Source organism: Dryobates pubescens, chromosome 22 (assembly GCF_014839835.1).
Source record: "Dryobates pubescens isolate bDryPub1 chromosome 22, bDryPub1.pri, whole genome shotgun sequence".
Lineage (NCBI taxonomy): Eukaryota > Metazoa > Chordata > Aves > Piciformes > Picidae > Dryobates > Dryobates pubescens.
The window spans coordinates 20,042,978-20,111,988 of NC_071633.1; the positions used below are offsets into that span (position 1 = coordinate 20,042,978).

The following is a 69,011-nucleotide window of genomic DNA, read 5'->3' on the forward strand; positions in this document are numbered from 1 at the left end:
TATCCAGCCCAAGAGAGATGGTCAGGATCTGCCTGAAGGAAAAGGTTCTGTAGCCATAGGAAGGCTTCCTCCTGGAGAAGACACCTTCCAGGAGTGAGCTGCTGTCTCTCCTGGCAGACTTCCAGTTTTATTGTTACTTATTGATAAAATGGAAGCACTCATGGAGGAAAAAGGTGCCGTGGTGTTGCAGCAGGTGTGGCTTTCCCTGCCCATGGCAGTTTGTAGCCAGCATTGCTCCAGCATCCCTCTCTGCAGGGCGAAAGGTGGAGCTGTGAGATGCCTCCAGCAGGGTCTCCTTGCTCCCTTGAGCAGGGATGCAGTGTGTAATTATAAACCTGCTAGGCCCACCTTGGAGGGGAAAAAGGAGAAGCTGTCTTCTTCACAGGCAAAACAATTCCCTTGCCAGAAGAGTCCTGCTGCAGCAACAACAAAGCCACAACACCCTGAGGACCAGCGAGTGCAGGATGCTCTCCTCTCTTCTGTAAGCACCCACTGGAGTGTGGCACTCCTGGGTGAAGATGCAAAGATTCAGAAATGGGAAAATGGGGACAAATGTGTGATTTTCACACCTGATGGGCACAGAACCCCCAGGAGCTTTGCTTATGTCTCTCCTCCAGAGCAAGAGGGAGCCCTGGGGGAGCCTGGCCCAGGCCAACCTTGCTTTGATTAGAATCCCTAACTCCTGATTTTTCCACCTGCAGCATGGTTCATCAAATTTTCAAGCTAATGCTCTGCCAAACTCAGATGGCACCAGAGCAGATGTTGAAGTGCGGCCTAGGATGAATAACTGATGGGGCTGGTGGCTGGAAGGGGAGGCTGAAGGGCTCTGAATGGGAGATAATTGATTTAAAGGACACTGCCCATTGTCACCCCCTGGGACCAGCTCTTTGGGCACAGGCAGAGGAAGAGAGGCAGCAATTAAAGACATTGGTCTAAGGACAGCTACCATTTGCAGTCTCTGCTCAGCCAGGAGTTCTTGGCAGCTCTGGGGGTTTTCTGCCTCGTTATTCCTCCCTCATCAGCAGTAGGGAGAAGAAAATGAGGCTGATTTTTGTTTTTCTTGGTCCAGGTCTGACCTGTTGCTTGGGAGGGATGTCAGGGGAGAGGGAGCTGCAGTGAGGACAAAGAAACGTTTGCTGCTGTAGGCAGTTACAGAAATCAGAGCAGCCTTGGGGCTGCTCCATGCTCTGCTTGTTGCAAACAGCCCCCCCCCGCGGTTCACATCTCCCCAAGGCTCTGGACAGCCCTCACCAAAGCTGTTTCCCAAGCTGGAAGCTGCTGGAGCCTGGTGAGCTGCCCATCAGCCTGGCTACAGGGCAGGATCTGACCTCACAGGATGGATTTCTTGCAGGCTTGCAAGCTCAGCTGCACTTTTCCCAGTCCTCACCGGTCCCACTGGGCAGCTCTTGGTGAAGCCACGTTGGAAAAGCCATCCCTAGGGAAAACCAGCCTCTGGCAGGGTGATGCCAGCACTTTGGTGAAGCAGAGCCCACGGGAGCTGCACAAAGGCTGTTCCTGCAGTGCTGGTGAGAGCTGCCTCATCCTCCCCCTGCAGCCCTTAAGACACAAACTCTGCTGGGTCAGCCAGCCAGCCCACACTAAAACCAGCCCCTGAAGCTCAGCAGCCTGCATGGTGTAAACCCGGTTTGGTTGCCCCAGATGGGCTTTTGGGTTTAACCCCACCCTGCTTCCAATGCTGCAAGCTCTCGCTGTGCCCAAAGGAGAATCATAGAATCATTAGGGTTGGAAGGGACCTGAAGGATCATCCAGTTCCAAACCCCCTGCCATGGGCAGGGACACCCCCCCCCCCCCCCCCCATATCAGGTTGCTCAGAGCCACATCCAGCCTGGCCTTAAAAACCTCCAGGGACAGGACAGCAGAAGAAGCAGCAGAAGGAGAAAATACCCCCATGGGTTTCCTGAGTGGGTGCCACCAGCAGGGACAGGGACAGGCCAGCTCCTTGGCACAGCCACCTCTCCCTGTGCTGGGTGAGAACTTGAGTGCTGAATCCCACCAGGGACCACAGTGTGCAGAAGAAATAACCATTTGCTTTTTCTCCCTAGGCTGGACTCACCAGACAGCTGCTGCTCTTTCCTTTCCTGGGGGTCTTCAGCTCCTTCAGACCAGCTCCTTCAGACCAGCTCCTTCTCAGCCTGGAAGTAGCTCCATGCTCTGTGACAAGGCACAGAGGGGACACAGGCTGTGCTGCCCCTAAAGCTCCAGGCAGGGTATGGTTGGCACACAGGGAGAGCACTGACCCAGCACACTCCCCTTCACCCTGCAGATAACCAGGGCCTGAGAGTTATTTTCATCCCCTCAACAGCTGCAGGAAGACTCCCTCACTCCTCCCTCCGTTAGGGGAGGCAGCTGCAGGCAGCTCTGTGGAGGGTTGGAAAACTCCCTGGCCAGGCTGCCCCAGCTTCAGCACCAGCCAGCCTCATGCAGGAGGGAGCTGAGCTTCTTCAGAGGCCCTCAGCCCCCTGAAACCTGCCCCTGGACTCCACATCCCTGCTCTGCCCCTGCTCTGTGAGAGGTTTGCTGGGACAAAAGTGATGCTCTGGTGGGGGTGTATGTGCTGAGCAGGGTGTCTTGGTGCTCTTCTGCACCCCAGGAACTCAGGCTCTCACCAAGACACCTCAGCACCTCTGGGTGACAACACTGAGCCACACAAGTGTCGCTTCCTGGTCCTCATGCTGCAGGGCAGATCTGTCTGACCATCTTTGTCCCTACCATAGAATCATGAAGGTTGGAAAAAACTTCTAAGGTCAAGACCAAGCTTCTGCCTAACACCTCCATGATCACCAGAAGTAGCTGGCATAGTCTGTGTGACTGGGAACAGCAGAATGCTCCTGCCCAGGAGATGAGATCAGCACTACCTTCCAGGCTTGGTTTGAGGGGTACACATCACAGTCATGCCCCTTGTTGATGCAGCTTTAGGCTGTGGGGAGCAGAATGGCTTGGGAGGAGCTCCTACTCTGTTTTGGGGGGCACACATTGCACCCCAGCTGTTCATCATGGCAGCTTGGGGCTGGAGAGAGCAGGATGGCTTTGGAAGTGCTCCTGCTCTTGAGGGGCTCAGGATCACCCTTTCTCCCACATTCCTTTGCAAAGATGAGTCCCCAGCTGGGCCCAACACCCACCCCCCGCCATGTGCCAAAGGGGAGCCAGCTCCTCTCCCGCCGAGCAGCCCCCACTGGGATTCCTGTCCTGTTCCTTGGCCAGTGCAGCCAGCAGAGGCTTTTTTCCCCCCATTCAAGCTGACAACCGGGGCCTCAGCACCAGCTGCTGGTTGCTCAGCATCAGCCTTTCAGCAAACAGCAGGTGCGGCCTGGGGCTGCCATGCCCCCCCCGGGGCTGCCATCCTCCCCGGGCCCCACTCGCACAATATTGTCCCCGAGCCTCAAGAATGTTTTTGTCTCCCCTCGGCAGTTGTGAATTCTTTTCTAGATTGAAAAGAAATTGCTTTCTAATCTTCCTGCCTAGCCCTGGCTGGGGAAGAGTTGGTGCCTTGCTGCTAGGGAAGCATGGCCTGGCAGGGCTGTGCCAAGGGATCTGCTCCTGCATTGGCAGCTGATGGCGTAGGCAGGACACAGGAGACCCTGCCCTCTCTGCCTGGATCCTGCCCTCCTTCCCTGGATCACTGGCATCAGAACCGTGCAGCTATCCAGGCTCTCCCCCCTGCCCTGGCACCAAAAGCAGCTCAGCCACACATGGGACACACGGAGGTGCCACAGCAGCAGGTCCCAGCTCTGACACTGAGCTGTGCCGGGAGCCCTGCAGAGGGCTGGGAGAGGAGGGAGAGCCAAGAGGAGCATGATGCCTTCTGCATCATGCAGCAGTGGGAGGGAGGCTCACCAGCAGGGATGGAGCAAGGTGCTGCACAATGCACAGGCATCACTGAAGGGCTCAGCCTCAGCACATCTCTTCTGTACAGTAAAAACAAGAGTTGGTGACGCTTTCATTCTGTGTCACCCTGGCCTGAAATTGCACAGCAAAGCCTGGCACGGGAGGGAAGCATCAGGTTATCAAAACCTCCTTTCCCCTTGTGGAGCAACCCGTGGGCAAAAAATTGCAGGCAGACACCAGCAAAGACACTAGCACCCCGACACCAGCACCCAAGCTCCCTGCAGCACCCAAAGCCAGGGTGATGGCTTCTGGGACAGACAGTGGGGTGAACAGGGGCTCTGCAGGGAGCTGCAGAATGCCATCAGGTGGTCCTCCAGCAGCACAGCAGGCTGGAAATCCTACCTGGCAGCCCCAGCAGGCACCTGTTGCAGCCAGGCAGCGTTTCCAAGGGGAAAACACCACACACAGCTCCCTGCTGAGAAATGGGAAAGCCACTGCCCTGCCCAGGATGTTGCTCAAACACGGTCCCTCTGCTGCACCCTGAGCTTAGTGTGGTTTGACCTCACCAGACCAGAGGTTTGCTGTAGCCGCTGCTCAGCCCCATGCCCTGGCTGCTGCTCCCTCTGCAGAGGGACTCTGCCATGAAGCTCAGCTGGGCCTGGCACAGCCAATCCCCCTGCAGACATCTTAAAGCAAAGGTTCTTGGTGTGTTTCTGGAGCAAACAGCACCTGGTGCTGCAGCATCCCCACAAACACGGACCTCCTCCAACGCCAGCTGCGGACACAGTGTGGAGGAACCACGGCCCCATCTGCCCGCGGACATCAGAGAAGTTACAGCCCAGCCCCTCTGCTGCATCTTCCACTTCCCTCTTCACCCGGTTTCTGCATCAAGCACTTTTCAGTTCCAGTTCTGGCACAGCTGTTAGCTCAGCACCAGTCCAGCTCTTTCAAGATGGATTTTCCTGAACCAGCTCCAGAGAGGACTGGTGGAGCAAGGGGACATTGACCAAGGACACACAACAAGGTTCCTTATGTAGATGCTGCAAGACTTTCTTGCAGCTCAGGTGTGCAGCTGAGTACCTCAGAGAGAGCATAACTGCAACATCCATGGCAGGAACACTGGGCAGGAGATCAGACCCTCCTGCCCTTCCAATGCTCAACACAGGAATCTGCTCTCTGCTGTGGGGGCCTTTTCCTCACCCAGCAGCTGAGATAAGCACAGCCTGGGCTCCAAGGGTGGCTGCTTCTCAGAAGAGAGCCTTCCGCTGCCAAACTCACCTGCTAGAGCTCAAACCCAGCCAGAGCTCTGATAGCTTCAGGACATAATGTTCCGACTGTTCTTCCATCAGGTGTTCAACTGCAGGGAACAAGCTGCAGAGCTCTAATCTCACATAGCCAGACAGAAATCACCTGAGCTGAATGCCCCAGGAGTCAGCAGCCTCAGCACACAGTCCAGGCTGGTTTTCCTTTGAGGAAATCAGTGAACTGCTCACCACTGAAACCCACCCACAGCTGCTACAGGAAGGATGCTTCACACATACAGACCAGCTGTGGAGCACCTCAAAGCTCCCTCAGCTGGAAAATACTGCTGGGCACAGGCTCCCCCTCCTGCCTTTCCCCAGACAGTGTTTGTGGATACCAAACAAGTGATGAGATGCAGGACCTGCCTCATCCCAAAGCCTCTCATTTTAGACATACTGATAAAATAAACTCTATGTTTACCTTCATGAGCACTTCCCTCTGCTCTCCACACTGCCCTTTCGCAGCAGCCAGCCACCAACAGAGCTACAAAGATGCTGAGGGGACTGGAACAGCTCTGTGAGGAGGAAAGACTGAGAGAATTGGGGCATTTTAGGCTGGAGTAGCACAGCCTGAAGGGGATCTCATCAATGCTGATCAATACTTCAAGGACAGGTGTCAGGATGGGACCAGGCTTTGTTCAGTGGTACCCAGTGACAGCACAAGGGGCAATGGGCACAGACTTGGTGAGAAGCTCCATGTAAACATGAGGAAGTATTGAAAGGTGCTGGAGCCCTGGAGCAGGCCACCCAGAGAGGTGATGGAGTCTCCATCTCTGAAGATATTCCAAACCTGCCTGTGTTCTTGTGTGACCTTCTGAAGGTGACCCTGCCTTGGCAGGGGGGCTGGACTCAATGATCTCCAGAGGCCCCTTCCAACCCCTACCATTCTGTGACTCTGTGATCTTGAGAGCCAGGAAAGGTGCAGCACATAGAGCCCTGCCCTCAGGCTTCTCAGGCTGAGACGCTTTCCCTGACAAATCCAGAGCAGACACTGCTCAGACCATGTCGAGAGGCAGTCCCCAGCACGTTTTCTGTTACAAGCTTTGCTGCTCTCCAGAGGAGGTCTGAGGCACAGTCCAGATCCATCACTCCAAACACAGAATTTTTACAAACAAGAGTCAGGGGAAAGCTGTGGTTGGTAATGAAAGAGATGCACAAGGGAAGGCATCGCTGTGCCTACTGCTGCTGCCAGCCTGGATTCCCTGCGGTGGGTCCCAGCCAAGGTCTGCACCCATTCTCTGTTGGAAACCCTCCCCAGGAGCAGAGGGCACCCAGCAAAAGGTTATTTAATTAGTGTCACACACAGATTAAACCCTTTATCCTCCACAGAGCCCTCCCCAGCCCTTAGAATAGAATCATTGAATGCTAGGTTGGAAGTGACCTCAGGGATCAGCTGGTCCAACTCTTCTGGGGAAAGGTGCAGCCATCATTTCTCCCCAACCCTCTCTGCTCCCACCTGTTTCCTACTGAAGGGGCTGGGGGAAGCCAATGGAAGGATGAAACTCCAATCCCCCATCCCAGTGCTGCAGGAGGGCTGGGCTGCCTTCAGCTCCTGCTCAGCTGTGCAGCCAAAAAGCATGAGATGGAGACGCTGCTGCATGAGTGGGGAAAAAGCCCAACCACCCAAACCCCTAAAAAACCCCACAAAACCAAACCCAGAAATACAACTCCCAAATCCACAGCCCCTGGCCCAAAGCAGTTGTGGTGAATTGTCTTTTGGAACCCCTTGGGTGCAGCCCAGATCAGGCTGCCTAGAACACATCTCGGGTATCAAACCACTGGGAGGTGGCTGATGGGGTGAGGTCCTGGCTTCATGTATCTTCCCCTATCACACATTCCTGCAATTACTTGTTTTTTGGTAGTCCCAGCTCTCCAGCATGCAAAATAAAGTTAAAAAAGGAAAAGTTGGACTCCATGATCCCTTCCAACCCTGATTCTGTGATTCAGGCTTCCCCTGTTAAGGGACACGACTCAAAGAATGGAAGTTGTGCTTCCTGCATCCTAGTGAGACCTGCTCAGCACAGGGAAAGCCCTTCCCAGGCAGGGCTGCTGTGGGGGCAAGATTGGGCACAACCCTGCTCCAGATTTATGAGGCTCCCTCTCTAGCCTGTCCTATGACATATTAGATATTGACTCATTTCACCTTTAGCTCCAAGATTCCAATCAGCCTGGAAAGCCAAGGCATGATTTATGGTGTGCAGTAAAGATCAGACCTCTCCAGTGCTACAGGACAGGTACCTGTGCAGGGGTGATGCTGCAGTGACAGCCACCCCCAGGACGTGGCTGGTGTCGAGTTCCCAAAATGGAAGTGAAGCAGAAGCAGCAGAAGGTCAGAAGGGGAAATCTCACCTTCCAGTGCTAACCTGCTCAATGTAATTCCATCTGCTTCTGTACCAGGCACTGATGAGGCCACACCTTCAACACGGTGGGCAACTTTGTGCCCGTTAATCCAAGAAGGACACTGAGGGGCTGGAGTGGCCCCAGAGAAGGGCAGTGGAGCTGGTGAAGGATCTGGTGAATGTCTGAGGAGTGGTTGAAAGACCTGGGGTTGTGCAGTCTGGAGAAGAGGAGGCTGAAGGGGGACCTTCTGTCTCTCTACAACTCCCTGCAAGGAGGCTGGAGCCAGGTGGGAGTTGGTCTCTTCTCCCATGGAACAAGTGACAGGACAAAAGGAAATGGCCACAAGCTGCCCCATGGGAGGTTTAGGTTGCACATGAGGAACAATTTCTTCTGCCTTGAGAGGCTGCCCAGCACAGTGGTAGTGTCCCCAGCCCTGGAGGGATTGAAGAGCCATGGAGATGTGGTGCTGAAGGACATGGTTTAACAGTAGACTGGGAAGTGTTTGGACTCAATCTCAAAGGTCTATTCCAGCCTAAATTCTATGATAATGGCACTCAGGCTTGTTGTGAAAGGACAAAAATGGGGTTTTTGGTTGACTTTTGGTGCTCAGCAATGGCTGCCTCCTATTTCAGGCACACTGCTCACCAGCCTGCTTCCACAGCGAGCTGTCCCCTGGATGAACCTCGGCCCTGTAAGGCTGACAGGCAGCATGGCTTGTGAACAGGATGAATCAGGATGACCATGAGGAGAGGGAAAAAAAGAAACCTTTCCTCCCTTGTCACCATCTGATTCATCTCCCCACAGCCCAGCACACAGAGCAGGCAGAAAAGAGTCCACAAGTGGCAAAGCACAGGCAGGCAGAAGAGTTGTGCGCTCCAGCCTCCGTGCTCCAAGGCCTGGCGGTGCTCAGGGGCTGCTTTGCCCCGTGGCTGTCACTTGAAGGAGGCGTTGAAGGCCCTGCCGATGACGAGCCTGCGCACCTCGCTGGTGCCCGCCCCGATCTCGTAGAGCTTGGCGTCGCGCAGGAACCGCCCCATGGGGTACTCGTTGATGTAACCGTTCCCACCTGTGGGCAAGGAGGAGGCAAAGTCATTTCCTCTCTGTTGCAGGGGTTGAGGTGGGGATGGGAGAGCTGACTGCTCCTGCCTCCCTTCCTGGATGTCGTCAAGGCCAGGCTGGACAAGACCTTGAGCAACCTGGTCTAGTGGAAGGCGCCCCGGCCCGTGGTGGGGAGGGTTGAACTGGACATCTTTAAAGGTCCCTTCCAACCCAAACCATTCCAGGATTCGAAGGAACAAACCCTTCCGGTGACTTACCCAGACACTGGATCCCATCCAGAGCCACTTGGGTCGCACACTCTGCCGAGTAGAGGATGACTCCAGCACAGTCCTAAAGCAGGGCCACAAGATGGCCATCAGGAAAGGTGTCACCTGCCTGCCTCCAGCCTCTGTGTTGCACTGTCCTTCCCTTTACTGCACAGACACTTGTTAATGGGCCTGAGCCATCTGCTCACAAAGGCACAAGGTCCATTCCGCTGTGAGCAGGAAGCTGCAGCAGCTTGTCTGTGCCCACAGAGCTCATGTCAAGATTGTGAAGGCCATGTGAAGACAGAAAAAAGGGAAACACTCGAAGGAGTGCAGCAGGGGAGCTGGTGTCACCAGTGACATCAGACCCACAGGACACCAGTGTGATGCAGGTCCCCATGCTCCAACTGTTAAACCTTCAGTGTCCTCCTTTGGGGGAGGTGTGGTGACAGTGCTGGTGTGGAGATGACAACACCTTGGAATCATTGCTACGTCCCTTATGGCAGCCAGGAGATTGGGACTGGGCTTCCAATAAACACCTACTGAGGCTGCTAAATCTGTTCCCTCAGAGTCACAGAATGGTTTTGACTGGAAAAGATCTTTCACCTCATCCAGTCCAACCATTCTCTGACTCTGCCAAGACTGGTGCTAAGCCATGCCCCTCAGCACCACATCACTGCATCATTTAAACCCCTCCAGGGATGAGGATTCAACCACCTCCTTGGAGAGCCTGATCCAGTCTTTGAGAACAGTTTTCACTGAAGAAATTTCTTCTCATTTCCAAGCTAAACCTCACCTGGCACAATTTCAGGCAACTAACCCTTGCCCTGTCACTTGTGCCTTGGGAGAAGACACCCACCTGGATCCGGCCTCCTCTCAGGGAGTTACAGAGAGACAGAAAGTCTCTCCTCAGCCTCCTCTTCTCCAGGCTGAACACCCCAGGTCCTTCAGCTGCTCTTCTCTAGCTCTGTTCTCTAGACCCTTCCCCACCTTTGCTGCCCTTCTCTGGACCTGCTCCAGCCCCTCAGTGTCCTTCTTGAAGTGAAGGCTCCAGAAGAAGCTTTTCTTTTTCTTTGTGGGAGCCCAATGCCTGTCAAGCTGCGGCCGAGTCATTTTCACCTCAGCCCTGCTCATGCCTGGAGCCCGGAAGGAGAGGCAGTGCCCCAGCAGCCCCAGCTGGAGGGAGGGAGGTGGAAGGGAGCTCACCTTGGCATTGAAGTGTCCTTGGTCGCAGGCCCTGGCCACGTTGTAGACGTACTGCCGGCAGGCCATCAGCCGTGTGTACATGTCAGCCATCTTGCCCTGCATTAGCTGCGGGGCACAGGCAACAGACACCAGTGAGGAGCTGACTTCTGCACAAGCACACATCCCCCAGACTGGCTCAGAGACCCAGAGAAATGAGAAGACATGGGTGGGGCATGGAGGGAGCTGCCAACTCTCTGTCTCTCATATGGCAGCTGCAGTCCCTCACCCACCACCAGCAGCCTCAGAGATCCTTTCACCTTCTCACCATATCATGTAGCCCCAGCATGAATCCAGGCCCCTTCCCTGGAGGTGTGCAAGGCCAGGCTGGATGAGGCCTTGAGCAACCTGATCTAGTGCGAGGTGTCCCTGCCTGCAGGGAGGTTGGAACTAGATGATCTTTAAGGTCCCTTCCAACCCAAACCATTCTACAATTCTGCATGCAAAACCCTCCCCACAACAGAGGGCTTTGTCTTCTCATTTTTAAAAAGAAAGGCAAGATGACAACAATTTCGAATTCCTTGTTTTGTCTCACCTGGAAGTGTCCAATTTTCTGCCCAAATGCTTCTCTCACATGCAGATATGGAATTGCATGGTCAAGAACAGCTTGCATGAGCCTAAGGAAAGCACAGATATGCAGGAAAGCAACACAAATAGCAACTAAATCTTGGAAGGACAACCTAAAGCAAAAGGTTCTGATACCCAAAGTGATATGTTGCTGTCCTCCTACAGCTCCACTTAATGCCAGGAATAAAACCCAAAGGTCTCATTTTCCTCTCCAGTGCTCTACATGTTGCTCGTTTGGGACATCGTGTGGTAAGGTCTTGCTGTCTTAACTCAGGGGTCTGGAATGCAGAGCTGCCTTCCAGCTGCAGCTGGGACAGCTGTGCTGCCTTGCATTTCCAGAGACCACCAGCTCGTGGAGAACTGGCCAGTATCATAACACAGAACAAGAAGGGTGAAAAGTTCTCCTCCTGCCTGGTGGAAGGTGGTCTTTCCATGTGAGGATTAGAACAGAGAGAGACCACTTGGGAGGGCAAAAGGACTGCAGGGTAAAAGTAATTACTGAGGAGCTTAAGGACTGAGAAAATAAAGAACCAGCCCTTTACCCAGCCCAGTGGTGCTTCCACAGGCCAGTCTGGACAGTGCTTTGCACTTGAAGGAGCTGGTTACTCCCAGGGATACACTGCAGGGATACACACACAAGCAAGGTCCAGGACAGACTGACCACCTCTGGAAGGTTTAACGTCAGGACTGATACTTTTCACAGCCTGCTCTGGAGGGCATGTGGCCTGTGCTACATGGGAAGGCAGAGATTCCCAAGCTTGCTTTCTGGCACTGACTCTTCTACCCCTTGCTCCCCATAGCTGCTTCCAAACCGAGGAGTGGAGAGGTGAGGAGAGCTCAAGCTGGAGCACATGCAGAGCGAGCTGTGGAGTGCCAAGGGGACCGCTCCAGCAAACATCTCTTTCAGCAGTGAGCACCCCCACCACAGCTGGAGAACCCAGCACCTAAGGGATCTCCCTGCTCCTGCTCCATCAGCAGGTCCCTTCCTTCCCACTATTCTGGACCCAGCCTCTCCTCTTCTTTCAGAAGCTGCCCACGTATCTCAGTTCTCCATCCAAGATGTATCCTACTGAGAGCTGCAAACCCAGCTGAAGACCCAGCAGGTGAGGTGACTGTGAAGGACCCTTCCGGTCTTACAACCTATAAAAGATGACAAACCCTTACCCCAGTGGCCCACCAGACAGCACAAGTCTCTCCAGGTCCAACCCACTCATCAGAACATAGACTCCTTTGCTCTGTGCTCCCAGGATGTTTTCAGCTGCAATGGGCAAAGGAAAGGGATTTACTTGCATGCAAAACAGAGAAGCTGTTGTCACAGGCCAGCTGCTCACTGGGGAGAGGATCCAAACCTTCAGACCCCTTCACCTTGCCTTTTGGCCCAAGATACAAACCCTCAGGTGCTGAGCGTCGATACAAACATTCCCTACCCCTGAAAGGTCTCAATCCAAACACAGCCAAAAGCAAAAGGCAGGAAAGGGTTAAAGTGGATCCACTCTCACTGCTGTTCTCTTGCCTACTTTCTGAAGAGCAAAGTGCTCTCCAGAGATCTTCCAGCTCAGCATCTGCACCCACAAGAACAGGAGACTTAATAGCTTGGGAGGGCAAATTGGGAGCCACCTTCACCATCCCATTAGATTGCACCTACCCCAAACTGACAGCATTGCCACCTGCTGTCTGCTGAGTGTCTGCAAACCATTTGCTCTGCTTGGGTTGCCTCTCTGAGCATTCCCAGCTCAGGAACAAAAGGTGACACGGGCACAGAATGGTAGGGGTTAGAAGAAACCTCTGGAGACTGAGTCCAAACCCCTGTCAAAACAGCATCACCTAGAGAGGGTCGCACAGGAACACATCCAGGCAGGTCTGGAATATGGATTCCACCACCCCTCTGGGCAGCCTACTCCAGGGCTCCCTTATCCTTGAAGAAGTTCCTCCTCCTGTTCAGATGGACTTCTGATGTTCCAGTCTGTGCCCATTGCCCCCTGTACTGTCCCTGGGCATCACTGAACAAAGCCTGGTCCCATCCTGGCACGCACCCTTGAAGTATTGATCAGCATTGATGAGATCCCCCTCAGGCTGCCCTTTTCCAGCCTAAACAGCCTCAACTCTCTCAGTCTTTCCTCCTCACAGAGCTGTTCCAGTCCCCTCAGCACCTTTGTAGCCCTTTTTCTGTAGCCACTCCAGCAAGTCCCTGTCCTTCTTTAACTGGGGAGCCCAGAACTGACACAGTACTGGAGCTGAAGCTCAGCACTTCTCAGAGTGCTGGGTATTAGTCTTCTGAGGCTGGAGAATACAGACATTTGTCATCCCTCCTGCCATGAGAGGGGATGAGCAGAGCACTGCAGCTCTTATCAATGAATGTTTGACACAGACTAGCATTATTTCTGTGCAAAGGGACCAGGAAAACAGCCACCTTAGACAATGGGCTGGGAAAAACCCTCCCCAAATCCTTTCACTTTGGGACAATCTGAAGCAGGAGCTGATGTTATCAGATATAAAATAAGAGAAGCAGGAACACAAAGCTCATCTCAGCAAGGCTCTGCTCTTACAATTGGGAGAGAACTTCAAGCCTAACAACTGTGCTTTGTAGACAGGCAGAGATTATCCCCTGATCACACCATGCAGGAGAGCTGACATACGCTGCAGGCTTTGATCACCAGAGATCTGAGAGGTGTGATATGCAAAGTGAAAATGAGACAGGACGTGGACACCTGCAGATGGTCTCCTGAAATAAATCAACATTTTTTTCACTGCATTGCCTCCTGCTTATTGAAAAGGTTATTGATGGAATGTATGGAGAAGGGCAGCCTCTGCAGGGACACCATCATGGTATTGGAAGTAGTAGGAGGAAGAATCACAGAGTGGTGGGGGTGGGAAAGGACCTCTGGAGATCACCGAGTCCAAACCCCACACCAAGGCAGGGTCACCTAGAGAAAAATCACACAGGAACACATCCAGGTGGGTTTGGACTGTCTCCAGAGATGGAGACTCCACTGCCTCTCTGGGCAGCCTGCTCCAGGACTCTGCCACCTTTAAATTAAAGAAGCTCCTCCTCATGTTTAAATGGAACTTCTTATGTTTTGATGGAATTCATGTTCAGCCTGTGCCTGTTACCCCTTGGCTTGTCACTGGGCACGATTCTGGAGATAGAACAACCTTCAAGGCAGATAAGCTATCCAGCATCCAAGATGGAAAACAAACATGTTTCTTTGGCAGCCTCACTTCAGCTTTGCAGAAGCAGCGGTTAAGAGTTAGGTCCATGAGGGTGAAACAGGCATGACCTAGCCAGGGCTGTGCTCCTGCACTGCAACCCAGCAGATGGCACTTTCCCAGCTCCACCAGCTCTCTCTGGCTGCCAGAGAGCAGATAACCATCTGCAAAGCCCTCTAGGTCTGAACATGCATGTAATTAGTGATCCAACTTATCTGATCAAGAAGATAGGGAAGCACTATGTGCATGCTGCCACCCTTTGAACCCAACTCACCTGGGATCTTGCAGTCTTCAAAGATCAGTTCACAGGTGTTAGAACCCCTCATTCCCAGCTTGTCCAGCTTCTGGGCTGTGCTGAACCCTGGCATTCCCTGCCAGGTCAAGACAGAATTATAGGATTGTGTAGGTGGAAATGACCTTTAAGATCATCAAGCCCAACAATTAACCCAGCTCTGCCAAGTCCACCACTAAACCATATCCCTTTAGCACCACATCTGTGTGTCCAGCATAGCCTCAAATAAATAAAAGGGAAGAACCCCCCCAACAAATTCCTGTTTTCCAAGGAGCAGAGACAGGCTGCTCAACGGGGAGCCCCTTTAGCCTGCTCTGGTTTGCACACCTGGGTCATTTCAGGATTCCAAAAAGCAATGCAAGAAAATCAGAGGAAGAAATTAATATCCTGATGTCTTGGCTTAAGAAAACCCCAAGCACACATAGCTAGGCAATGGGGTAGCAGGACATATTTACAAGACCTCCAGTACCTCTGACAACTTCACAGTATCATAGAATCAGTCAGGGTTGGAAGGGACCACAAGGATCATCTAGTTCCAATCCCCCTGCCTTGGGCAGGGACACCCCACACTAGATCAGGCCGGCCAGAGCCTCATCCAGCCTGGGCTTAAACACCTGCAGGGACGAGGCCCCAGCCACCTCCCTGGACAACCCATTCCAGGGCTTCACCACTCTCATGGGGAAGAACTTCCTCCTCACATTCAGCCTGAATCTCCTCACCTCCAGCTTCATTCCATCCCCCCTTCATTCCATTCCCCCTTCCTCCCCAGCCTTCTTGTAGCCCCCTTCAGATACTAGAAGGCCTCAATTAGGTCACCTCTGAGCCTTCTCTTTTCCAGACTGAACAGCCCCAACTCCTTCAGTCTGTCCTCACAGGAGAGGTGCTCCAGCCCTCTGCTCATTCTCGTGGCCCTTCTCTGGACACCTTCCAGCACCTCCAGATCCCTCTTGTAATAGGGGCTCCAGAACTGGAGGCAGTACTCCAGTGTCTCACCAGAGCTGAGTAGAGAGGCAGAATCACCTCCCTTGCCCTGCTGGCCATGCTTCTCTTGATGCAGCCCACGATCTGGTTGGCTTTCTGGGCTGCAAGTGCACATTGAGAGCTCAGGTGGAGCTTCTCCTTCACCAGCACCCCCAAGTCCCTCACCTCAGGGCTGCTTTCCAGCCAGTCACTGCCCAGCCTGGATTTGTGCCTGGGATTGCCTCGACCCAGATGCAGGACCCTGCACTTAGTCTCGTTGAACCTCCTGAGGTTGGCTTGTGCCCACCTCTCCAGCCTGTCGAGGTCCCTCTGGATGGATCCCTCCCCTCCAGCTGTCTGCTGCACCACACAGCTCAGTGTCATCGGCAAACTTGCTGAGGGTGCACTCGATGCCTCTGTCCATGGCACCCACAAAGATGTTGAAGAAGCCTGGTCCCAGGGCTGATCCCTGAGGGACTGCGCTTGTCCCTGGCCTCCCCTGGGACACGGACCCATTGACAGCCACTCTTTGGGTGCTGTGTGTTCCCTTTGACCTCCCTGGCTAGATTCAATTCTAACTCTGCTTTGGCTTTCCTGCCCAGGTCTCTGGCTGCTCGGGCAGCTTCCTTACACCCCCCCGTTCTAGCTGTCCTTCTCCTCCACTTCCTGTAGAGTTTCCTTTTAAGTGCTAGTGTGTCCAGCAGCTCCTTGCTCATCCAGGCAGGCTTCCTAGCATTCTTTCCTGCTTTCCCCTATGTTGGTATCCATTGCTCCTGGACACAGAGGAGGTGGTCCTTGAATACTGACCAGCTGTCCTGGGTCCCTCTTCCCTCCAGGGCTTTGTCCCACAACACTTTGGCTATCAGATCCCTGAAGCGATCAAAGTCTGCATGGCTAAAGTCTGAGGTCATGAGCTGAGAATACTTCCTCCTGATTGCCCTGAGGAGATTCAGTTCAACTGCTTCATGGTCACTGCAGCCCAGGCTGTCTCTGAGCCTCACATTGGTTACCAGCCCTTCCCTGTTGGTGAGAATAAGGTCCAGCATAGCACCTTTTCTTGTTGGTTCCTCTACCATTTGGAGGAGGAAGTTGTCTTCTATGCAGTCCAGGAACATCCTGGATTGCTGGTGCCTTGCTGTGTTGTCCCTCCAGCAGATGCCAGGGTGGTTGAAATCACCCATGAGGACCAGGGCCGGTGACCTGGAAGCCACTTCTATTTGCCTGTGGAGGGCCTCATCTGCTTGGTTCTGCTGGTCAGGTGGCCTGTAGGAGACCCCCACAGTAATATCTCCTTCCCCTGTCTTGCCTTTCATTTTAACCCATACACTCTCAACCAGCTCATCAACCCTTCCCAGGTGGAGCTCCACTGATTGCAGCTGGTTATTGACATAGAGGGCAACACCTCCTCCTCTCCTTCCCTGCCTATCCTTCCTAAAGAGCTTACACCCCTCTGTCCCTACATGCCAGTCATGGGAATCATCCCACCAAGCTGTGCATTTTCTCTCTGTTCCTAGCCCTGAAGACTTACTGCTTGCTCAGACACCAAAATCCAGCAGTGCCCAGCCAGCAGCACAGTGTGCCAAGTGCAGAGGACTAATCTCACAGCATGGTAGGGGTTGGAAGGGACATCTGAGAGTGGGTCCAAACCCCATGCCAAGGCAGGGTCACCTAGAGAAGGTCACACAGGAGCATGTCCAGGCGGGTTCGGAATGTCTCCAAGATGGAGACTCTACCACCTCAAGGTTCCTCCTCATGTTGGGATGAGACTCCTAACGTTATAGTTTGTGCCTGTTTCCCCTTGTCCTGTCCCTGGGCACCACAGAGAAAATCTCATAGGCTTATAAACCACAGGCAGAAAGCAGTTTGGCTTTCAGCAGGGGGGTGGCAGTTAAAGAAAACCAGCTGGCTTCCACAGGAGGGTGAGGAAGCTGGCTTTGAAAACCACAGTGCAATAAGCTGGTGAGGAGGAGTCACCTACCCTCTCCACGATGAACGCCGTTATGCCGTGGGAGGCTGGCACAGCACTGACATCAGTTTTGGCGTAGACTATCAGGACATCTGCATCTGGCCCATTGGTGATCCAAAACTTGTTGCCATTCAGAACAAAGTAGTCTCCTAGAAGCCATAAGATGCAAACTGTTAGCTCACAGCAGAGCAACACCTACAGCCTCACTCTATTTAGTTCAAAACAGGTTTCTGAGGTGCTCTTTAAGACTCCCCAGACAGCATGGACAAATCCTGTCCAGGCTCAAGAGAACTGATTTCCTTCATTTCTGGAGTACAGACACAGTTTAGCAAAGGCCTGGTAGGTACCAGACACCTGCCACTGGTTTCAAGCCTGCTCACATGGCTTGGGATACTCAGGACGAGGCACCCTATCTCTGAGGTGCTGGGGAGGTATCCAGACTCCCAGGAGCTGTCATTTACACCAGTTATTTCTCCAGGCAGCACGTGATGGGCTTTACCTTTCTTATCTGCTCTCAGCTTCATGGACACAACATCAGAACCAGAATTGGGTTCACTCATCGCTAAGGCTCCAATGTGCTCCCCACTGATGAGCTGGAAGAAAAGACCAAATTATGGGAGGGGAAACAGCAGCAGCCTTGCTTCTGTGCCCTCTTAGCCTTCCCTTTGTTGTCCTGCTCTGCATCTCCACAGCAACTGATCCACACAAGAACTGCAAACCAAAGCTGCTGGTCCTGCAGAGTCCTAGCAAGGAGCTCCTTGTGCTGCTGTGCCGAGGGACAGAACCAAGCCCCAGTGGGATGAGAAGTATGACCTGGCTCCTGCCTGAGCTACACCAGCACAGCCCTGCTTATAGCACGCCACCTCCAGGAAGGTGCCAGAGGAACCATGCAGGCAGCCACAGGCCTTTCAGGAGCTCCTTGTTCTGCACTTTTTAATTCCTGCCTTTTCCCACAAACTGAAGCTGTTAAATACAAGAGGCCAATGAGGAGGGTGAAAAGAGATTGCAAAGTTCATAGCTTCACAGACTGGTCTGGGTTGCAAGGGACCTTCAAGCTCATCCAGTTCAAACCCTGCTGCCATGGGCAGGGACACCTCCCACCAGCCCAGGCGGCTCAAGGCCTCATCCAGCTCCCCTGGGGAGGGGGACATGCACAGCCTGCCTAGGCAGCCTGTGCCAGTGTCTCACCACCCTCACTGGCAACATTTTCTTCCTCACCTCCAGACTAAATCTCCTCTCTTCCAGTTTAAAGCCATCACCCCTCATCCTGTCATTACAAGGTCTCAGCAATGTTCTCATAGCCCAGTGCCCCCCCACTCAACAGCAGATGGACAGCCTCCATCTGTGCCTGCTCATACCAGGCTCTGGCATAGCTGCTGCATCCTCTTCACTGCTCCTTTCATCCTGCCCTTTCCGTCATGCCTTTTTTTTCCTTCTCCCCTGTGTACTTTTATCGCCTTTCCCCCCCTTTTGATCTTGTTTTATGAAAACCAGACTCAATATCTAAGATATATGAAAACCAATTTGATCCATCACTGCGTTTCATAGAGTCACAGAACTGTGGAGACTGCAAGAAACCTTTGAGCTCATCCAGTCCAAGCTCTCCCCTGGAGCTCACAATGCCACCACTGCTGCTGAGCCACTGCCACTAAACCACATCCCTCAGCACCACATCCACACAACGTTTAACATCCTCCTGGGATGGTGACTCCACCACCTCTCCAGGCAGCCTGTTCCAGTGTTTCACCACCCTTAAAGAAATTTCTTCTCCTGTTCAGATGAATTTCTGACATTCCAGTTTGTGCCCATTGCCCCTGTGCTGTCACTGGGCACCACTGAACAAAGCCTGCTCCCATCCTCCTGACTCCCACCCTTGAAGTATTGATCAGCATTGATGAGGTCCCCCTCAGGTTGCTCTTTTCCAGTCTAAACAGCCTCAACTCTCTCAGTCTTTCCTCCTCACAGAGCTGTTCCAGTCCCCTCAGCACCTTTGTAGTCCTTTGCTGTACCCTCTCCAGCAAGTCCCTGTCCTTCTTGAACTGGGAAGCCCAGAACTGAACACAGTACTGCAGATGAGGCCTCCCCACGGCAGAGTAGGGGAGGAGGAGAACCTCTCTTAACCTGCTGGCCACACTCTTCTTCATTCACCCCAGGATGCCATTGGCCTTCTTGGCCATAAGGGCACATTGCTGGCTCATGATCATCCTGCTGTCCACTGGGACTCCCACATCTTTTTCCCCAGAGCTGCCTTCCAACAGCTCATCCCCCCTGCACTGATCCATGGGGTCCAGGCTATGCTGGATGGTGTCACAGATGCCTGGCACGTCAGCCACTCCTCCCAGTTTGCTATCATCAGCACACTGGCTGAGGGTCCACTGGCTGAGGGCTGGACCCCTACCAGTCCCTGGGGGCCAAGCCAGACAAGGGTAAGGATGGCAAGTCCAACATTTCCTAAGCTGGGTGACTACAACCAGCTGGGTGCTTGAGCTGCTGCGCACCAGGCAGCCCCTCCCCCACCCCCAGGCACACACCTTGGGCAGGTACTTGTGCTTCTGGGCCTCGCTGCCGTGCCGCACCAGCTGGTTGATGCAGAGGTTGGAGTGGGCACCGTAACTCAGCCCCACGGCTGCTGACGCTCGAGAAATCTCCTCCATCACCAGCACGTGGTCCAGGTAGCCCAAAGCAGATCCACCATACTCTGCTGCAAAGAGAGGAGAAGCCCCCACGAACGCCATGGAGTGTAGAACGAGATCCCAGGGCTGGGCTTAGCCTTGAATGAGATCCGAGACACTTCAAACCAGGTTCTGCTTTGGACTGACACTGCCCCTGCGGTGGGCACCTCTGGCTTTCCCCATCCTCCCTGAACTTCAGTTTTCTTATCTTAAAGGTAGAGTGATAATACTTCTTGAGTAGAACCAGTAGTTTATTTTTACAGCATAGTTTTATCCCTGCAACATGCACAAGGATCCATCTAAGCCATGCTAGTGACACTTGCACAGCGGTACAACCATCTTGTCAACCATCTGCAAGTGCAACCTTAATCTTATCATGAAGGTTAAATCCCAAAGTGACAACTTGCATTAGGTGAGAGGACAAAGGGACACAGGACTGTAAAGTCAGAATGGTAGGGTTGGAAGGGACCTCTAGAGATCATCTAATCCAACCCCCCTTCCATGTTTGTCATGACAAGGACCCCTAAACAAGTGAGGAATCCTCAAACTGCTCAGAATGTGGGGCACTGGGGGCTTCTCTAAGCCCACAAATGTGCAGGACACACATTCAGATGAGAATGACCCAGCACTGTAACTGCTGCAATTCACCAGTGACAAGAATGTGGATTTTAAGAGAGGATGAAGTGAGACAGAGCAGGCTCATCATTGTAGCTGAGAGTCTAGCCAGGCACATGGAGCTGAGTCTAAAATCAGTGGTAAAGATGAAAGGGAGAGAGAGAAGGCAGGAAAAAAGGCTGATAAATGCATAACAGCCTCAAGCAGCTGACAGCCTACATAAATACACACATCTAGCTACCTACACACACCTCTGTAGACACACAAACACAGGCCCACCCCCCTGTGAAAGCTTTGTTCTGCAGGCAAGCAGCAAGTGATTGTACTGCTAGGAGAACAACTACAAGAGGAGGACATCAACACTGTGAAGCAGTCAGGGAGGTAATCCAGGAGCACTTACTTGTCATCAGCACGGATGCTGGAAGCAAGCAGCAACATGGTTAGAGGTGTGCTGGTATGCTCAGAGTGAGCAAAGAGCTGAGCACATAGCCTGGGCTCAAGGAGGGCCAACTCTCCCTACCTCATCAAATTCACTCTGTGGCCACTGGCATTAGATGGGGATTTGCCTCTCATGTCACTCATTCTGACTCCTGTCTTTATCTGCAGGGCTCTTCATCCTCTTAAATCACCTCAGAATGGGAAGCGACCCGCATCTTCTCCAGCCCCCCTGCAGACATCCCCAGCTAGAGCAGGTTGCTCAGGGCCCCAGCAAGCTTGACCTTGAATGTCTCCAGGGGTGGGGCTTCCACCACATCTGGGAAACCTGTTCCAGTGTTCTACCACTCGCATAGCAAAGAGCTTTCTTCTAATGTCCAACCTAACTCTACCCTGCTCTCGTTTCAGACCATTGCCCCTTGTCCTGTCACCATAGGCCCTTCTGAACTGATCCGCCCCAGCTTTCCTGTGGGTCCCCTTCAGATATTGAAATGCAGCTCTAAGGTCTCCCTGGAGCCTTCTCTTCTCCAGGCTGAACAATCCCTATTCCCTCAGCCTGTCTTTGTAGGAGAAGTGCTCCAGTCCACCGATCATCTTCACGGCCTTCTCTGGACCTGCTCCATCAGGTCTACGTCCTTCTTGTGTTGGGGGCCCCATAGCTGGACACAGTACTCTAGGTGAGGTCTCACCAGAGCAGAGGAGCAGAATCACCTCTCTCCACCTGTTGGCCACACTACTTTTGAGGCAGCCCAGGCTGCCATTTGCCTTCTGGGCTGCAAGTGCCCACTGCTGGCTCCTGTCCAGCTTCTCACCCACCAGCACCCTTAAGTCCTTTCCTGCAGGGCTCCTCTCAATTTCATCATCCCCCAGCCTGGGGATGCCACAGATGCAGGACCTTACACTTTGCCGTATTAAACCTCATGAGATACTCGTCAGCCTGTCCAGGTGCCTCTAGAACACATCCCATCCTTCAGTCTCAACCACCACATCACTCAGCTTGGTATCCACCAGCAAGCTTGCTGAGGGTGCGCTCCATCTTGCTGTGTCTGATTCTGCCACATCAGAGCTTGGGGGTTTGCCATCAATATTCTAAAAGAGAGTTTTCTGTTACTCCTCTCGGACAGCTTTGGTGCTAGGAAGAGCCTGGATGGGGTGCTTGGTGCCATGGTTTAGTTGATCAGATGCTGTTGGGTGATGGGTTGGACTGGATGATCTTGAAGGTCTTTTCCAGCCTGGTTAATTCTATTCTATTCTATTGCCTCAAGGAAGGAAAGGCAACTCGCTCTGTGAGCCCATGACTGCAAGAGGTACAAGAAAATAAGCCAGCCAGAATTCTCCTCATGTAATCCAAACCAGGGTGTGATTTAGGGTGGTGCTGCCCCTTCACAATCACTCTTGAGATGTGACAGGCCTTCATTGTCCTTCCAGGGCAGCTATAGATTTGCATTTCTTAACTCAGCTCTGTATAAAATAAATAGAAAATTGCAAACCAACAGAGTTTTCTTAGTTTTAAGAAGAAAACTAAAAGCAGTACTACTTAAAATGCTCCCTTGACAGGCTTGGTCAACACACATCCACTTAATTCAGCACACACCCTCAGGAGATTTCACATCATCACCACATCCTAAATCTTGGTTTCCAGCTCCTAGAACAAAGCCAGTGCCAGCAGAGAAAGTTCACTCAACTGTACCACCAAAAACAAGGGGGAAAAATAAATCTGGGCATGGGAGGGTTTTAGAAGCAAATCCTTAAGGAAACCAGAAAGGACAGGACTCGTGAGGGGAGGGCTTATTTATAGTGTGGGAAACTGCTGCAAGCCTCAGGCACAAGATCAAAGAAGAAAGAAGGTAAGAGTGAGAAGAAACAGGAGCAGCAGTAAATTGGGAAGAGTGAAGAGAGAAAGCCAGCAGAAACCCAGCCTCTTTCAGGCTGCTTCAGAGCCACTGAAAGAAATGCAGAGGCATTATTTCAAGGCATTGCTATTCAGCTTGCTCCTGCAGCAGCCTTTGCACCCCCCTCAAGAAACACAGACTTTATGATGGGGAAATAAAGGCCCCATTGGCTGCTTGTTCTCCACTAAGGGCTTCTCCTCATTACACTGTGTTAGTGCATTCAGCCTGCCCACAGCAGCCTCAGCCATCTACCACAGTAATCAAAACACTTTTCAGCTAACCTGGAGAAGGCTGAATAAGATTTACCCTGATTTTTGTGTTGGTTTTTTTTTTCCAACTGGTTGGAGGTGGTCAGCTCTCCATTAGTTATGGCAGCTTTCCCCAGCATGGCTTGACAGCCTCTAACTTCTCCTATTAGAGATGGATGTTTGTTCTAGGATACTTTTATCTATAGCTCTGGCTCTTCCAACAAGTGCAGCAAATGCCTCATGCTGGAGAAGCACAAACAAGTGCAAGTTATATCTGGAGAAACCACTTGTGAACAGAGCTTGGAAACTGGGAAAGGCATTTTGTAATCACCCAAAACTCTAACCAGGACATAGTGCAGTAGCAAAGAAAGATTTGGAGCCAGCCAAGAGTTAACAAAAGTTCACAGAATCACAGAACTGTTTGGCTTGGAAAAGACTTCTAAGATCACCCAGTCCAATCACCAACCCAACACCATCACATCCCCAAGTGCCATGGCCACAGGTTTCTTGAATACCTCCAGGGATGGAGACTCCACCACCTCCCTGCACAGCCTGTGCCAGTCCCTGACCACTCTTGCAGCAAAGAAATAGTTTTTGATCTCCAACTTAACCCTCCCTGGGCACAGCTGCAGGCCATGGCCTCTCGTTCTATCACCTGGTGCTGGGGAGAAGAGATCAACCCCCACCTGACTCCAGCCTCCTTTCAGAAGCTGTAGGGAACTAGAGAGTTTAAAAACCATAAAGATTGGAGCTTCTGGACAAGAGCAATGTCGTGTCACTGACAAGGCTGTTATACAGTCATAGAATCCCAGACTGGTTTGGGTGGGAAGGGACCTTTAAAGCTCACCCAGTCCGACCTCCTGCAGGCAGCAGGGACACCTGCAATTAGAGCAGGTTGCTCAGAGTCCCAAACAACCTGACCTGGAATAGCTCCAGGGATGGGACAGCTCACAACAATCTGGGCAGCTTGGGCCAGGATCTCACCACCCTTCCTCCTCTCTAGTTTGAATCTCCCTCTTTTCAACCCATCACCCCTTGTCCTGTCACAACAGGCCAGGGGTGAGCTGGAAAGGGTAAGCCATTTGAAGAATCACCTGCCAGAAGGCCAAAGGTGGGAACAGACTTACCAGGAGCTGTGATCCCCAGAACTCCCAGTTCCCCGAGCTTCCTCCAAAACTCCTACAAACACAGAACAAGCCATCAGTCCAGCACCCCAGCCAGGGCACCAGCATGAGAAGTGTTCCCAGGTTCCCCACCAGGGACACCGATTTACCTTCTCCTGGTGCTCCCTCAGACTTCCTCAGGTGCTTCCTCCCTTGGACTCAGAACCCAGACTTAAGGATGTTAGCTATGCACACATGGCAGCAGTCTGCTGAATTCGGTGAAAACTCACAACCTAAATTTAATTCTGGAAGAATGGGTCCTAAGATTTAACTCACTGCCCAGTTTAAGGAAAGTTTTGATGAATTAAAACCTATTAATAAAAAACCTGCATTTTTGGGCTTTCACACACTACTGATTGATAAAGATTACTTAGGATGTAATGACTTAAACTTATGTTTTTCTTTTACATCACCTATCCTTGTCATTGGGCTCTGACAGCTCTGTGTGGACCAGCTCTGTATAGCTGCTGCAAACAGCAGTTAATGTAAGTTACCCACAACAGAAACCCTGGAAATAGGTAAAAGAGCTGCTATTCTGCTGGCACTTAAACTCTCTTCAGTAAAACAGAAACCAGTAAGTAAAGCTAAGAGGGCCTCCCTGGGAGAGATACAAAAGAGGAAATGTTACAGCTGGGGCAGACAGAGGTGCCACCTGCCTTGCAGGTTGTGAACACAACAGAGAATCTGTCAACACTTTGGCCTTGTGAAGCTGAAGGAGCGGAATCCACAGGTACGTAACTTGGAGGCTTTCGAGGCTGCCAGGACACACATGAGGACCGGAGAGTGTCACTGAGCCTTGCATAGCTGGACACAACTGCTACAGAGTTCATCTCCTTGAGGATGAGCTGTCCTCCTTGACCACCAACTCCTTCATTCCCCTGTTACCCAGGTTTACCACTTGAGGAACACTACCACACAATTCCAGGAACAGAGCTACCAGATGGCTTGAGACATCCTCATCAGCTGTGTCTACCACGTGGCAGCAGAGCGAGAGGGAGGCCATGAGATGATGCAGTAGCAAAGGATGTCTCCAGTGAGAACCACATGTACACTGGAGGGGCCACCTCCTGGCTGCTGCTTCAGACTGCAGCTTCTCCTCCATTACGTGACAGACATGCAGGTGAGGGCTTGGCACAGAAGATAACTATCAGTGAAGAGTCTCCAGAGACTTCAAAGAGTATGATCATAGAACAGAATCACAGAACGGCTTGGGTTGAAAGGGACCTTAAAGATCATCCAGTTCCAATCCCCCTGCCATGGGCAAGGACCCCTCCACCAGCTCAGGCTGCTCAGGGCCCCATCCAGCCTGGCCTTGAACACCTCCAGGCAGGGGCAGCCACAACCTCCCTGGGCAACCTGTGCCAGTGTCTCACCACCCTCACTGTGAAGAATTTCTTCCTAAACTCCACTCTAAACCTCCCCTCTTCCTGCTCAAAGCCATTTCCCTTTGTCCTATCACTGCAAGCCCTTGTAGAAAGTCCCTCCCCAGCCTTCCTGTAGGTCCCCTTCAGCCTTCTCTTCTTCAGACTGAACAGCCCCAACTCTCCCAGCCTGTCCCCATAGGGGAGGTTCTTCAGCCTCTGATCATCTTTTGTGGCCTCTTCTGGACCCTCTCCAACAGCTCCATGTCCTTCCTGTGCTGAAGGCCCCAAAAGTGGATGCAGTATTGCAGGTGGGGGTCTCACTAGAGCAGAGCATAGCAGGCGAATCACTTCCCTGGTCCTGCTGGTTGGGTAGCTCTGGATGACATCTGGTGCACCAGACTAAATTTATATACTCCACTTCAAAGCCGTGCCTATAGCCCTGAAAACATCAACAGCAGAGCTCCAGGAAAGCCTAGCAGATGTTCTGAGGTTTTAAAGTCTTGTGGGGCTTATGAAAACTGATAGTTAGATCTCTCACATTCATCAGTCAATTCTGCTGCTCAGAATCTGGGGTGGGTATTAGGAAGGCTCAGCTCAACAACTCCACACGGCAGCTTTTGCACACAGAATTTTGTATTTACAGCATGAATTTGATGTCAAAGGTCCCAGGTAGGAGAATACAAAACACATATTAGAGAAGATGTCTGAGCAGAGACGAGCAGAAATCCCTTGACACGAACCCATACAAGACCATTATCAATCTTTTTTTAGGCTGCCTGGCTTGCACTCCAGGTTGCTGAAAGCTGTTAACAAAAGATGAGACAGGAAACCAAAAACCTGTGATCCCTTTGGCTTTCAAGTCTGCAAAGCTAATGCATATGTGGCTGTGGGTTGGGGTTCTCCCTCTGGACTTAGGCACAGATCAAAGCCCAGACAGGCTGTCACCCCTCTCTACTTTAAAGACACACAAAATACTTGCCCGCATCTCCTTGAATTCATTGTCCTGGTCAATCTGCTGGGCCTTTGGAGCCAAATGTTCTTGACAGAACTTTGTCATGGTCTGCCTAAGCTGGCAAAAGAGATCAGGAGAAACAGACAGGTTACATCTCATTAATATATTGTTGCTGTCTTCCCTAAGATACCACCAACACTCCCCTGGCAGGTGACTCCAGGATCACAGAATCGGAACGGTCTGGGTTGGAAGGGACCTGAAAGATCATCTAGTTCCAATCTCCCATGCCATGGGCAGGGACACCTCCCACTAGACCAGGCTGATCAAAGCCTCATCTAACCTGGCCTTGAACACCTCTAGGGAGGAATCCCAAACCCAGAAGCATAAAGCCATAATGAAATGGATGTTTTGGGTCGCTGGCTGAAACACATGAAAGCCTCATGAGTTCTTTAAAGAGCAGATACTGAGGTACCAAAGGTCTTCTCAGCACTTAATCTTCAGTCTTCCCCCAACGTGAAGGGCTGCTACTGAACCACTTCCTGCACCAGGGCTTCAGGGGGTAGCTGGTCAGGAAATTTTGGACACTGGTGCGCAAAACTTGTCACATGTTACCCCAACCCAGCAGCTGCCTATGCCTTCATTTAGTTATATGCAGATGCCTGTAATAAGCATGTATGCTAATTAAATTGTGCTCGTGTGTCCAACTGGAACAACGTTAGCTGTCCTATTTTCTTTGCAGAGAAGATTTGATGAAGCCAGGTATGTTTGGTCAGGTGTTAGAAGTCTCTAAATCTTCCTCCAAAGTGTAAAATCTAAACACTTAGAAACATGGAAGTGGGTATGAGTGGCTGGAAACTGCCCAGTAGAGAAAGACCTGGGGATGTTGGTCAACAGCTGGCTGAAGATGAGCCAGCAGTGTGCCCAGGTGACCAAGAAGGCCACCAGCATCCTGCCTTGGATCAGCAAGAGTGGGGCCAGCAGGACCAGGCAGGCATTGTCTCCCTGTGCTTAGCACTGGTGAGGCCACACCTTGACCTTGGCCCCCACACTCCAAGAGGTGTATTGAGGAGCTGGAGTGGGTCCAAAGAAGAGCAACGAAGCTGGTGGAGGGTCTGGAGGACAGGGCTGGTGAGGAGCTGAGGGCTCTGGGGTTGTCTAACCTGGAGGAGGCTGAGGGGAGACCTTCTGGCTCTCTCCAGCTCCCTACAAGGAGGCTGGAGCCAGGTGGGGGGTCGCTCTCTTCTCCCCAGGCGCGTGTGACAGGACAAGAGGAAACAGCCTCCTGTTGCCCCGAGGCAGGCTTGGGTCGGACTCGAGTCAGGTCCTTCCCAGGCCGCCGGGGAGGCGCTCAGCCCCCTCCCCACATGCCAGGGCCGCGCCACGCCCCCTCCGCGAGTCCTGCGATTGGCCCGCACGCTTTGTCTCAGCCAATCACTGCCCTTCACTGCCGCCACACTCCCCGCGAGGCGGCAGGCCGCCGCCGGCCGCTACCTGCCGCTGCTCGGCGCTCAGCCCGTTCACCGTGTCGTCCACCGCCAGCCCCGCGCAGCCCCGCCGCAGCAGCCACAGCGTCTGGCAGCGCCGCGCTCCAGGCAGCCCCGCACCGAGCGCCGCCCGCCCCGCCACCGCCATCACCGTCACCGCCGCCATGGCTGCCCCCGCTGCCCCACCCTCTGCGCAGGCGCGGCCCGGCTCCGGGGGCAGAGCTTCGCCCCGCCGCCCCGCCTCTCCAGTAGCAGGAAGGAGCGGGCAGAGTTGGTCCCAGTAGTAAAGAGACGTGTGGGCGTGCTTTAAGTAAGTTTAATGGGTTAAGAGCAGAAATAGTTAAGATGAGGGAACAAAGTGTCAGGCGGCCGTGCACCGCTGAATGGGGCACTGAAGAGGGCCCAGGCGAGGCCGTGGCACGTGTGGGGAAGAGCACCAAGGGCTGTGAGCAACTCACCCACCATAGCCACCCATGCTGCTCTAACTCCAGCAACACACCCTCCCACTGGTTAAGGCCACCAAGTAAGATGTAGGTTTGAGAAGTAGAGAGACCCCTCAACATGGAACAAACCATCAAAACGCAGAGAGTACAGTCCAGCCTCCAGCTCACATGTCCAGGAGCTGCTCAATCTCCTCGAGGATTGCCGTGCACTCCCTCATTTGTGCCTGATGCAAGGCACGCCTCTCCACGGCCTGCTGCTGCATCTCTGCTCTGGCTGCCTGACACTTGGCCATCCATGCCTGTGTGGAGACGTCAGGGAACACAATATTCAGAGAGGCTGGGGGACACCAGGAGTCAAAGCACACAAGGTTTAGAGAGGTTGGGGAATGCATTTTCCTAACACCAAAGTACTGAAGAGCAAAGTCAATTTCTGAAGCACCTGCACTCTTCAAGCAGGGTCTTCCCTGCTAAGCTGAGATCAGTCTGCCCTGACTAGGATCTCTCTCACCCCATTTCCTTGAGGAAAACCTCAGTTTAGGACTGAGGAGTTAGAACAGCACTGGGAAGCAAAGTCTAAAGTTTAGGAAGTCTTACAGTGATTGGCTGTTACCAATGGTCACACAATTATAGTTTAGTGACTCTCCTGGTCAGCAGGTAGATGTTATTGAAGCTGCTTGTCTGCCCCTCAGTTCCCAGAGGGACAGCCTGAGGTCACAGTCTCCAAGTTAAACTGGAATTCAGAAGATTTGATTCAAGAGCCAGAGTCTTCTGCTAGTGGTGCTTGCAATCACCTGCACCAGCCTCAAAAACTCTCTCTGGAGATGAGCTGGTCTAAGCAGTGACAGCTCTGGTCCACTGCTGACACCACCTTTACTCTGGAACTGATCCAACCTGAATTAAAAGCTACCAGTCATTAGTATCACCTGCACTGTCTGCCTTTTTTCAAGGTCAGTTGTATGATTGAACTGGAAATGATTCAAGATGCTCCTGATGACTGTATTATGACTTTTAAAGGTCCCTTCAACCCAAACCAGTCTGTGACTCTGTGGCCATCAGCTGTGTTTTGTGTGTAATGTGAGGAGAAACACTGCAGGCTTTCTGGGTCATTCAGAGAACAGAGCAGTACTGGGAGCAGCAAAATGCCCTTCAGGATGTCACACAGCATCAGGAGGTCACACTCTTCACAAAGTCAGTGCCTTACCTGAAGTGCCTCCCTTTCTTCTGCAGCTGCTTGATTAAACTGCTTCAGTTCTTCCACAAGCTTCTGAAGAGCCAACAGAAAAGCAGTTTCACATGTGACAAAATGCAAGTCTCAGCAGCTACCTCCACAGCCTCAGTAGCTCACAGGACCTCTCAAAGCCCATTTACCTCTGACTGCTCTTTCAAAACATTCTTACCTGTACATGCTTCTGGTTTTCTTGGGCCTTCTCGTCTTCTTCCAAAATCTTGCTGCCTGTAACTAATTGATGGGATGTGTTGGTGAGCTGCTGATGCACAGATAGTTTTACTTTCAAGAGCTTTTCAAAGTAACTTTCTCCAGCAACAAAGATTAAATTTTCCAAGTAGGACAAAGCCTACCACAGGAAGCAGCTTTTTCTCTTCAGCTTCAAGAAAAGCCCACCCTGGAGTTGCAACAGCACTGGGAAGCAGAGTGTAAATATTCCATGAAGAGGACAGCAAGTGTGAAGTGCAGTCCTTACCAGGGTCGATGTTTCTTCTTGCTAGGATCGTCATGCAGATCTCCTGAGACTTCTTGAGTTTCTCAATTTCTACCATCATCAATCCCTTCTCCTCCTTCAAATCCTTTATAGTACCCTGTCATGGACACAGATTGTAATTAAACCAAGTTTCCAAGGAGATTTTCTTCTCGTTGGCATCACTTGGTATCACCAATGGCTCAACAGGTGCTCTGCTAGCACCAAGGATCAGATCTTGCCTGCCTGTCTCTGCCGCCACAGCAGATGTGTCTGTTGCTGACCCTTACTCCTACTTCTTGAAAAGATTCAGGGCTACAAAGATGCTGAGGGGCCTGGAACATGTCTCTGATGAGGAAAGACCGAGAGAATTGGGGTGGTTTAGGCTGGAGAAGAGCAGCCTGAGGGGGATCTCACCAGTGCTGATCAATACTTCAAGGGTGGGTGTCAGGAGAATGGGACCAGTCTGTCTTCAGTGGTGGCCACTGATGGGGCAAGGGGTGAAGGGCACAAACTTCAGCATCAGAAGTTCGTTTAAACACGAGGAGGAGCTTCTTCAATTTAAGGGTGCTGGAGCCCTGGAGCAGACTGTCCAGAGCGGTGGTGGAGTCTCCATGTCTGGAGAGAGTCCAAGTCCATCTGGATGTGTTCCTGTGTGACCTCTAGGTGACCCTGTGTTGGCAGGGGGGTTAGACTCAATCTACAGAGGTCCCTTCCAACCCCTACCATTCTGTGATTCGTGCATTGATCACATCTGCACCTTGTAGCCATTACTAGAAAAAAACAGACCCAAGACATAAATTCCTTTTATGCAACCCCAGTGTCTCTCATTCTGCTCCCTCTTGGATATACAGATAATCCAGGAGTTTGCTGCACTGAGGAGCACATGAAGCCTGGGAAGAAAAGGGTGTCCTGGAATCTTTACCCACAACACTATTCTCTGCACACTTCAGATATTACAGGCGATGGGGTAAGCTGATCAGCCTCACAAGTTGAAGGCAGCTCTCCAAGAGAATCAGTAAGCCTGTGGATTAGGGTGATCCAGCTGACAGGGTCAGAAGCTATTTGAACATCTCACAGGAGGTCTCAAAAGCTCTCAAGGAAATCAAGCTGTGGGATAAACATCACTGAATCCCAGCATGTTGGGGCTGGAAGGGACCTCTGGCGATCATCTAGTCTAACTCCCCTGATTCTGTCCTAGCCCTGCTGGTAATAAATAGGCCAGGCTGCTGGTGGCCTTCTTGGCCACCTGGGCACACTCTGGCTCATCTTCAGCTACTGCTGACCAACACCCCCAGGTCCTTTTTCCACCATCCTTTCTTTCTTACTAAAATGAGATGATTCCCATTCCTGAACACACAGCTTCAACACTGCATGTGCTTTCACACCACACTGATGGGTTCAGGGACTATGGAAGGAAAAGAACTGATAGACCTCAAACCATCAGTAGCAAGTGATTATTTACAGTTTCTGCAGATGTAACTAGGAAGCATCTGGCAATATTGAGGCTGTTTTAATACATTTTCATTCAAGTGTAGAGTTGTGAGCTCTGATGACTATTTAACAGCAATCTGGGTGCATGATCCATCCAAATACCTCTGCATCTCTGCGGATTTCCAGGTTCTAGAAGATACCACAGTTGACAGGGAAGAAAACCCAGCCCACCCAAACTCTACTGTCTTCTAAAGGAGGCAGGAAAAGGAACAGCAAAGCCTTTGATGTGATGCTGTAGGGATCAGAATGTAAGAATTAGTCAATGATTTATTTATCTCCCCCCCTTCTTCTTACCCCTGCTTCTGTCAGTTTGGAGCGTAGCTGCTGATTTTCTGTTTCCAGCACCTTCATCTGCAGCCCTCCTTGTAGATTGTATCTTCTGGGAAGTCTGTAGAGTCAAACGTCAAAGACTGAGGGGAAAACCCACAAGTATCACACACTTGCTCTTTTACTTCCACAAGCATGCCCTTTTTGAAGCATTTGCTATTCTTTCTCACCAAGAGCTTGCATCAGCAATCTTGGCAAGAAAGCTGCACAAGAGGGAACACTGCTGCATGAGGGCAGCTAACAGAGGTTTGAGGACACATACCCTCTTGCAGCTGTCATCTTTGAAGGTGGCTCCACTTTCTTGCCAGATTTAGGCAACCTTAAAAGATGGTTAAAATACAATTACTAGAAGACCACCACATTCTGGCAGATGCAAAATGCAAAGCCATCTTTAAGGCATTTGCCAAGTAAACCTATCAGCATTTTACTTCCATTTACCCTTGCTTTGTAGCTTTTGAGGCACCTTCCACTGAAACACCTGAGCTGAAATTGGGATCTTTGCTGAACTCCATCTCTGCTGCTTTGCTGCCACATGGTTTCTTTGAAGAAAAATCTGTTTGCATTTCTGCAAGAAAAAAAGACAACAGGGAAAACACCACAGTCAGCAAGTGAGCAGCATAACACACTCAACTACTGGATGAAAGCTCCAGGCTGTGAGCAGAGTGGCTGGAAACTGCCCAGCAGGATAGGACCTTGAGGATGGTGGTTGAGAGCAGCAGGACCTAGCTCTGGCGATGGAGCTGTCACCTTGGAGATGGTGACAGAGGCTCAAGATGAGCCAGCATGTACACAGAAGGCCAACAGCATCCTGGTCTGTGTCAGAAAGAGTATGGCCAGCAGGACCAGGGCAGGGATTGTCACAGGATCACAGGATGTAAGGGGCTGGAAGGGACCTCCAGAGATCATTGAGTCCAAACTCCCTGCCAGAGCAGGACCAAGGAATCCAGCACAGGTCACACAGGAACACATCCAGACAGGGCTGGAAAGTCTCCAGAGAAGGAGACTCCACAACCCCTCTGGGGAACCTGTTCCCATGCTCTGTGACCCTCTGTGTTCCCCTGGACTTGGCACTGGGGAGGCCACGCTTCCAATCTGGGGTTCAGTTTTGGGCCCTTCACACTGTGGGGCTGAACCACAAGTCCTGTGAGGAGCAGCTGAGGGATCTGGGGTTGTTCAGCCTGGAGAAGAGGCTGAGGTGAGACCTCATTGCTCTATACAACTCCCTGAAAGAAGGTTGCAGCGAGGTTGAGGTTGGTCTCTTCTCCCTAGTATCAGGTGATAGGATGAGAGGAAATGGCCTGAAATTGTGCCAGGGGAGGTTTAGGTTGGATTTAGAAACAGTATCTCTCCTGCAAGAGTGGTCAGGCATTGGAACAGGCTGCCCAGGGAGGTGGTGGAGTCATCACCCCTGAAGGTGTTCAAGAAAGCTGGGAGCGTGGTTTAGTGGCCATGGTAGTGTTGGGTTGATACACCTCCAAAAAACCCACTGTGGGGAATTATAGCCTCCGAGCAAAGCTGATCTGGCTTTAAGGAACAGCTGGCTCCCACAGTGTGTTTAGGAAGCAGGTTTTCCCCTTGAGTTAAAAGTTTTCCCAACATCACAACCATATTGAAATCAGAGTAATGTGGGAGTTTCCTCTGATACAGACTAGATCTCTGTTTGGAACATGAAGCCTGGGTGCCTTACATCTCTGCAGTGCTGTAAGCAGCATCAAATGGTTGTAGGAGTCACAGCATCTAAAGGAAACTATCTGTAAGCCTCAGTACACCATGGTCTTCAGTGAGCAGGAGACAGAGGGTCTGTACACCCAGCACTGGAACAGGGCACAAAGGTGCACATTCGTGAAAAAAAGGTTAATCAAAGTCTCAAACAGAGACCAAGCAGGTGAATAAAGCCTGTAATTGGATTTCACACATCCCAGCATGGTGGGGGCTAGAAGGGACCTCTGGAGAGCATCCAGTCCAACCCCCCTGCTCCAGCAGGGCACCCACAGCAGCTTGCCCAGCAGCACAATGGCCAGGGGGGGTTGGAAGCTCTCCAGAGAAGGACACTCCACAACCTCTCTGGGCAGCCTGCTCCAGGCCTCCAGCACCCTCACACCAAAGTTTCTCCTCCTGTTCAGATGGAACCTCCTGGGGTCCAGTTTGTGCCCCGTGCCCCTTGTCCTGTCCCTGGGCACCACTGACAAGAGTCTGGCCCCAGCCCTTTGTCCCTTACAGCTCCTTTATCCCTTGCTGAGCATTGCTCAGATCCCCTCTGGGGCTGCTCTTCTCACAGACTTAACTAGGTTGGAAAAGACCTTTGAGATCATTGAGTTCAACCTATCACCCAACACCATCTAATCAACTAAACCATGCAACTAAGTGCCACATCAAATCCTTTTTTTAAACACCTCCAGTGATGGTGACTCCACCACTTCCCTGGGCAGCACATTCCAATGGCCAGTCACTATTTCTGTGAAGATCTTCTTCCTAACATCCAGCCTAAATTTCCCCTGGCACAGCTTGAGACTGTGTCCTCTTGTTCTGGTGCTGGGTGCCTGGCAGAAGAGACCAACCCCCACCTGGCTACAACCTCCCTTCAGGTAGTTGTAGAGAGCAAGATTCTATGATTCTGAAGAATGATGTTGCAGGAAAGAAAGACATAAGGAGTGCTAAGCATGGACCTTAACTTCCTATGGACCTGAACTTCCCATGGACCTGATTCATCCATGGAGGAGAATGCTTAGCCAGACCTTCAGAGGGAATTGCAGCCTTGCACTGCTCTTACAGCCTAATGGATCAGAATGAGAGCTGCTACCTGTCCCCTCCAGCAGAGTCTGTATTCATGTTGTAACTATGCAACAAGGGGAGCATCCCTGCTTCTCCAGGCTCCCCAAGGGATAAATTCACTCTTGGAGAACTCCTTTAAGTATTAACACTTGTTATTTTGATCTGAAAAGCACAGATTGTCCTGCCAAGCAAAGTGATAGCCATGGAAAGATTTCATTGTAAGAGCCACCACTGTGCTTCGTTTCATGAAGTATGGATGGGTTTGTTCTTGTTGCATGGAGGCAAAGCCAATCATGAACTGCAGTTGTGCATTAGGAAAGATTTATGGAAAAGGAAGTTATTTTAAAATCCCCTCCTTTCACCACCACCTCTGCCCCTTTCCCCCTGCAAATCCCAGAGCACCTGGGTTCTGTTGGAGTCTCCTCCCACCCCAGGTGTGGCCACTTTACACCCCACCCCCCCCACACTATTTAATCCCCTCCAGGAAACACAGAAGCCCCAAGCTGAGCCCATCTGGGCTGGAGGATCCTCCTCTCATCACTGGTGAGTGCCCATGGTGCACACTGGGTGATGGTGGTGGTGACAACAAAGGCCGGGGGGCCTGGTGGCCCCCCGGCTAGGTAGGAAGAATGTTGATGTCTACTTCAATATCACCTGTGGGTGCTGGCTGGGCCTCCTTACTGGGGGGAGCAGGAGCTGTGTTGGGGAGATGAAAGCAGGAGGCAGGGGGGTTAAACTAGATGACCTTTAGAGGCCACTTCCGACTCTGGTGATTCTGTGATCTAGTTCTAACCCCCCTGCCAGGGGCAGCAGGGACACCTTCCCCTAGACCAAGTCAGCATCTCTAAGGGCATGTTCTTCTTACTTTACATAGAAGTCACAACATGTGGTAGCTCTGATGGACTGTAGACCTTATTTTGAAAATAAGGTCTTCTGTGTAGTGACAAAAGAACCATTTTAAGTCCCCCTACCTTTGTGGAGGGGGTCTGGATATTTCAGTCCTGTTGCTCAGCAAAATGTAGGCTTTTTCTGAATTGTAGGTAGTGGAAACACTGAAGTAAATTCATAGACTCAGAATCACAGAATTGTCAGGGTTGGAAGGCACCTCAAAGATCATCCAGTCCCAGCCCCCTGCCATGGGCAGGGACACCTCACACTACAGCAGGTTGCTCACAGCCACATCCAGCCTGGCTGCAAACACCTCCAGGGGTGAGGCTTCCACCACCTCCCTGGGCAGCCTGTGCCAGGCCCTCACCACCCTCACGGGCAACAACTTCTTCCTAACATCCAATCTGAATGTACCTACTGACGGGAACCGAGACAGGGAGGACAACACTCGATATGAGTGATAGAAATCATCCAACTTTATTGTTCCACGCTTCATTATTTATAGTCTTATCTTATACACAGTTAATTCAATTCTAATTTAACACATACTATTGGTTTATCTCTAAACAGTTACATCATCATTTCACTACCGTGTTTTTTTTCTACTCAGGCTAATTGCTCTTCTCCCCAGATCTCACCACCTCCTCATCTTGTTTGTCTCTTCTCAGGGGCAGCTTGACCTTAGCATACCAGGCAATCAGCACTTTTCCACAACTCCTACTCCATTCCTATATTTTCAACAGAAAGTCCTTCAAGGCCTAAATTGCACAGATGTTGCTGGGACCCATGTCCTTTCCCCCTAAGCCAATCCTCAACAACTTACTCCTATTTTTTTTCTCCATCCCCCCTGCCCTATCACTCCCTGACACCCTCAAAAGTCTCTCCCCAGCTTTCTTGGAGCCCCTTTCAGATACTGGAAGGCCACAAGAAGGACTCCTCAGAGCCTTCTCTTCTCCAGACTGCACAACCCCAACTCTCTCAGTCTGTCCTCATAGCAGAGCAGCTCCAGCCCTCTGCTCCTCCTCGTGGCCCTTCTCCGGACACCTTCCAGCACCTCCCGATCCTTCCTGGCACAGGGGCTCCCAAACTGGACCCAGAGCTCCAGGCGTAGAGCTCAGCAGAGTGGAGCAGAGGGGCAGAATCCCCTCCCTGGCCCTGCTGGCCACACTTCTCTGGCTGCAGCCCAGGCTCTGCTTGGCTCTCTGGGCTGCAAGTGCTCCCTGCTGGCTCCTGCTGAGCTTCTCCTCCCCCAGCACCCCCAAGGCATTTTCTTCAGGGCTGCTCTCCAGCCAGTCCCTGCCCAGCCTATAGCAGTGCCTGGCATTGTCCTGAGCCAGCTGCAGGACCTTGCCTTTGGTCTTGTTGAACCTCATGAGGCTGTCCTGGGCCCAGCTCTGCAGCTGGGCCGGGTCCCTTCCCTCCAGCCGTCAGCAGCACTACACAGCTTGGTGTCCAGGCTCCCAGCCCCAGGGCTCTCAGCCTTTGCTCCTCACAGAGATTCCCCAGGCCGCTCAGCATCCTCAGAGCCTCCACTGGACTCTCCCCAGGAGTTCCCTGTCCCTCAAGCTGGACCCAGGCCCGGTCGTGGCCTCGGCAGAGCAGCGGGGGAGGAGGACCTGCTGGCCACACTCTTCTCCGTGCCCCCCGGAGCCTGTTGCCCTTCTCGGCCACAGGAGCACCCTGGCCGCTCATGGTGAACTTGCTGTCCACCAGCGCTCCTGCAAAGGCCACCAAGGGCCCAGGGGCTCCCAGGACATACCGCCGCCCGGCCCGGTTCCCAGTCCCAGGGCTCCACCGTCCCGTGGCGGAGCAGCCCCGGCCCCTGCAGCCCGCGGCGCTCACGCACCTGAGCGGATCCCGGCGCGGTGTCCCACGCTGGGAACAGGGATGCGGGAAAGCGGAGCCTTGCCCTCCAGGGCTGCCACACTCCCGCGCCCACACCGTTTGAATCCGGCTGCCGCCAAACGGCTGCGCAGGGCCCGGCCCCGCCTCGGCCAGCGGCGCAGGCGCAGGGCGGTGGGGAGCCGGGGCGGCCGCTGGAGGTCGTCCGGTCCAAGCCTGCTGCTGAAGCGGGGCGCCCGCAGCAGCTCGCCCGGGAGCACAGCGTCCGGGGCGGGGTGTTTGGAGACTCCACAGCCTCTCCGGGCAGCCTGCTCCAGCACCCAAACAAGTTTCTCCTTACTGTCAGGTGGAGCCTCCTGGGGTCCAGTTTGTGCCGTCTGCCCCTTGCCCCGTCCCTGGGCACCACTGACAAGAGTGTGACCACGTCCCCTTGTCCCACACCTTTAGCCCAGAACTGGACACAGGACTCCAGGTGTGGCCTCACCAGGACAGAGCAGAGAGGGAGGACAACCTCCCTGGGCCTGCTGGCCACACTCTTCTTCGTGCCCCCAGGGGACCATTTGCCGCCTTGGCCACAAGGGCACGTTGCTGGCTCGTGGGCAACTTACTGCACACCCGGACTCCAAGGTTCTTCTCCACACAACTGATTTCCAGCAGTGGAGTCTGTGTGTGGCACCCCTGTCCTCAGCAGAGGCTGGTGGTAGGGTCACCAGTGTGTTTGGTGGCATTTCTGCCCGAGGCAGCTCTCAGATCCTGAAGCCAGATAGGTCAGCTCTGCTCTTACAGGGGTACAGGTCTTGTGAGGAGCATCTGAGGGACCTGGGGATGTTCAGCCTGGAGAAAGGAGACTGAGCGGAGGCTTTTTGGCTCTCTACGACTCCTTGAAAGGAGGTTGGAGCCAGCTGGGGGTCAATGTCTTCTCACAGTTTCACAGATTGCCGAAGGAATACGTGACAGGACAAGAGGAAACAGCCTCAAGTTGTGCCAGGGGAGGTTCAGGTTGGATATTAGGAACTATTTCATCACAGCAAAGGTTCTCAGGCACTGGAGCAGGCTGCCCAGGGAGGTGGTGGAGTCACCATCCCTGGAGGGGTTTGAAGGCTGTGTGGATGTGGTACTGAAAGGTGTCATTTAGTGGCAGTAGCTTAACAGCAGTGCTTGGGTTGTGAGCTCTAGGCAAACGGTCGGACCCAGTGCTCTCAAAGGTCTCTTCTAACCTTTACAGTTCTATGGTTATATAATTCTGTGACAATGAACCACAATGTTTCCAGTGAAAATGACGCATCACTGCTTTAGGAAAATTTCTCAGAAGCATTTATTTTATGTCAACTTTTCTCAAGAATGTTTTCTCTTTTTTTCAACAGCTAAAGGCAAGGGAGTGTTTGTTTTCCTGTTTTTTTTTTTGGTAGAGGAAAAAAGAACAAACCACCACCAACAAAAGAAAGGTGAAATTCAAGATTCACCAGATAATTTTTAGAAGTTACATGATTTTGGGGAATGCCTCAAGTGGGAGCAAGCTCTGGAGGTGAGCCACTGAGGGGACGAGGACAGCCTTCTCAAAGGGAACATTCACACTGGGTATCTTTGGCAGCACTAGATTTTTTTGTTGCTGATCAAGCAAACTCAAATTGCTACTGCAAATAGGTTTGGGCTGGTTTCTGCTGCCTCCTGCATGGTCAGCAAGAGACTCTTAGCAACTCAGAAGGCTCAAGGAGGTTTTCTAAATAATATTTTAATGACTTTGATGACATCTATGAACCTGGGCTTTGCATTGCCCAGAGCGGTGGTGGGATCACCATCCCTGGAGGCATCCAAGAAACATGAACATGGCACTTTGGGACATGGTTTAATGGCCATGGTGGTGTTGGGTTGATGGTTGGACTCAATGAACTTAGAGGTCTCTTCCAACCCAAACAGTTCTGTGACTCTATAAGGGAGTTTCTGATTCAGCAGACAATGAAGGACTTTGTTTTTTTGATTAACAATACACTCCTCCCTTGATAGCTATATTTCCAGTAGCTGCAGGTTTGGGGGCTGGATTATGTATTTTTTCACATGAGCTCTTTCTCTCTTAGAAACCTGGTGAGGTTATTTCCCTCCTGTGTGAACTTGGCACAAAACCAAAATCCCATCACCTTGTAGGAAATGACAAAACAGGCTTTCTCCATACGTTCTGCGAGTATGGCACCAGACACTCGGAAGGTCTGAGGGCTCAGACTCCAGCCAGACTGGCCTCGCATCCTCTCCCTAGTCTGAGATCTCGGGTTCTGTGGAAAGATAGGTATTGCACAGCTGAAACCTAAGAACCAATCTCTGCTCTAGGAGAGGTGGGCAGACAAACACTCATATGTACAGAGATTTCAGCTTCCCCTTCCCCCAGCAGCACAGCTGTGTTGCCTGCAAGGCTTCAGCTGTTGTAGCCAGAACTTGGTGCGCTGGATCGTTTGATCCAAACATCAGGCATGCCTGGCTGGCTGTTGGGTAGCACAACTGGACCTTCGCTCCCCAGGCCAAAGCGGTTCTTCCATGAAGAGCTGTTCTGCTGTGATGCTGCTGGAGAGACATCAAAGACAGTCTCCCTCAGGTCCAGCCGCAGGGTATCTCTCTTCCCATTCAGGTAGCCTCTCTCTGTCTGGCTGTAGGAATCGGACAGCTCCAAGACGTCAGGACAAGAGCTGGCTGACTCAGCAAGCTTTAGGCCTTGCTCAAAATCACTGATGGATGTCTCGCTGGAGATGTTGAGCATGTCAAAAGAGCTGCCAAGAGAACAAAGGCATCTGTGAGTCTTGTAGGTGTCAGCAGCAGGGAGATGGCTGTTGTCTGAGGTATAATCTGACTGCTGCTGGGCAGTGTCACTAGAGCACTGGGATTTATTGAGCTGCCCTTCTTCTTTCACATCATCTGCCTGGATGTGGTCCAGCCCAGACACATCCCAAGCCTTTGGGCAGTACTTCCAACAGTGACAGTCTCCGCAGAGTCTCTCCCTGTGCATTTCTGCTTCTGAACTGCTGTGCTTGTATGGAGAGGAAGTTTGCAGGGCAGGACACTGGCAGAGGCCAGTCTGCTGCTCTCCAAGGGTCTCCTGCAGGTTTTGCCTTTCTCTTTTGAGGGAGGGCTGCATTCCTATTCTGGGGCTTCTGATGTCTTCAGCTTGTGTGTCTTCTGAGAGCCGGTTGGACAGCTTGCTTGTGGAAGTGCTGTTGTCAAAACTGTCACTGAGTTTTCTGGACAAGGGCTGGAGCTCATACTGCTCGTTGGCAGTGTTGGACTCCTGGACCTTCCGCAGCCGGTTTTGCTTTTCACTCCCTCCACAGGCAAAGTTTCCATTCAGCCCTGACTCATCAGAATAGTCTTTCATGGTGTGGGCACAAGGCCAAAGGATCTGCCCACAGTTCTTCTCTGGGCCAAAGAAGCAGCAGAGTGACTGGAAGAAGAAGCTGGCAAACCCACAGCTGATGCACTTGATCATCATGATGAATATCCCCAGCTTCCGATACACCAGGACCGTTGCAGGCAGCATGATGACCCCTGCAGAGAAGAGAGCAGAAGCTGCCATGGCTGTGGCACAGCTCATCTGCTTCAGGGAAAAGGCCACTCGGCTCAGGCGGTCAGAGTGGGGGCACAGGTGGTAGGAGATGCAGTAGTTGACAGTAAAGTCAACAGAAAGACCAACTGCAGCTGAAATAAAGAGAGACTCTACTGCATTCAGCTGCCACTCCAAGAGGACCAAAAGGCCAACAGTTACCAGGACAGTGCCTGCAATGGCAGTAACAGAGAAGACACTCAGGAGAACATTCCAGGTAATGAGCAGCAGTACCACAAAGGAAACGGCTATGGAGAGCCCCATGACCACCATAGTTTCTGTGCTGAGGCTGTGCTGGAGGTTGTATAGCTCTAGTTTACTGGTAAACCATCCATTCTGAAGCCCCACAGGGGCAGTTTTGATTTCCTCCCTTAGCCAGAGGTCGATTTCCTCATAGAATTGTTTGGCTTTGCTGTAGTTGAAGGTGTAGTGATAAACAGTTTGGAACTGCAGCACCAAGGCAGCCAGATTTCCCTCCCTGTCAAACCTGAGGCCCAGGTCATACATACCTGTCCCCTCCCTGTCCTGTTCCAGGAGCATCATTTTGATGCAGTGTAGGAAGACTTCACTTCCATAAGGGAAAGAGAACTGGTTACAGCAAAGGTTGAAGCTGTGGTCTTGCTGGGAGCATTGGCGACTGCCCATCCACCTGAGGAACTCTTCCATGAAGCACACAGTGGATTTCTGCTCTGTGTCAGGGTAGTAGAAAGTTTTGTTTTTCACTTTTTGGCAGAATTCAAAGAGCCACTTCTGGGCATCAGGAGTTTGGATTGTGAAGGTGACATCTGTCACTAGGGTGCCATTGCTTTTTGGATTGAAGTGGTCCCCATTATCCACAGGCAGGATGCCCCAGACGATGGTGACGGGCATGCGCTGCCCTTCTCCACGCTCCAGCCTCTGGAACATGAACTGGTGGCAGTACTCGGAGTCGTACCTCTCAAAGGGGTGGCTCAGCCTAAACACCTGAACAGATGATGTTTCCAGAGTTGGGAGCTTGAGCTTGGGGTTGGAGCAGGAAATGTAGGCACCTCCTATGGCTAAGGCAGCAAACCAGCAGATCCAGATGTACCGGAACTTGATGACCCCACAGGGCAGAAGCTTTTCAAACAGCAGCTTGGAGGTTTCAGACAGCATGTTCTGGAGACCCCTGAGAATGTAATGGAGAGAGAGAGCAGCTCTCTTGTGGCCTGTCTTGTTCCAGTAGTCTTCTGGCTTGTAGAGGCAGGCGGCAGCTATGTAGCGCTCGTACAGCACGGCCGAAGAGGGCAGCCAGGTCACCATGAGCAGCAGGCTGGCCAGCACCGAGGTGCCCATGTAGGCAGCAAAGCAGCGGATGGCTGTGATGTTGCTGATGTAGCTGGCGTAGAAGGCTGCGCCCGTGGTGAAGCAAGATGCCAGCGTCAGATACCCGAAGTGGTGCATGGTGTGGCTCACCCACTGGGAGAGCCCAGCGGAAGGGTTCTGGCTCTTGCTGAGGTTCCAGAGGTCAAAGAAGACAAAGGTGTGGTTGGCACAAATGCTGCTGAGAATGACCACTGCTGTCAGATTTATGAAAGGGAAATAGGTGAATCTGAAGGCCACCTTGTACAAGAAGTAGGAGATGGTTAAGGAGCTGACAAAGGCAAGCAGGACCATCAGGGTAATAAAGACTGAGCGTAAATAAAAAGAAATGCCTAGAAAAATAGCCAGTATTGCCAGGACTGGGTACTTGGTGTCCAGCAGAAGGTAGTGCTGGAAGAGTTTCTGTTTAAGGCCCAGGTCCATTCCGGTGATCGATGTGTAGTTATCAAACAGATCCCAGGCTTGAAGATTGTCTAGGTAGATGCCCATCATAGATGCACCTTTCCTGGTAGGCAAAAACAACATGCTGTACTTGAGAGATGGCACTTGGTACTCCATTGTCTGGGGACTGAGAAAGTCCCTGTCGACCAAGAAGTGAAGAAGCTGGTAGATGGCATTGAAGTGGGTACACTTCTCTGGGATCTGGGCACACTGAGTGTGTTTCTGCCTCCCAGGCTCAGGACCTATGCAGGAAGGGGTGAGGATTCCTTTGTGGTAGTCTGGAGCACAGGCACGAAGGAGAGCCAGGGTGTGGGAGATGTCTCCTTGGGTTATCTCCAGGCATGAAGACCTGTTGTACAGGACAGCAATGTAGTTCCCCAGAGACCAGCTTGGGCAGCACTCATTGGCTTCAGTGCGCTGGCAGAGGTCTCTGAAATGGACATGGGAGCGTATCTGGAAAAGAGACCAGGGAGCACCATGGGATCACAGACCCATAGAATTGTTTTGATTGGAAAAGACCTTTCAGATCACCGAGTCCAACCATACTCTGACTCTACCAAGACTGGTGTTAAACCATGCACCTCAGCACCACATCTCTGCATCATTTGAACCCCTCCAGGGATGAGGATTAAAACAACCCCCTGGGCAGCCTGTTTCAGTGTCTTTGAGAACACTTTCAAAGAAGGAATCTCTTCTCATGCCCACCCTAAAGCTCCCCTCATGCAACTTGATCCTGTTTCCTCTTGTTCTACCACTTGTTCCTTGGAAGAAATGGCTGACCCCCACCTGGCTCTGATCTTCTTTCAGGGGGTTGCAGAGAGACAGGAGGTCTCAGCCTCCTTTTTTCCAGGCTGAACAGCCCCAGGTCCCTCAGCTGCTCTTTCCCAGCCCTGTCCTCCAGACCCTTCCTCAGCTTTCTTGCCATTCTCTGGACCTGCTCCAGCTCCTCAATGTCCTCCTTGGAGTGAGGACCCAAAATGGAACCTGGGATTCAAGGTGTAGCCTTACCAGTGCCCAGTCCAGGGGGACAATCCCTGCCCTGGTCCTGCTGGCCACACTCTTGCTGATATAGACCAGGATGCTGTTGGCCTTCGGTGCACATGCTGGCTCATCTTGAGCCTCTGTCACCATCTCCAAGGTGACAGCTCCATTGTCAGAGCTAGGCCCTGCTGCCCAGAATTCTCACCACCTTCTGGTAGATGCCTTTAGCTCTCTTGCAGTGTCCATTTATTCATGCTAATGGCATCTGGTGCTTTGCAGCTGGACTTTGGTGGCAGGTGGAACCACCTGTGTATGGCTAAGTACGTGAAATACTTTGGAATCCTCTAGGCTGTTCTGTTGTGTGTGTTATTTTTGTCTGACTTCCTTTCAGCCAAACATTAAAGACTACAGAGGAGTGCCACAAATCTAGAGGAGGCCATGAAGATGATAAGGGCGCTGGAGCACCTCCCCTACAAGGACAGGCTGAGGGAATTGAGTCTGTTCAGCTTGGAGAAGAGAAGGCTCCAGAGAGACCTTAGAGTAGCCCTTCCAGTACCTGAAGGGGGCTGCAGGAGAGCTGGGGAGGGACTTTTTATAAGGGCTTATAGGGATAGGATGAAGGAGAATAGCTTGAAACTAGAACAGGGTAGATTTAGTTTGGACATTAGGAAGAAGCTCTTTACTATGAGGGTGGTGAGACACTGGAACAGGTTGGCCAGGAAAGTTCTGGACACTTCATCCCTGGAAGTGCTCAGGGCCAGGCTGGATGAGTTTAGCAACATCTGCTAGTGGGAGGTGTCCCTCCACATGGCAGGGCGTTGGAAGTGCATGATCTTTGAGGCCCCTTCCAACTCAAGCCATTGGGTAGTCAGGGGAGAGACAGCATGGATGTATGTTCCTCCTGACATTACTAACCTTGTCTTGTTCCATTTGACACATGGACTGAATGGCTTGCAAGTTCCATAAGCTCCCAGCAGTTGTGGACATAAACACCAGCTGGGAATAGCTCTTTTCTGAAACAGAGAAGAGAAAGAAATGAAAAAACCTACAACAAAAACTCAAAGAGGATTAGGTGCTGAAGACCAACCAGGCTGTTTGCAGCAGGCTCTGTGCAGACAGCAGCGCTCATCTGAGTGCTCTGGAGGACTCCCTGAAGGAAGACTGTAGTGCCAGGTAGCATCTGCCTGTGTGCCTTGATCCCTGCTTCTCAGTGACCGTTTGAGGCTGTGCCTTTAAGGAAGGGGCACACTGGCTAAATGTTTATAAAATATTTTGTATTCTAAACGAATTTCATTGGCTAATTAAGGGGGGAGGTGATGGTCTTGGACCCAGGGGAGCTGGGACTTTCTCTCAGTCTTCCTTTATCCGCTCTCCCTTTCGGATGGATGACTTCTGGGCTTCTGGCCAACTAATAGATAAGAGATACTAACTCCTGTACCAGGCCTCTCTTTTTTTTCCTGCCCTGCTAACCACCCTTGTCTCTTTTTCTACCTCTTTGGGGGGAGAAGGGAGGTAGGGGGATGAAGGGGGCACCCCCCCTCTGTTGGGGGTCTGGTTTCTGGTTGGGTTCATTTGCTGTATATTCCTGTATATATTGTAAAATCCCTGTACTTGTGGTGTTACATGTAATCTGCTTCCTACATATACTTGTAAATATATAGTCTGCTTTTCCTCCAACTGAGTTTTAGCTGCGGTTTCTTACTCAGTGGGGGAGGGAAAGCGGAGCCTTTCCTTTCAACCCACCACACTCACCATGTGTCAGCAGCCTTGGGAGGTTTTCAAAACCCTGTCCCTGTGGTGCCAGTGTGTGCCCAGTGAGCGCTGGCATCTGTTTCTGCACCCCTAGGGCAAGTGAGGGGCTTGAATCCAGCCAGGAACTCCCAAGGAGCTCTCAGCAGCATTTGTGCCAACAACAACAGGGAGGGAGAGGGAACAGAGGGAACTGGAGCAGTGAGGGAGTGGGAATAGCAAGGGAATGGGATCAGGTAGGGATTAAGAGCAGCGGGGGAGTGAGGTGTACACCAGTTTTAGCGTATTCCCTGTTGATGTGGGTCAATGGTGAACACTTTAGTCCTGGTACCACTGCTTTTAAGTCACATTTCTTAAGGGGAAAAAAAATGTAGAATCATAGAATGTGTCCAGAGAAGGGCAACAAAGCTGGGGAGGGGTCTGGAGCACAGCCCTGTGAGGAGAGGCTGAGGGAGCTGGGGTTGCTTAGCCTGGAGAAGAGAAGGCTCAGGGGAGACCTTCTTGCTCTCTCCAACTCCCTGAAGGGAGGTTGTAGCCAGGTGGGGGTTGGTCTCTTCTGCCAGGCACCCAGCACCAGAACAAGAGGACACAGTCTCAAGCTGTGCCAGGGGAGGTTTAGCTTGGATGTTAGGAAGAAGCTCTTCCCAGCAAGAGAGATTGGCCATTGGGATGTGCTGCCCAGGGAGGTGGTGGAGTCACTGTCCCTGGGAGTGCTTAAGAGCCTGGATGAAGCACTTGGTGCCATGGTTTAGTTGATTAGATGGTGTTGGGTGATAGGTTGGACTTGATGATCTCTAAGGTCTGACTGATACTATGATAGATCAGGTATTATGGAAAGAAATATGGCAAGAAGTTGAGAAACAGCCTGCTCCAGAATTTCAGGACAAAACTTTAGAATTCTAATCACTCAGGTCCAAAGTGCTGGAAGCTCCCAGGGCTGTGGTGGACACAGTGCTTCCTTAGAGCCCTTTCAGAACATTTCCCAGTGCCCTGAGCACTGGCAGTTCCTTGTGCTGTGGAATTCTGGGTGTGTGACACTCTCCACCCCATCCAGGTTTCACTCACCTGGGGGACCACAAAAGAAACCATCTGCTCCATAGGTCTGTTCCACCATTCTTCGTGTCCTCACTTCTTGCTCTCCTTGAGCAGCCTTCTGTTCTCTGCTGATGCCAGTGTCATCATAGCTAGCAAGAGATCAGATGAATTGTGTAACCTGAAGTCATGTGGCTATGAATTACAGTTACTGATGCCACACATAACACAATGGGAGCATGAAGGTTCTTGAGGGAGCTTTGCCCGGGTGTGAGCTTTGTAACATTGGGTTGATTGTGCCCCTTTACAGGGATCTTCATAAGGATAAGAAGCTGCATCCCCTTGTGCAGATGGGCTGAGTAGCTTCTGCAGTTACAGAAGCCCCAGACTCCAGCAGCTTGCCCAGCAGCACAATGGCCAGGGGGGTTGGAAGCTCTCCAGAGGAGACCACAACCTCTCTGGGCAGCCTGCTCCAGGCCTCCAACAGCCTCACACCAAACAAGTTTCTGCTCATCTTCAGGTGGAACTTGTTGCATCCTAGTTTGTGCCCAGAACACAGGAACTTCTTAAAGTCTCTTAAAGCTAAACAGTGACATAAAGACATGAGGAGTTTAGAGCCTAACTCCTGGTTTCCAGAGCAGGGAGCCCAAGTCCATGCCAGGCAAACAGACTTGGAATGGTCTCAAGGCCACTAAAGCCAACCCCTGATATGCCCATGTGTGTGGAGCACAGGGAAGGAGAGCTGGCCATGGTAAGGCCCTGAGTGGGGCAAACACCATCTCTCAAACCCTGGTAATAACTCCATCACAGCCAAACAGACTTTAAACTCTCCAGTGCCTTGGTTCCATATGTGTTGTAATTCACACAGAGACTTTGAAACATCAAATCTGTAACTTTACAGATAACATCTTCCTCGATCTGCTCAAATCAAACTAAAATACCTTTTCTTCTCAGCATAGGGAGAAAGGGAGAGCGTCTTCTTGTAGCCAGTGTGGCTCTCCATGTTCCTCCAGACAACCAGCTTCCTGCCAATGTCAGTGTCCCGGGGCTCAAAACCCTGCAGCCAGGCAAAAGAGCTTTGTCAGCAGCTTGCAGTTTAATTCAGCTTAGCTTCCCTTCACCCTCATTCTAGACACAGAAGCTGAATTTATTACAGCGTCTTGGAGAGATGCACAAATTGTATTTTCCCTGGAGATGCTCCCTCCCAAGGCTGACATAATTCAAACATTTCTCCTTTTCTTTCCTTTTTGGGGCAAGGATGACTCTGGTTCTCTCTCCCTGAGATCATAAGACTCTTCTCCTCCTCGTTAAGTGAAATAGACATTTACAAAAGGAGAGCAATTTTCCTGTTCCTGGATAAACTTTGGTCTATATCTGTGTTCTTCCATTGATGAGAGACAGAGATGCCTTTAGCAAATGTGGGATCCTGCATGGCAAACCTGGTGCAGCAGTGCTCAGCACAGGGCAGCCTCTCCATTTCAAAGGCACAGAGACTCTAGGAGCCAAAGCCAGCTCCTCCACCCAGCCTAGTGACTCCTTTTGGGCAGCCTCCAGCAGGGGTAGGAAAAGGAGCAATCCCACTTTGTGCTAGACGTGTCTCCACAGCAGGGTTAGTGTGTGAGTCCTCAGCACTGCTGAGAGCTGGGCTATGCTCTTCCTGTGGTGTCACAGAAACAGCAAATGCTGTGGGTTACTCTGACATGTTATGTCTGTCCTGAAGGAACCTTGGCTTTGGTTGCAGACTGGGAAGATGTCAGTTAAGGACAGCAGTTTACTGATAAACAGGGACATTTTTTCTGCTGCCTTTAAGGTGCTTGATTTACTGCCCTACCTCGCTGCCTCTATCTTCAAAGAAGGGAGGAAGTAAATGGCCATTTTATATGGCAGAAAAAAAATGTATCCTTGGTTGGATGCAGATTTTCTTCATGTTCTCGTTGATGTGTCAAGCACAGGGACTTACCATTAAGGGTTCTGAGAAGTCAGGCAGATTCCCAACAAGCAGACCAGCCATGGTGCAAACCACAGCTGTCACTGAGCACAACACCAGCACAGCCACAGGCCACTCTGCGACCAATTGAGAGTAACTGGAACCAACAGGAGAAGAGAAAATGCAGCTGTTAAGGCTCTTCTGCTGCTGAAGCAAAGGAAGGACAGAATTAGGGCTTTCTGGTTTGAGCAGTTACTGGAGAGCTGGGAGGCTGTGGTACAGCTGTTAATGAACATGCTACACCTCCCAGTGGATGCTCGCAGGCCATGCTGATTAACTCGGGTAATTACATTTGGCGTCCCTACATTTTCCTGCCTTTTCAGTCACAAGTAATAAAGCCCAGACTCTTGCATCCTCGGGCAGAAGGAAGCTTTAAATATTAAACTTAAAAGATTACATTTTAAAATAGCTTCTTCCTTCCCCCCCTCTGTGTGATCTAAGCCAGTAGCTGCCTGTGTCTGTCACTTAATAAAGCAAACCTGTTCATAATTTCAACCTTCTGAACCTGGGGCAGGGCACTGGAAAGAGGCAAAGGTGGCTTTTTGCCAGGCAGTTCCAGGCAGAACCCCAGGGCTCTAAGGCAGGCAGGTGTTGGGATCTTACTCCTAGGAGACATATGGTAGGAGAGCAGTGACAGGCCAGAGGGACAGGAGATTTTGATACTGAATATACCTTTTTGGCATCCTGAAGGCTTTGTCATGTCTGCAGACAAGAAAAAGAACAACAACAACAAAAAAGGATGTGTTTAATTATAGTTTTCCAACCAGGCCCATAAGCAAGTCCATAGAATCACAGAATGGGTTGGGTTGGAAGGGACCTTCAATATCATCCATTTCCAACCCCCCTGCCATGGGGGGTTCTGCATGAATTCATGTAATGGAGAGCAGAGCCTTTTCCTCTCCTGCTGGCATTTAACCAGAGCAGGACAGGTACCCACTCCTCATTTTCCCTCCTCTAAGGAAATCCCAGTTCTGAGCTTGCTGGTTCAAGAAGGGCAGAGACTTGCTGGAGAGGGCACAGCAAAGGGCTGCAAAGATGCTGAGTGGACACTGGAACGTCTGAGGAAGAAAGACTGAGAGAATTAGTATTTCTAGGCAGGAAAAGAGCAGCCTGAGGGGGATCTCATCAATGCTGATCAATACTTCAAGGGTGGGAATCAGGAGGATGGGACCAGGCTTTGTTCAGTGGTGCCCAGGGACAGCACAGGGGGCAGTGGGCACAGACTGGAACACCAGAAGTTCATCTGAACAGGAGGAGGAACTTCTTTAATTGAAGGGTGCTGGAGCCCTGGAGCAGGCTGCCCAGAGGGGTGGTGGAGTCTCCATCCCTGGAGAGATTCCAGACCTGCCTGGATGTGTTCCTGTGTGACCCTCTCTAGGTGACCCTGCCAGGAAGGTTGGAAAAATCCTCAGGGATTATGAAAAGAGGGGTCTTTCTGGCAGCACACTGCCCATCCTCTGCTAATTCTCTCCCAATAGGTTCTCAAGCAGGTTTGTTGGGATTAAAAGCCCCATTCCAGATGATGATGTTATCACTTCCTTGTCTGCTAGCACTGCACCTTCTGCAAACATCAACTCATAGAACTGAGGGGTTGGAAAAAACCTCTTAAGGTCATTGAGTCCAGCTGCCAACCCAACACCACCGTGGCCACTAAGTCCCAAAGTGCTATCCACAGCTTTCTTGAACATCTCCAGGCATGGGGACTCCACCACCTCCCTGGGCAGCCTGTGCCAATCCCTGACCACTCTTGCAGGGAAGACATTGCTTCTCATCTCCAACCTAAGCCTCCGCTGGCACAGTTTCAGGCTATTTCCTCTCTGTCACCTGATACTAGGGAGAAGAGACCAACCCCCACCTCATTCCAGGAGGTTCTGGCATGATCTGAATCCAGCTGCATTTCCTGCTGAAAGAGCCTGTAGGGAGATTGTAGCTGGCAATTTCGTTGGTAGGGTGGGAACTAAACAAGACCCAGGCTCCACTCTTCTGGCTGAAATTGCTCTGAACTGCAAACACAAGCAAATTAAATCCTCTGTCAGTGGCCAGAAAATGGGACCAGAAAGGACTTTTGTGCATAACCCTGCACCACTGGGGAAAGGTGCCATCATTTGTCTGGCTTTGGTAGCTGCTGCTCTGGTAGCACAGGTGTGGCTGTTTGAGTACCGAGAGTAGACTCCAAAAGGAGGGATGGTTCTGGCTGGGAGGGGCAGAGGTTGTAGCTCTGGCTGTTGGGACACCCACCCTGTACACAGGGCTGCAGCATCTCCTCTATGGGGACAGGCTGACAGAGTTGGGGATGTTCAGCCTAGAGAGAAGGCGGCTCCAGGGAGACCTTAGACCTGAAGGGGCTCCAGGAGAGCTGGGGAGGGTCTTTGGACAAGGGCTGGGAGTGCCAGGATGAGGGACAATGACTTTGAGCTGGGAGAGGGGAGATTGAGACTTGAGATGAGGAAGAAATTCTTTACAGTGAGGGTGGTGAGACACTGGAACAGGTTGCCCAGGGAGGCTGTGGCTGCCCCCTGCCTGGAGGTGGATAAAGCCTTGAGCAACCTGGGCTGGTGGGAGGTGTCCCTGCCCATGGCAGGGGGTTGGAACTGGATGAGTTTTAAGATCCCTTCCAACCCATACCTTTCTATGTTTCTATGTAACCCATGTTTCATGCCTCCCCACTCAGGCCCTTCTGATCCCCACCACAAAGCTCTGGAGATGCTGTTGGAGAGCCCCTGAGCCTCTCTTCACATGCCTCTCACCTGACAGTCACAATGTGGTGCTGCACCGGCCGCCGCTGCCCTGGGGACCACTGTTTCCAGGGGGCCTCTGAGGCCTCTTGGTAGGACACTGGTGTGGGATCACTGCTGGAGAGGTGGGAACAGAGGATGGGCCTCTCGCCATGGCCTGGGAGCAGGGGCAGGCCAAAGCTGCCCTGGGGCTCCTGCTGGTTGCAGGGGTAATAGGGGTGGTGCTGCTGTGAGTCCTGGGAGCTGGATGGCACCTGGCCGTTGGACTGGGTGGAGACTGGCCCAAGTGTGTGGCTGGAGGAGGGCAGGTGGTCTCCCCCCAGCCTGGGGGATGCAGGAATGGGGCAGTGATGCACTGGGCAGATCCTTTCCCAGGAAGTGCCACTGTAGCTGGGCTCAGCGTTCCCGATCTCTGGCATGGCGAGGCAGGTCTGGCAGGGTCCTGCATTGCGTTTGTCTCTGCGAGAGAGGAGAAAGGTCTGGTGTGGTGACCCAGCAGGGCAGGAGAAAAGCTACACAGGGGGATGGTGTGCTGCCAATTGGAGACTCTCACAGACCCTCCCAGGTAACACCAGATCATAGAATCATGAAGGCTGGAAAAGATCTCCAAGATCATTGAGTCCAACCCTTAACCCAGCACTGCCAGGGCACCACCAAACCGTGGCCCTCAGCACCACATCTCCACAGCTTTGAAAACTCCAGGAACAGGCACTCCACCACTGCCCTGGGCAGCCTGTCGCAGGCCTCAGAGGGAAGAAATTGTTCCTCATGCCCAACCTAAACCTCCCCTGGTGTGACTTGAGGCTGTTTCCTCTTGTCCTGTCACATGTTCCTTGGGCACCCTGTGTCTGTGAGAAGAGACTGACCCCCACCTGTGTCTGTGCACAGGCATTGCTTTGTTTGATATTGCACAGGGAAGCCCAGGCTGCTGCTTTACTGGTTTTGCTGAAGCACCAGCTCTCAGCCTTTCCTCAGCTTCCTCCTCAGCTTTCCTCTCATTGTCTTACCTAACCAGGCATTTTTGCCATCACATCTATCCAAGGTTTTGAACACCTCTGCACAGCCGCTGGTGGAAGCCTCCTGTGCCACAGGGAGGCCACTGCCACCCAAAGTTGGGGTTGCTGAAGACCTTTCAACATATTTGACACCTTTGGGACTGACTGGACATCAATGGTGTCTGAGCCACGGAAAAGGCTATGGAGGCAGCCTGACAGCCTCCATTCTCTTCCTTAAGAAGAGCTGGATGCAACCAAAAACCTGCTGGGAAAAGAGAACAAGGAGGTGCAGGACCAGGGACAGGCTGCTTCTGGTACCCATGGCAGAGATGTGTTCCTCATGCTCTTTGACTCCTAATCTCTTCGTTTGAGCTATCTAGACAGTGGGAAAACCCAATTTATGGATCTACCTGGAGTGACAGTGGGAGGTTTCTGAAAGGAGTACCAAGGCATGGGCAGCCTACCTCGTGTGGGGGAACGCAGGAAAACAGGCAGGATAAGGTCAGGACCTCTAAGGAGACAGCTTTCTGCTGTTCCACCTCAGCTGCGACAGAGAGCAGGGGGAGGCCCTGCAGAGATAGGAGCCGAGGGTGTTGTGATTCCAGCCTCCTGATGTGGGCTGTCTCCCTCTCACAGAATCACAGAATGTGTGGTTTGGAAGGGACTCTCAAAGGTCATCTTGTCCAACCTGCTCACAGGCAGCTGGGACATCAGCCTGCTGAGGGCCCCAGCACGTTTGACATTGAATGTCTCCAGGGATTGGGGTCTCAACCCATTCCAGGCGTCCCTCAGAGACCAGCATTCCTCTGTGACACTCAGACACTGCTCACCAAAGGTGTCATGGGCCATGGCTTTAGCTGCTGCCCACCTTCCCATCAGCCTGAGCTTCAAAGCCCCAGGAGGAGGATTTGCTGGGCACAGGCTGCTTTGTCTCCTTGTCCTCGGGATGGCTTCACTGCCAGCACAGGGAGGTGAGCTGGGGCAGACGTTTTGTGGGGCAGGGAAGCGAGAGCATCCTGTCACCTTCCCTTTCCTCAGCCACCCCATTCCCTTGGCTTGTTTCTGGTCTTGCTCCCCTCTGAGCCGTGAAGCAGGAGAGCATGCCTAAGAGAGGAGAAATGGGCCAAAACCATTCAGTGTTTTGAAGGAAAGCCTCTTTATAGGTCTGCTACTCCCAGCCTCAGCCCCAAGACCATTTCTGAAAGCATTTTTCTTTTCCTTTTTTTTAAATGGAAATGTCGTCTCACCTTCCCCACGCTAAGGAGAGGATCAGGAAAGCAGCACTTTGCATATGAAAGATGGGAAACACCTACAAGGGCAATGGAGCTGTCTGGTGCCTGACTCAAACCACAACTTCTGTGGGCAGAAAATCTCCAGGGGGAGTGAAAATAAATGACAGAAGGGGGAAGAATCTGCATCCTAACTACAAACTGTGCCCTTGTGCCTGGAGCTTCTTCCCACCTGAGTGCTGGCTGAGGGTGAGCCAGCAGTGTGCTCAGGTGGCCAAGAAGGACAATGGCGCCCTGCCTTAGATCAGAAATGGTGTGGCCAGCGAGTCTGGGGAAGCGATTCCTTCCCTGTACTGAGCACCAGTGAGGTCACACCTTGAATGCTGGGGTCAGTTTTGGGCCCCTCACACCAAGAAGGACAATGAGGGGCTGGAGCAGGTCCAAAGAAAGGCAACAAAGCTGGGGAAGTGTCTGGAGAACAGGGCTGATAGGGAATGACTGAGAGACCTGGAGTTGTTTAGCCTGCTGGTGAAATGAGGTTTGGTAAGGCTTGATCTGAAAGGAAAAAGGAAAGGGAAAGGGAACCTTGCTGTCCCACCCTGCAGAGAGGCGGTGTTTCTAAATGTCCATTTCTCTGCTGCTGAACTGAGCAGTGGTGATGAGCAGCACTGGCTGGGGGCAGAGGGTGGGCACCGTGGAGCTAATGTTACCATCAGTGGCTTTATGAGGAGCCTCAAGTGAAGAATTGCTCCCGTAGGAGTGAGCTGTCTGCTGGTGCTTTATTGCCATGAATGGTAGCTCTTGAGTGAGCACTGTGAGGGAAATTCAAACCCAACCCACTCATCTGGCTGGAGGGCCAAGCCCAGAGAGTGGTGGTGAATGGTGCCACATCCAGCTGGCAGCCAGGCACCAGTGGTGTGCCCCAAGGATCAGTGCTGGGCCCTATCCTGTTCAATACCTTTACTGATGATCTGGATGAGGGCATTGAGTCCATCATCAGTAAATTTGCTGATGACACCAAGCTGGGGGCAGGAGTTGATCTGCTGGAGGGTAGAGAGAGGCTCTGCAGAGGGACCTCGACAGGCTGGGCAGATGGGCAGAGTCCAACGGCCTGAGATTGCACACATCCAAGTGCCGGGTTCTGCACATTGGCCACAGCAACCCCATGCAGTGCCACAGGCTGGGGACAGAGTGGCTGGAGAGCGGCCAGGCAGAGAGGGACCTGGGGATGCTGGTCGATGGTAGGCTGAACATGAGCCTGCAGTGTGCCCAGGCAGCCAAGAGGGCCAACAGCATCCTGGCCTGCATCAGGAACAGTGCGGCCAGCAGGAGCAGGGAGGTCATTCTGCCCCTGTACACTGCACTGCTTAGGCCGCACCTTGAGTCCTGTGTCCAGTTCTGGGCCCCTGGGTTTGGGAAGGAGGTTGACTTGCTGGAAGGTGTCCAGAGAAGGGCAACAAAGCTGTCAGGGGTCTGGAGCACAGCCCTATGAGGAGAGGCTGAGGGAGCTGGGGTTGCTTAGCCTGGTGAAGAGGAGGCTCAGGGGAGACCTTCTTGCTCTCTACAACTCCATGAAGGGAGGTTGTGGACAGGTGGAGGTTGGTCTCTTCTCCCAGGCACCCAGCACCAGAACAAGAGGACACAGTCTCAATTTGTGCCAGGGGAGATTCAGGCTGTATGTTAGGAAGAAATTCTACACAGAGAGACTGCCTATTGGAATGTGCTGCCTGGGGAGGTGGTGGAGTCCCCATCATTGGAGGTGTTTAGGAGGAGACTTGATAGGGTGCTTGGTTGCATGGTTTAGTTGATTAGGTGGTGTTGGATGATAGGTTGGACACGATGATCTTGAAGGTCTCTTCCAACCTGGTCTGGTCTGGTCTGGTCTATTCTATTCTATTCTATTCTATTCTACATGGCTGAATTAATCTCTCTAACTGAACTGTCCCAGTCTTCAGCATTCCTTTCAGAAGACCTGTTGGAATGAGCAAAGCTCTCTCAGGCAAGCAAAGCTGCTGGGGCTTCAGTGACAGCTCTGACACATTCAGGTGTCCAAGACTGAAAGCAGGGCTGGATTGTGTGAGTCACTCAGTGAGCACCCAGAGCCCAAAGCACACCAGCCTCTGGCTGAGATCTTCAGAGCTGACTAAGGAGAAGCAACTGCCCTGTTGGTTCCCCTGGGCAGGTGGGGATGTTTCAGCATGAATGTCCTGTACCAGGCAGAAGTGGAACTCTGTTGCTTCTAGAAAGAAATTCGTGTGCTGTTGACCTCAGAATGGGCTCTGGACAAACAGAATCAGAAGAGCTCAGAAGATCTGTTGCCTCCAGTCCAACAAAAGACAATGTGCTTGGGGATGGCTCCTTGCCCATCACCACAGGCTTGGTGATCTTTCCAGAAAATGACAATGACTGTGGCTGCCAACCTGGTTTGAGACATCAGGTAAAGGAACATATGGTGCAGGGGGAAAACGACGAGGCTGCAGGGGTTGGAGAAGAGCTTTGCAGTGAAAAACAGCTTGCCTAGAGCCCATAGACTAGCGCAAAGAGAATGGTCTGAACCATGCTAAGCTCCGCCAGAATCAGCTTACCCCTTGCTGCAGAGGGGAGAGCTCACCATGCTGCACGACACAAACCTGCCAGGGCGGCCAAGCCGGGGCAGCTAAGCCCCTCCAGGGGTGGTGGGCTTGGCATGTTGCGCCTGGCCCCGGGCGGCAGCACCGGGACACCAACCGGGCACTACAGACCTCCCGACCGCCAGGGGCGGCCAGCGAGGGGCTCTGCCCGCTCTCTCGGTGGGCAGTGGGCACTCAAGGGGGCCCAACACCGGGAAATCTCCGCTGGCACCGGGCACCACCACCCCCACCCAGCCAAGAGCGGCGGCAGCGTGGCACCTCCCCACCCTCCGCGGCTCCAGCTCCGCAGAGCCGGTACCGACCGCAGCGCTGGCCCCGCCGAGGCACAAGAGTGGGAGAGAAGCCCCCTTCCTCCCACCCCCGGCCCTGGTGTCCCTTGTTCCCCTTGTCCCTTGCCCTGGGCCAAGTCCCTCGCTGGCGGCTCCTACCTGGGTGAGGCGGCGGCACGGCCGCGGCGGGGCCCCGGGGCCCGGGGCAGCTCCGGGGGCGGGCAGCCCGGAGCGGCCTCCATGGCGCTGTCCGCGGTGCTGAACCCGCCGGCACGGCTCTGTCCGTGGTGCCCAGGGCACCCGGCGCGGTGGCAGCGCCCGGTTCGGTTCCGCCCAGCGCCTGCGCGGCCGCGGAGGCGGGTCCGGTGCGGGCGGCCAATAGCCGCGGGGCCCGAGGAGAGCAGAGGAGGGGATGGGAGGGTAGGAGAGCACCGAGCTCGGGCTGACCGGCCCCTTCCGCCGCCCCCGCTGTCAGCACGGCGCCGGGGGTGGCGGGCAGGGTGCGGGGCAGGACCTGGTGGAGCGAGGGGGTGGTGGCTTCTCCAGGGCGGGGGATGGAATCGCAGGACCATTTCAGTTGCAAAAGACTTTTAAGCTCATCCAGTCCAACTATTCTCTAACTACCAAGGCTGGTGCTAAACCGTGTCCCTCAGCACCACACCTGGACCAAAGCATCTTTCTTGGCCACGACCCCCTTCTCCCTGTGCTCACCCCCAGCAGCAAGCAGCTTCTGAGGGAAGGTAGCTTGAAGGGGAGCAGCAAGGTGGGGCTGCAGGCACCAACAGGGCACAGATATGGTAAATGTGGTGCTGAGGGACAGCAGTGGACTTAGGACTGTTGAGTTAATGGTTGCACTGGATGATCTTAAAGGGCTTTTCCATGATTCTATGAGCCCCTTTTGGTGGCAGGTCCCTCAGTAGAGTGGTGTTCCTTCTCAGACCCAAGTGAGGAATGCTCCCAGAAGTTCTTCCAGTCCCACAGGACAGCATTTTGAAGAGTCTGGGTTCACCTTCTGCATTTAGCAGTATTAAAGAAGTAGCAATTTGTTGGAGCAGTCGGTAGTTTTGAAACAAGTTGAAAGTGTGAAGAACACAAGGTCAGACACGGTTCCCCCCTGTAGAATCCTGCTAACATTGTCTATTGATACCATGAAATCACACCAAGTTCCATCTCCTTGTGCCCTGGGGAGAGCTCCCCACTAAGCCCATGGAAGACTCAAAGTGGCTGTTCCTTCTACAACCTCTCCCATGCCAAGAACTGTGACATTCCTTGTGCTAGGAAGGGCCTGGGCCTTTCTTCTGACTGTGTGTATGGCTGTCAAGTGGTGGTGAAGTTCTCCCTTGCCATCATCCTGTGTGTAGCCATGGCAATAGCCACCACCTCCTTCCTTCTCATGGCCATGTCCCTGGCACTTACTGTGGCAGTGCCCTTCTTTCTCTAGAGGGCTGCATCCTTTCTTCTTCACGTGCTACAGAAAAGCCAAAGCAAAAAGGGAGAGTATTAGAGCACAGAGTATCCTCTAACTCCCACTAATCCCCTGGCTGCTTAGAGTAAGCCCTTCCTGTCTTAATGAATTAATGCCCGAGGCAGTTTAAAGAACGAAAAGCTTTTCCTAATGCCAGGGTGGGTGACTCTTTCCAACCAAAGGCTGATGCCATGTCCCAGATGATGATCCCTGCTGGGTTGGGTCACAGGATGCTGCTCAGACCCAGAGGATCCCATTGTATCTTCACTAAGAGGATTATCAAGCATTGAAATGTCCTGCCCAGGGCAGTGGTGGAGTCACCATCCCTGGAAGTGTTTAAACAGTGTGTGGAGCTGGTGCTTAGGGACATGGTTTAGTGGTGACTTTGGAGTGCTGGGTCAACGGTTGGATTAGATGATCCTGAACATCTCTTCCAACCAAAGATTTTCTGTGATGACCCCTTCTGACCAGGTGCCCAGCCTGCTTTTCTCAGCCTCAGCCACAGGAAAGTCCCTTCTCTGGTAGGATCAGGTACGTGAGAGGAGCAGCTACAGAGCAGCATGTTTGTGTGGCCCAGCGGGAAAGAGTGAAACCTGGTATCTGCTGAGAAGATTGGCTGACATTAACATGGTACCAAGGACGTGGGGGCCTTTTCCTTTGCATTCCTCCTGAGGCTAAATAACAACCCTTACCTCAGTGATGACAACAGAAAGCCCTGCGAGCTGCCAGGGTGGTGGGAAGAGGCTGAGCTGCAAACATCCTCCTGCTGCTGACAGACAGCCACATCTTGCAGCTTCTAGTCTGTCTCAGATCCTTGTCTGTGAAGCGGGGGTGAGCCCACTCCTCCACTCATCCAGCCTGGCAGCTTTCCTCTCTGCCCTGCAAACTATTCAACATGGATTAATGTCTTTGATTGCCATTATGGAGGGACAACAGCAGGGCTCCTGCTCCCTCTGAACTGTGACGTGCTGCGGGAGGCAGTACCTGGGCTGCTCACATCACTCTCGGGGCTGTTGCTACCCGGCCAGGGCTGCAGCAGTTGCTCCTATGTCACCTTGGCTTTTTTTTCACTCTTCATCAGCACAGGAGCTGGGTCTTTGCCATGGCAACCCCCATCTGAGACCTGCCAGTATCAGATGGGTCCAGCTGGTCCTTGGTGTCGTTGCAACACAAAGGTGGAGGAGGGTGAACAAGAAGGAAAGAGAGAGAAAGGTGAGGAAAAAAAGTAGAAGCAAAGAGAGGGGGAAAAAAAAAGAGGTGTAGGGTCAGGAATGTTGAAAAGGCAGGAATGGATATATGTGGAAGAGAGGGTGGGAAACATGAGCACAAGGAAGGGGGAGAGGGAGAAAGTAGAGAGAGAATGCATCATAGAATCATAGAATGGTCTTTAAAGATCACTTAGTTCCAGCCCCCTGCCATGGGCAGGGACGCCTCCCACCAGCCCAGATTGCTCAAGGCCTCATCCAGCCTGGCCTTGAACACCTCTGGGGAGAGGGCAGCCACAGCCTTCCTGGGCAACCTGTGCCAGTGTCTCCCCCTCCACTGTAAGATGCTGAACAGGTAAATGGGACAGAGATGCACTGGGGGTAATGTAAGATGTGGCTGAGGGCTGAGGCAGGTTCAGGAAGCTGCTATGCTAAAAAAAAAACCACCACCCTCTGAGACAGCAATTTTCTGCTGCTGATCCTGAGAAGCTTCAGGGATCCATCATCTATTCCTTATTTCAAGAACAGGCTCCAAGAGCCTGCTGGCTCAGGGCTTGAGCTCCCCAAGCAGGGTTTGAAACCTCTGCTAGTAAAACGCTGTGCTGTTCACACATAGAAAATGTTAGAAAGCACAGCTCTGGGAGAGGCAAGGCAAACATCTCCTGTCACATTCTACCCATTGTCTCCACAGAATCCCCAAATCCCAGCATGGTGAGGTTGGAAGTAACCTCTGCAGATCATCCAGTCCAACCCCCCTGCTAAACTAGGATCACCCACAGCAAGCTGCCCAGGATCACAATGTCCAGGTGGGCTTGGAATCTCTCCAGAGGACACTCCACAAACTCTCTGGGCAGCCTGCTCCAGGCCTCCAGCACCCTCACATCAAACAAGTTTCTCCTTATGGTCAGGTGGAACCTCCTGGGGTTCAGTTTGTGCTCATTGCCTCTTGTCCTGTTGCTGGGCACCACTGACAAGAGTCTGACCACATCCTGTTGACCTTTAGGAAGGTGAGCACTGTAGCTCTTGCTGAGCCTTGCTCAGATCCCCTCTGGGGCTGCTCTTTTCCAGGCTCAACAGCCCCAGGTCTCTCAGCCTTTCCTTCTCACAGAGGTGCTCCAGACCCCTCATCATCTTTGTACCCTCCACTGGACTCTCTCTGTCAGTTCTCAGTCTCTTGTGAAGTGTGGAGCCCAGAACTGGACCCAGTGCTCCATCTGCGGCTGCTTCTCCACTCTGCTCTGTGTGTGTGGCTTTGCAAGCTGCCAGTGCCAGCTGAGGAGAGGAGCAGCAAGTCCTGCAGTCCTCCTGACAACCTATATCCACAGATCATTGCTTGCTGCCTTCAAGCTGCATCATCCACATCCAAGGAGGAGGCTGGCACAGAGCAGGATCTCCTCCTAGACCCATGCTTGGGCCTGCTGCCTGGGCTTGCAGCCACCTGCAGTGGGTGGGAGGCAGCAGCTCTGGTGGCCAAATTCCTGAAGCCAGGAGTCACTTTCTCCAAAATTTTCTTGGCTCTTCCCCTGCACTGCAGCAGTAGAGGATTTGCCTGTGCCCATCAGTGTGCATCATCAAGAAGCTGATGCTGTCCCCAGTGCCTGTTGCCATCTAGGACATTGCCGCTCTGTGGCTTTTGTGTGCTTGGCCAGCCTGAGGCTGGTGGAGCAGATCTCAGTGCCATTCTAGAGGAGGCTGATCCCAAAATTTCATCCCTTTACAGAAAAAAGCCTGAGCGTGATCAAAGGGCTCCCAAACTGTTTTAGGAACAGAAGTGATGTTTCCTTCTCCAGTGCTTGGCAAACCATGATGATGGTTTCAGGCTGGAGACAGAGTGGCCTGGGTCCATCTCTTTGGATGTGGACAGAATCACACAGAATCATAGAATGGTAGGGGTTGGAAGAGACTCCTGGTGGGGATCATCGACTTCAACCCTCCTGCCAAGGCAGGGTCACCTAGAGAAGGTCACACAGGAACATGTCCAGGTGGGGTTTGGGTGTCTCCAGAGAAGGAGACTCCACCACCTCTCTGTGCAGACTGCTCCAGGGCCCCATCACCCTTAAAGAAATCCTTCTTCATGTTAGATAGAACTTCTTATGTTCAAGTTTGTGCCCCTGCCTCTCTTGCTGCAGGAAATGCTACCCTGAGCCTCAGGAACACCACAAGCCAAGCTGACTGCTTGCACTGGTGACCATCACAATGTTATGGAGAGTGCAAACCCACCCTTGTTAGGAATTTGGTGGCTAAGCTGAGCCCTTGTTATCTCCAGAGACAAGGCAAGGCTGGAGATGACTACGCAGCTGCTTTGGTTTATAGCAGCCGCTGGTTCCCAGCATCTCACAGATCTCCAGCCAGCTATGTTTGAGCCCCAGCAAGGTATTTTTGCTCCATCCACAGAGTGCCAGACACCTCCCTCCCACCCTGGAACCGTTTCCAGCCACAGCAGTGCTGGCCTCTTCTGCTTCATAAACCTCCTGTGGTATCAGCCATTAAATTGCTTCTTAAATCAGAGCTTGGGTCTGTGGTGGGGCTGGCGCTGAGTCAGCTAGTGCAGGTGAGTGCAGCTCCCCACTTCCTGCCCCTTCCAGAGGGCTTAATGCAGGCAGAAAAAAGCTTTCTGTCTATCCCACATCCCCAGGGTGCATGCTGGAGCTTCACCCACACACAGCACAGGAAAGAGAGAACCATGCAGCATCCTTCCCTGCTTTTCAGGGTGACTGTGAAGTTCCTGCAGTGCTGAAAACCTTTGAGTGGCTGTTGACACAATTTCAGGGGCTGAGAAGGTCCCAGGTACATGGCAGTTCTTTTTCTGGGCACCAGTACATTGCAAATTGAAACAGATCAGGGATGTGATTGATTTGCTGTGGGTTTGAAGGGGTAGGAGGCCCATGGAGATCCAAATCAGTGTTGTCTTGGCAGGGACAACCTCATCGTGGATCTATTGTTCCATTTTCAGTGGTGCCTTGTGCTGAGAGCATAGCCATGTTGGCTCTGAAGTACCCCATATGTTCACACCATTTCCCAGGGTGACTGACAGCGAGCAAGTTCCCTCCCAGCATCCAGAGACATCCCACAATAACTCAACGGTCTTCATATAAGCATTTGGGACGTAAATTCTCAGCCTGGGGAAGACCTTGGGATATGTCAACATGCCCTGACTAACTGGCTCTGCTACAGTACCTTCTTTAGCTTCGTAAAGGCTTGAAAATCCACTTGTCATGGAACTGAGGATCTTGATAACATCCTGTATGGTGTGGTCCTGCCAGGACTTGGCCAAATATTCCTGTGAGATTCACCACTTCCAGACCAGCCATCCCCTTGCCCAGGCTCCTGCACAGCACGAGACCCACATTTGAAGCATGATTCTGCAAAATACGCGATACCCAAGTGTCTCACAGAACCACAGAATCCCAGCAGGGTGGGGTTGGAAGGAGCCTCTAGACATCATCCAGCCCAACACAGAGAGAGTGATTGCCCATTGGAATGGGCTGCCCGAGGAGGTGGTGGGGTTGCCGTCGCTGGGGGATGTTCAGGACGAGGCTTGACAGGATGCTTGGTTCCATGGTTTAGTTGATTGGGTGGTGTTGGATGATAGGTTGGACGCGATGATCTTGAAGGTCTCTTCCAACCTGGTCTGTTCTATTCTATTCTATTCTATTCTATTCTATTCTATTCTATTCTATTCTATTCTATTCTATTCTATTCTATTCTTCTGCTCCAGCAGGGCACCCACAGCAGCTTGCCCAGCAGCACAATGGCCAGGGGGGGTTGGAAGCTCTCCAGAGGAGACCACAACCTCTCTGGGCAGCCTGCTCAAAGCCTCCAACAGCCTCACACCAAACAAGTTTCTGCTCATCTTCAGGTGGAACTTGTTGCATCCTAGTTTGTGCCCAGAACACAGGAACTTCTTAAAGTCTCTTAAAGCTAAACAGTGACATAAAGACATGAGGAGTTTAGAGCCTAACTCCTGGTTTCCAGAGCAGGGAGCCCAAGTCCATGCCAGGCAAACAGACTTGGAATGGTCTCAAGGCCACTAAAGCCAACCCCTGATATGCCCATGTGTGTGGAGCACAGGGAAGGAGAGCTGGCCATGGTAAGGCCCTGAGTGGGGCAAACACCATCTCTCAACCCCTGGTAATAAGTAAAGATTTGATATCACTTTCCTGGAAGGGGTTAAGTGTTCAGGAAATCCCTGGCACGGTGCTTTGAGCTGTAAGAGGGGAGATTGAGACTGGAGATGAGGAAGAAATTCTTGACGGTGACAGTGGCACAGGTTGCCCAGGGAGGTTGTGGATGTCATCTCCCTGGAGGTGTTCAAGGCCAGGTTGGATGAGGCCTTGAGCTGCCTGGGCTGGTGGGAGGTGTCCCTTCCCATAGCAGGGGGTTGGAACTGGATGAGCTTTAAGGTCCCTCCCAACTCAAAGCATTCCATGATCCCATGAGCCTAGGACACGGGGAGCACCAGGAGGGGCTGGCAATACCTCGGGGCTGTAAGCTGCACAGTGCACAGCTTTGCACAAAAGGGGGTTTTGATGGATGCTGAGGAACATGTGGGTAAGAGATGAGCACATTTTGCTGCCTGTGGGTCTGGGCTCCTTGTTTTGGAAGCACAAAAAGGGTCACATCTCCAAAGTGCCAGAATCCTGATTTGTGTGAAGCAGATTTGCTGGCACAGGGCCTTCCATGTGAAACAAAAAAATGAAGTCTCTTTTCTTGAATTGATATCTCCCCAGAGGGAAATAAAATGCCTCATTAAACCACCTCCAACTACCTGAAGTATTGCTAGAGGTAGACAGGCCCTTGGAGACTTCTGTCCCCTGCTGTGTCAGCAGACAGGAGTGTGCATTCAGAATGCTCCACAGAGCCTCCTACATCACAGCCATGTGAAGCTCCCAGGTGCTCACAACTTTGGCCTCTCCCTCTCCACCCTGAGCTGCCTCCTCCCCAAGCTCACTTGCTTTGTTTAGCAGTGTGGCTTCCAGAAGGTTACAAGTGCAGATGATACCAAGCTGAGTAATGTAGTTGATGACTAAAGGATGGGTGCCATGCAGAAGGACCTGGATAGGCTGGAAAAGTGTGCTCAGGAGAACTTCATGAGCTTCAGTAAGGCCAAGTGCAAGGTCCTGATCCTGAGTTGGGGCAATCCTGGATATCCCTGCAGAACAGGTCTTGAGGGTGCTGGTGGGTGAGAAGCTAGATGGGCACTTGCAGCCCAGAAGGCCAGTCTGAGATGCAGGCAAAGCAGCATGGCCAGCAGGTTGAGAGGTGTGACCCTGCCCCTCTGCTCTGCTGCAGTGAGACCTCACCTGCAGTGCTGTGTCCAGCTATGGGGCCCTCAACACAAGAAGGAAACGGACCTGCTGGAGCCCAAAACTGAACACAAGATTTGACGTGCAGCCTCACCGGTGCCCAGTCCAGGGAGCAGTCCCTGCTCTGATCCTGCTGGCCACATTATTCCTGATCCAGGCCAGGATGCTGTTGGCCTTCTTGGTCACCTGAGCATATGTCCACAGTCCTAATGGAGCGAGCTCAGGAGCTCATGCAGAGACCTGAAATGGACGCTTAGAGAAAAGTAAGACCTCCCAGGAGGAGTGGTGTGGTCTCCTCTTAAACCTCAATAAATGGGATATAAATTTATCACAACTTGAACTCAGGTCATGCAAGGGTTGGACTAAGGCAAATGTGACTGAAATTCTGACCACAGATGGGAGAAGGACCAGTGTCTCCAGGTGGGTTTTAATTCACCCTCTTAAATCATGATTTCCATCTGCTGGAGCCTGGATTATTTGCAGTTTCAAGAGTTTTCTGCCACTTGAGTGAAGCACTCAGCCAGCCAGGCTCAGCACAGCATCTGCTTCATGCACCTCACTTTTTCTCCCCACCCAGCTATTACTTATTGTTGAACCAGTCCTTTAATACTTAATTGCCAGCTTGACTCCCCTTTCCATCTCCTCCCTTCCCAGATGGCTCTGTGCGTCTCACAGGTGGCCCTTGTTCTGCAAATCAGCTCCACACCTTGACCCTGTGCAAGGAACATCAACCTGCCCGTGGCCTGAGCCCCAACCGAGCCCATGCAGCACCAGTGTGATGTGACCCTGCTGGAGACCACCAAGAGTCATCAGCCTCTTTCAGACCCTAGAGCCAAGGTTGGTCACTGGAGTTTGCTTCTGAGTTCCACTGGCAAAGGGAAGTGAAAGGGTTTGTTAGGTTCTAATTGAGCTTGGTGGGGATGAAAGGTACTCATGGGCCAGGAGAACAGCTGCTGAGTTTGCCACTTCTTTCTTCCTGCTTCAGATTGAATGTGGGCCACGGTGCTTCTGGTGTAGCTCCAGAGCTACTCTGCTGAGTAATTTTGACTTTCTGTAGTTCACAACGGGCACATCACCATGCCAGGAGCTATCTGGCTCTTCGTAAACTCTTGTGAGCTACAAGTAAACGGGCCACTGGGCTGCCCACATCCTCCTAGATCTGGACTTAAGCCATGGGCTGGGGGACCTCCCTTAGCCCCTGCTGATGACAGTTTTCACCCAGGGTGAACCAGCTGCAGCTCTCCATGTGTTCCCCAAGGACCGCATTTCCATGAAAGATGAAAAGAACCTGCCTGACTGGCTGTCCTGGCCACTTTCCACAGTCTGGCACCCCTCCCAGGGCCCCGTGTCCTACATCTGAAGGCTAGGGTAGCAAACAGAGTCAGCATGCCTGCACTTGGCCCTGCTGCACATGTCTGGAAGTGGGAAGAACTGAGAGGGCAGCTCCTCTTATCGTCTGCTCAGCCTCAGAGGCCCTACACTAGAAGTACAAGTTTTTCAGGAGCAGGGAAAGCCAGGGGAGGTGATGAGATACGGAATTATTCAAGGCGGCATTAAACATGGGTGGGCACAGAACTTGGGGCACCTGCAGGGTGGGCTGATGTGCTTGAAGGGGGAAAACAGGGGACAAATATGTCCTCCAAGGGGAAGAGGGCTGCTCTGAGCAGCCTGAGAGGGCTCCGTGCTGGTCCTGCTGTGGGAAGGCAGCTCCTCAGTGCCAGCAGCTATGACCTTCACTGCTGATGTCAAGTAGGACCAGGCCCTATTCCATGCTGTGACCAGCTTTGGCAGTTTTCATGTTAATTGCTTATTGACACATTTAAAGAGGGATGGCTCAGCAGTCCTTTGATCCCTGGGAGTCTGCAGCTAAAGCTGGCTTAAGCTTTCTGCCTCGTCCCTCCTCCCTGTCTAGGGAATGTGCTGGCCTTTCTGCTGGCTGGCTGGAGGAAGCTCCTCAGACTCTTCCCTACCCTGCAGCTGCAGGACCAGAGCTGAGGGTAAAGGAGGAGTTAGCTTCTTGTGGGGGAGTTTGCTCTGTGCTTGTTACCTCCAGGCCACCAGGAACCTCCTCTTTGATACACTGCAGGTTCCCATCCCTCCCACAGGCCTGGTGAGGGGTGGCTCTCTCAGTTCTGCTCAGGAACCTCGGGCAGCAGCCTCTGTGAGCTCATTGCTGCAGACAAGCAGCACGAAGGAGCACCTGAGCAACTCACCCATATAGTTCTCTGCATCCCCAACACAAAATATCAGAGCAGCTTCCCCAAGCAGTCAGGCTTCAGGCTCCTGCCACAGTGGGCTTGGCAGCTGGCTCCCAGCTTCTCCCAGCAGTTCCCGAGTGCCATCTGTTGACTAGATGGAGGTCATGCAGAAGATGGAGAGAAGCCAAGATGAAGATGGGTGAAGTGCACTTAGGACAAGTGGCAGCATGGGACTGAGTGGCTCTGGAGGAGTTCCACAGAGAGCAGAGGGAGAAGGAAGGAAAGTTTCAAGCTGAGGTGTTGTCTGCTGAGATGCCACAATGCTTCTCAGGGCAGTCAGGGTTGGGTTTGTTGGAGCATCAGATTCCTTCTTTCAGCCCCTGAAGAAACAAACAGTCTTGCTGTTAAAATGTGGGGCAATACTTCCAGCAAGCTGCTGAAAGCTGTCCTGGAGCGGGGAGGTTGTGGACTCCTGTCAGAGGTGGTTCTTTGTGCTGAAACTGGAGAGGCTTTGCAGTCCCCAGCTAGTGAAAGGGACTGTCTCATCATCACAAGCACATAAAGAACAACTCATGGTCCTGATTTCCTTCCTTTGCCCCAGAAAAATCTCCAGCAAGCTTTGTCCTGAGTGGAGAGCAGGGGCTCCAAGTAGGCAACTGGAGGCTGTGCTTCAAGGTGGTGAGCCAGAGCCCAAATCCCCTTATGTCCTCTGGATTCGTCCAGCTTCCAGGCTTCCTGAAGGCCAACTGCTGTCTGTTCCAGAGGCTGCTCCTTCAGGGGCTGCCAATAGTTAGCAAGAGATGACACATCCCCTTTCCATGAGACAGGAAGTGCAGAGGCAGCCTGGGGTCTCTATGCTGGGTACACCCCATGGCTTCTGCTCTGGGCAGGCTTCAGAGAAGGCACAAGAGAGTCCACAGCAGGCAGAGCACAACACAGAGCCCAGAACCAGGCCATGCTCCCTGTTAAAGCTCTTCTGGTGATTACAGAAGGGATTAGCTCTAGGGGTGGTGGACAAGTTCCTGAGTAATTAAGCTGGTCTCTCCAAATGTCATAGAATCCCAGGCTGGAAGGGACAACCCCCTTGCCAGAGCAGGGTCACCCACAGCAGCATGACCAGGATCACAATGGCTGGGGGCACTGGAATCTGTCCACAGAAGGAAACTCCACAGCTTGAGAAGATAAATGCTTGGTTAACACTGTGGACATGAAAAACCAGGGACAAAATGGCCCAGCCAAAGGAGCAGCATGTGCAGCATGTGGGCAGCACAGGCTGGTTTGGGGCCCATGCTGGGGTTCTGTGAAGTAGGTGCTTTTCACTTGTGCCACTCAGACATGGTAAACCAGTGGCAGCAATTTGTGTCTAGGCCAGTGGGGTAGACAACACTGCCCTGCAGGGAGCCACAGCTCTCCAGGGACATTAGCAAAGGCAAAGGCATTTTGGGGCTCTTTGTGCCTGCTCATGGCTGGAAGAGCTTGGCCACACTGTCAATAACAGCAGAGACCTAGGATACCATGACTAAGAGGTCTGTGGAAACTCCTTGTAAGCACTTAGCTGAAGCCTTGACAGCTTGGGCATGATGTGGTCTCTTAACTGCTGTGGTCCATGGGTAGCACTATGGATCCAGCTGCCCATGGTCCTTACCCACATGAGATTGTGCCAGCTTGGAAATCGAAGGCAGCACCACCCTCCCAGATCTTCTGTGTTTCTAGGGCAAGAGAAAGCCCCACATGGCTCACAGTTCCTGCACAGGGTGTACACCACAAACTTCTTGACTAGCGCTTGGGCTCTAGCAAAGCTCTCCTATATTTTTCCTAGCTTTCCATCCATGGCAGTCTTCATTTCCTTCACTAAGGCTGGAGCCAGAGGCACTGCCTGGGAAATGGTTTCAATTTCCTTTCATCATTTGAGTAGCTACTAATTAATGTGGGTCAGTCCTTCCCTCTCGAAGCTCTCTCACTACGACAATTTCTTTAGTGCCTGAGCCCTGATCTCCCACAGCTTGAGATCTCCACAGAGGAGGGGCAGGCTCAGAGTTCTTCAGTCTTCTGAAGGCTTCCCTCGAACCAAGCTGAGTTTCAGGTTGACCTCTGTGGATGTTTTGAGCATTTGACCTACTCAGAGGTCTTAGGTGGGAGAGATACCAGCAGTAGAGCTTGCTGGGTGTTTTCAACACACAGCCATAGCAAGGCCTTCAGAAGGGCTGAGGTATGCATCAGTCTCGGGCAACAAAACGCTCAGGTGGGCTTCCCGTTCTCCTCCTGCCCGATGTGAGTCTGCTGGAGACTGAGGGTGGACACAGCTCAAGCTCAGGACATGGTGCTGAGATAAGGGTTGGAGTGTAGCAACCCAAGGTGCAGAACAGCACTGCCTGTCTCCCGCAAACATGCTATTTGTGGCTCTTCTAGGGGCCATCTTGTCAGCTTTCCAGTGGGGACACAGGGGAAAACCTCTCCTTTGACTATGTGCTTTCTGCTAGTCATGGTGCTGGCTGGTGATGCCCACCCCACAGCATCACTTCTGCTTCCTCTGTGGGAGAAAAGCACATTTTAGA

General features: G+C 52.3%; 3 protein-coding genes across 3 annotated transcripts; all 3 read right to left on the reverse strand.

The window, feature by feature from the left end:
- Nucleotides 1-7,889: 7,889 nt before the first annotated feature.
- IVD (isovaleryl-CoA dehydrogenase) lies at nt 7,890-28,016 on the reverse strand. Its single transcript, XM_054171668.1, has 12 exons — nt 27,858-28,016; nt 26,394-26,483; nt 24,015-24,066; nt 19,557-19,726; nt 17,525-17,618; nt 17,038-17,174; nt 14,082-14,178; nt 11,765-11,858; nt 10,569-10,650; nt 9,998-10,102; nt 8,804-8,876; nt 7,890-8,553 (listed from the first exon to the last, which is right to left on the reverse strand). Exons 1-12 carry the CDS (start codon nt 28,014-28,016, stop codon nt 8,420-8,422), a joined length of 1,287 nt encoding a protein of 428 aa, XP_054027643.1. The 3' UTR covers nt 7,890-8,419.
- Nucleotides 28,017-28,321: 305 nt separating this feature from the next.
- On the reverse strand, nt 28,322-39,550 carry LOC128898330 (uncharacterized). Its single transcript, XM_054171722.1, has 10 exons — nt 39,446-39,550; nt 37,315-37,555; nt 36,962-37,186; nt 32,247-32,433; nt 32,071-32,127; nt 31,776-31,869; nt 29,994-30,108; nt 29,691-29,752; nt 29,495-29,557; nt 28,322-28,592 (listed from the first exon to the last, which is right to left on the reverse strand). The coding sequence occupies exons 1-10, from the start codon at nt 39,548-39,550 to the stop codon at nt 28,458-28,460; spliced, it is 1,284 nt and encodes a 427-aa protein (XP_054027697.1). The 3' UTR covers nt 28,322-28,457.
- Nucleotides 39,526-56,854, reverse strand: DISP2 (dispatched RND transporter family member 2). Its single transcript, XM_054171723.1, has 8 exons — nt 56,442-56,854; nt 51,172-51,618; nt 49,097-49,126; nt 48,398-48,521; nt 47,379-47,494; nt 46,471-46,589; nt 44,572-44,669; nt 39,526-43,128 (listed from the first exon to the last, which is right to left on the reverse strand). Exons 1-8 carry the CDS (start codon nt 56,852-56,854, stop codon nt 39,718-39,720), a joined length of 4,758 nt encoding a protein of 1,585 aa, XP_054027698.1. The 3' UTR covers nt 39,526-39,717.
- Between the last annotated feature and the right edge of the window lie 12,157 nt (nt 56,855-69,011).

Bases quoted from the DNA above. Each gene is read 5' to 3' on its own strand.
- IVD (XM_054171668.1), bottom strand. From the start codon at position 28,016: ATGGCGGCGGTGACGGTGATGGCGGTGGCGGGGCGGGCGGCGCTCGGT. The intron at 11,859-14,081 runs GTGAGTTGGGTT...TGCCCATTGCAG, and splicing joins TGAAGACTGCAAGATCCCAG to CTGAAAACATCCTGGGAGCA. The intron at 10,103-10,568 runs GTGAGACAAAAC...TGTGCCCCGCAG, and splicing joins AGAAAATTGGACACTTCCAG to CTAATGCAGGGCAAGATGGC.
- LOC128898330 (XM_054171722.1), bottom strand. From the start codon at position 39,550: ATGCGAGGCCAGTCTGGCTGGAGTCTGAGCCCTCAGACCTTCCGAGTG. The intron at 32,434-36,961 runs GTGAGGAGCAAA...CCAGTAGTTGAG, and splicing joins GAGCGGCCTGGGGAATCTCT to TGTGTTATGCTGCTCACTTG. The intron at 29,753-29,993 runs GTAAGGACTGCA...CCCATCAATTAG, and splicing joins AAGAAGAAACATCGACCCTG to TTACAGGCAGCAAGATTTTG.
- DISP2 (XM_054171723.1), bottom strand. From the start codon at position 56,854: ATGGTCCTGCGATTCCATCCCCCGCCCTGGAGAAGCCACCACCCCCTC. The intron at 51,619-56,441 runs GTAGGAGCCGCC...CCTCTCTCGCAG, and splicing joins CGTGCCGCCGCCTCACCCAG to AGACAAACGCAATGCAGGAC. The intron at 46,590-47,378 runs GTATTTTAGTTT...ATCTCTTGCTAG, and splicing joins CCCTATGCTGAGAAGAAAAG to CTATGATGACACTGGCATCA.